The sequence below is a fragment of the Eleginops maclovinus genome, chromosome 4, assembly GCF_036324505.1.
Source record: "Eleginops maclovinus isolate JMC-PN-2008 ecotype Puerto Natales chromosome 4, JC_Emac_rtc_rv5, whole genome shotgun sequence".
Lineage (NCBI taxonomy): Eukaryota > Metazoa > Chordata > Actinopteri > Perciformes > Eleginopidae > Eleginops > Eleginops maclovinus.
In genome coordinates, this window is record NC_086352.1 from 36,978,268 (window position 1) to 37,050,356 (window position 72,089).

General features: G+C 41.7%; 1 protein-coding gene across 1 annotated transcript; it reads left to right on the plus strand.

The window, feature by feature from the left end:
- Positions 1–26,873: 26,873 nt before the first annotated feature.
- On the plus strand, positions 26,874–47,837 carry vstm2b (V-set and transmembrane domain containing 2B). Its single transcript, XM_063882071.1, has 5 exons — positions 26,874–27,510; positions 28,037–28,224; positions 29,143–29,172; positions 30,352–30,793; positions 46,957–47,837. Exons 1-5 carry the CDS (start codon positions 27,438–27,440, stop codon positions 47,043–47,045), a joined length of 822 nt encoding a protein of 273 aa, XP_063738141.1. The 5' UTR covers positions 26,874–27,437; the 3' UTR covers positions 47,046–47,837.
- Positions 47,838–72,089: the final 24,252 nt, after the last annotated feature.

A 72,089-nucleotide genomic window follows, 5' to 3' on the forward strand; every position in this document is an offset into this window, starting at 1 on the left:
GACAATATTTTCAGGAACCGGCATTCAAGGTGTGGGGGGATATATAAGACAAAATACGAGGGTGCAGGATACGACCTGCATAAAAACAGATAGAAAGTGCATCAAAAAAATCAACTCACCGTTATGCGGAATTAGTAGGAGTCCTGAGCTTGTGTCTCTGCAACAAACAGGTCTAATCTATTGACCCCCAAGTGTGCTCCTTAGAACAGACTGCCCCATAATTTAGTCTTGGTCGCTTTCACTGCTGTCAAACTGAAAAGTTTTGCAGTTTGTTGAACCGAGGGTTAGCATATTGCAAATGTGGCTTTTATTAAAGCAGGCTGGATCCCTGTAACATACAAAATACAGCTGATGCTTTTATCCACAGTGAGGAACAGTAAGTGCTGGTGCATTAGTTTTAAATAGGTTTTTATTTTATTTAATGGCCGATGTACAAGCGAAACAGGTGGGTTTTCAGATCTTGCAGCGAAAGATGTTTAGAATTTCTGCTGCCCTGATGTCCATGGTATCCCTAACTCGGTGAAATCTCTCATTCAAGAGCCGTTTGAGAGAAGAAGTTTAGCAGACAAACTTCAGGTGAAAGAGCTGGGCCCAGATCACTGATATTGTCATCAAACAGCAGCAGGCTAGTGACAAAGGGAAGCCGTATATGCAAGGCTTATCTTCTAGCTGGTACAAGAAAGGCTTGGCTAGCGAGATGCAGTCATGCTAATGCCTTATTTTGCTTTCCTTGCTTGATTTTTAAAACAACGAGGGGTACAGATGTAGCATGGACAACAACTGGAGAGAAGGATATGAAGCACCTGTCTGAGAAAGTGAGGAAGCATGAGAACACCAGGGCACACAGACAATTGGCTAGCCATGCTAGGCACGGCGAACATTGCTATGCAATGAACTCGACTGCTGACACAATTGCTACAGCGCTTCTGGAGAGGCTAAGCACCATACTCCCAAATGGACCAAAGGCCAAACTTATCGCCCAAGGTTAGGACTGGGCTTCTGTTATGAGGGGAGCCACTGGCGGAGTGCAGCGTAAGGTAATAGATGTGTAAGGGAATGCACACTACGTGCACTGCTATGCGCATCAGCTGAACCTCATCATGCAGCAGGCAATATTACACATCCCCAGGATCTGCACTTTCTTTTCAGAAATTGGTGGATTTTCTGCCTTCTTCTCCAGGTCACCCAAGCGAACCGCAGTGCTCGACCAAGTGGTGGCGCACAGACTCCCCAGAGCTTCTACAACACGGTGAAACTTCCACAGTCGCGCAGTAAACACTGTACGAACAAAACGATAACCTCCTCAAGTGTTTCCAGACCATCAGGGAAGACTCTCTGAACTTTGATCCTGTAACTGTCAGAGAGGCTGGGGGCTTTGTGAGGATGCTTGAAGACGAAACTTTCTGTTTTTTTCTGGAGTTGTTCCACAGGATCATGCCACACGTGGACATGCTATTCAAGCAGCTGCAGAGGGGAACATCGACCCCGTCTTCATTACAGGACTTGTCCAGAAGTTCACAGACAGCATGCAAACAATCAGCTAAATAACTATATTTTGACTGACAAAGCTTTTAGAAAAAATCAGTTCCTCACTTCCAACAGTCTAAATGTGTCATGTCATCAAAGTGAATGAATATCATGTATCACATCACATTTATATTTGTTTTAGTATTTAAAAAGAGAAGAGACTCTCAGATTTGGATAATAACACATTTACAGTAGTTAATAAACACAGTTTGTAATAACAGGCTTATTCAGGTGTCCACCAGGTCAATTTCTAGAGCAGGCCTAGTTCTTATTGATTCAAGGTTCATTTAGACCTAGTTGTTATTCATACTATACACAGGACAAGTGCACAGCAGAATGAAATGACATCTGGCTGATGAATGTTATATAAATAAGTTTTAAAACTGACAAAAGTAAAAAAAATAATGGTTTAAAGTTAATTCTATACATATACTGTAAACAACAATGAGTATATTGCACAATTAATATGTTTGATGGCAAGTTAGCAACCTAAACTTTATCTTTTGGACCAGGGCCTCCATTTCCTCTCTGAGTGCATCTGACCAGCCGCAGGAGCCCATCAAGAGATGGCGGATGCTGGGAGCAGGAGAACAACAGAGGCTGGCTAAAAAGGTAAGTTGTGATCTGGCAGTGTTTGCCCTAGAATGTTTTTCAGTGATGGTGGTATGTAGCCAAAATAAAACCTAAACCGACACTGCACACTGCACAGCATATTGCCACAATGGTGGAATGATGCAGCAGGCAGTCTGCAATGTATATGTTGGCATTCATATTTTTGTTTACTATTTTTGTAGATACCAGGTTTGTCAGAGCAGTTACAAAAAGGATAAGGCATCCTCACATGTAACAGGACATATGTGGTTTATTTATTGAAATGCCACTCTACCACTCACCTTGCTTTCTTGTGGAAACCAATAGAGAGTTAAAGATCAGGAGATGGAAACGTGCTGTGAAGTACAATTAGGAGTAATGCTGTTAAAACCTTAGTAGTCATATACTTGACTTGGAAATAGGCATTTCTTCAGCATCACTTTCACAGCTTTATTGCAATTTTAGATAATGATATATCTTTTACAGGTTTGTGATACCATCCTGATGCACACCAAGGAACGGTTCCCCTTCACCCAGCACCTCATCAGCGCAACACTGTTGCATGGAGAGATGTTCCCACAACACAGTGTGAAGTTCCCTGAAGCAGCACTCGAAACGACAGTGCAGACGTACCCCATGTTAAACAAGGCCAAGCTCAAAACGGAACTGTCCCTCATCTATGATAACAGTGAGTTCAATGCTTGTAGTGGTGCAGTGTCTCTGTACCAGTTTTTCAGAGCACTTTCACAGAGACTGTCAGTCTTCTCAGGATCCTCATCACCACACCCATGACAACAGCTGAATCTGAGAGGTGCTTCTCTACTTTGAAGAGGATCGAGACCTTCCTGAGAAACACCATGACACAGGATTGCCTCAATGCCTCTGGCTATGCTCTCCATGGAGAAGAAACTAAGAATGCATTACTTAGTATATATTACCCTAGGTCGCAGAACATTAACCATGCAGACGAATGGCCTATCAATTATTCTAAATAAATGCTTTGAATGACTACATATCTTTTTAGCATTTGCCGTATTTTACCAGCGTATTTTTCACTGTGATCTTGCTTGTGATAGTCTAATAGGACAACTGGTTCAGCCTCTGTTGATAAAACCTGAGATTCATTAAAAGAAATCACCAGAAAAATGGCCTGTGCTGCCGTTCAAAAAGATAACGAATGGGTGTTCAATAAAAGTATAGTGGAAAAATGAATACAGGTCTGATTAATGTCATGTGTGGTCGGTTCTTGTCACTCTTGGTCATACCGCTCCTGTTACAGTTTTAGACTCTTCGCTGTGCTCTCCACGAACTGTTACTATAGCGTGTTTATGTGCACATATAGCAAAAGAAATGGTTATTCAGTTAAAAAAATCTGAATCAGTGACTTATTTTTTCGACAATGATTGTCGAACATGATTAATGTTAGCACCAGTCGCTAATGCACAACGAGGTACGGTCCAGCAGAACGCACAAAGCTTTTAACAGGATCTTTTTTCACTACTCTCACAAAGGGGAGGCTGTATGAAAATAATTTGGACCTGAAGCAAGCTTTGATTTTCTGTCAGGATTTTATTTTTCTATTGACACTCAAGTCTTACAAAAATAAATGCATGCAGTAGTTCGTCTTTTTCTCTCCTCAATGACTCTCTCTTTCAGACCCACGCTGCCACAGCTGTGGCCCATCCTTGTCTCTGGAATAGATTCCCTCTTCAGTACAGAAGACTACATTTTAATGGAAAAAGCTTTATGCAATCATTTCTACAAAAAAGTTTTGAATTAATAAAATTCCATAAACGCTGGTATTTTATATTTTTAAAACATCATCCCATTTTGCCTTTCTAAAACACTCCCTGCTCCATCACACACAAAGGGGGCCCATACTATTTTTAACAGACATTCAAAGATCCATTAAAAAACCCCAAAAGAAAAGGAATAAATAATACATACAGAGCACTGGAGTTGTGTCAGCACACACAGAGCTGGTAGCTCAGCGGCTGTGGGGAGATAGTCACTGAATTTGACAAACGTGACTTAGATAAGAATCACCAAACTATATCTTTAAATACTCCAGCTAGAGATCTTTCAGTGTTTTTGTTGCTGCGTTGATGTTATTCTTATGATATTATATTTAGGATTAGTTACTATTGACTAACCGCACACAAACACAGAATTCTGGTCTTGGAGAACTAGAGGAAGCTTGGTTGTTACGTTCCACAGTAAAGGGATGGATGTTTAAATGTGAATCCAGCTTGATGAGGGGGGGAGCAGGTGATTAGGACGGGAAGGCTGGGCAGTGAACGGAAGGTTGTTAGCGTGGAAAAACAGCAGGCAGGCTTTTTTGTCATTTCCTCGCTCCTCACTTGAACCGGAAGTTGTTCTGGTGCGCCATCTTAAGGAGTGTTATTCCCATTATTTTTTGCCCAGAAGAGTGATCTCTGAGGAGCGATAACCGAGGAACCATCAGACCATCCTTCAGGGAAATTATCAGCCGGCTGACACACCCCCTTATTGTGTATCCGTCAGTGATTGGACGCTACAGTGGATCACTGATCTGATGCTTCTTAACATGAGAGCAGTTTAACAGCGGACAGACATTAAACTCAGGGGAATTCACCTTTCCGAGAACCAGCACCTTATCGTGGTGGAGAGGTTTGTGTGCCCCGATGACTTGGGGGCTGTGTTGTCTGGAACCTTGTGTTCCTGGTAGGGTCTCCCATGGCAAGTTGGTCTCAGGTAAGGGGCCAGACTAAGATTGGTTCAAAAGACCTCATGAAAAACACACCTGAAAGCGAGGATACTCGGCCCGGAGGAAGCCCGGGGTCCCCTTCTGGAGCCAGGCCCAGAAGGAGGACTCGTCGGCGAGCATCTCCTCCTGACGCAGTTGTAAGGTATTGACAGGCCCAAAGGGCAGTAGCCTCAGCCGTGGCCGAGGCAAAGCAGCGGGTGTGGGAGAAGTTTGGAGAAACCATGGAGAAGGACTTTCGGTCAGCACCAAAGTTGTTCTAGAAAACCGTCCGACACCTCAGGAGGGGGAAGCAGGGAACCATCCAAGCTGTGTACAGTAAGGATGGGGCGCTGTTGACCTCAACTGATAGTGTGTTAGGTCGGTGGAAGGAACACTTTGAGGAACTCCTGAATCTGACAACTCCGCCCTCTATGTTAGAGGCGGAACTGGAGTATGAAGGGGGATCAACTCCAATCTCACGGGGGGAAGTCACTGAGGTAGTTAAACAGCTCCACAGTGGCAAAGCCCCGGGGCTGGATGAGATCCGCCCAGAAATGCTGAAGGCTCTGGGTGTTGAGGGACTGTCACGGTTGACACGTCTCATCAACATTGTGTGGAAGTCGGAAACAGTACCGAAGGAGTGGCAGACCGGGGTGGTGGTTCCTCTTTTTAAAAAGGGGGATCAGAGGGTGTGTGCCAATTACAGAGGCATCACATTACTCAGCCTCCCCGGGAAAGTTTACTCTAAGGTGCTGGAAAGGAGGGTCCGGCCGATTGTCGAACCTCAGATTGAAGAGGAACAATGCGGTTTTCGTCCTGGTCGTGGAACGACGGACCAGCTTTTTACTCTCCCACAGATCCTGGAGAGGGCCTGGGAGTACGCTCATCCGGTCTACATGTTATTTGTAGATTTGGAGAAGGCGTATGACCGGGTTCCCAGGGAGATACTGTTGGAGGTGCTGCGGGAGTATGGGGTGAGGGGTTCTCTACTCAGGGCCATCCAATCTCTATACTCCCAAAGCAAGACCTGTGTCCGGGTCCTCGGTAGCACGCCGGACCGATCTCCGGTGAGGGTTGGCCTCCGCCAGGGCTGCGCTTTGTCACCAATCCTGTTTGTGATATTCATGGACAGGATTTCGAGGCATAGTCGTGGGGGAGGGGGTCTGCAGTTCGGTGGGCTAAGGATTGCACCACTGCTTTTTGCAGATGATGTGGTCCTAATGGCTGGATCGGTCTGTGACCTCCAGCACTCACTGGATCGGTTCGCGGCCGAGTGGGAAGCGGCTGGGATGAGGATCAGAACCTCCAAATCTGAGGCCATGGTTCTCAGCAGGAAACCGCTGGAGTGTCCACTCCAGGTAGGGAATGAAGCCTTACCCCAATTGAAGGAGTTCAAGTATCTCGGGGTCTTGTTCTCGAGTGAGGGAACAATGGAGCGTGAGATGGGCCGGAGAATCGGAGCAGCGGGAGCGGTACTGCAGTCGCTTTACTGCACCGTTTTGACGAAAAGAGAGCTGAGCCAGAAGGCAAAGCTCTCTGGGCCATCTTCGTTTCTACCCTCACCTATGGTCATGAAGGATGGGTCATGACCGAAAGAACGAGATCGCGGATACAAGCGGCCGAAATGGGATTTCTCCGCAGGGTGGCTGGCATCTCCCTTAGGGATAAGGTGAGAAGTTCAGTCATCCGGGAGGGACTCGGAGTAGAACCGCTGCTCCTTCACGTTGAAAGGAGCCAGTTGAGGTGCTTCGGGCACCTAGTGAGGATGCCACCTGGGCGCCTCCCTAGGGAGGTGTTCCAGGCACGTCCAGCTGGGAAGAGACCGAGGGGTAGACCTAGGACCAGGTGGAGGGATTATATCTCTTCGCTGGCCTGGGAGCGCCTTGGAATCCCCCAGTCAGAGCTGGTTGATGTTGCCAGGGAAAGGAAAGTTTGGGGCTCTCTGCTGGAGCTGTTACCTCCGCGACCCTGACGGAAAAGCGGGAGAAGATGGATGGACGGATGGATTTATCATCTAGTTATAAACAGTGTTGGGCAAGTTTCAAAATGTTATACAGTACATATTACTTTTACTCATTTTTTTAAAGTAATAAGTTAAAGCAAGTAAAAGTCCTGCATTCTAAATGTTCCTCCAGTGAAAGTAGAAAGTACTCTCATCTAAATGTACTTAAAGTAGCGACAGTAAAAGTAGTCATTGTTTGATTGGTCCATTTCAGAATAATATCTCTGATATGTTTTATAATGATTGATCATTAAAGTGTTCTCAGAGCTGGTAAAGGTGCAGCTAGTTTGAATGGCTTTGTATACTGCAGGGTAGCTGCTGGATTTACTTCAGGTGAACTAAAGTCTGATTTAAGGGAGATTATATTTACCATCATTAATCCAAATCTGTAAAGTCACTAAAGGGATTAAATACATGTAGTGGAATAAAAGTACACCATTTACCTCTGAATTGTAGTGGAGTAGAAGTGCAGAGTAGCTCCAAATGGAAATACTCAAGTTAAATACAAGTATCTCAAAATGTTAGTACAGTACTTGAAAAAATGTACTTAGTTACCAGTGTCAGGTGTAATGCATGAAGAAAGTAACAGACTTACAGTAATGTATTACTTTTTGCTGTAAGCAGTAATATAGTAATAATCAGTGTCCATCCGGATAGAAGCTGTTAGAATTCTGTATATTATAGGAGAAGAGCTTTCATTTTTCCTTTATTACACATGTACTATAGACCCTTGTGCAATTCACACTTTATTTTTACTGTAATGTATTGTATATGTAAACAGTGCCTGCTACCCTTTTAAATGAATATGGTAATTTCTTCATTTTCTACCATGATGCACTTATCTGCTATGTGTTTTTTATTATTAATGGCGTGTGCCTACTTAGTTTTCTTTTTATATGTAAGTCTATTCTCTTTACTTTATCTGCATTGTACTTCTGCTGTGGTAATAATGTAAATGTACCTGTTGTGGGACAAATAAAGGGATTTTAATTCTGATTATGTCCTTTAGCTGAGGATACACTGAACCATTCTTTATGAAAGGAAAGAAGAAAATGCTTAGCCTCTAATCCTGAGGTCTGCAACAGATAAAGTCACACAGCAGTCAGCCGTTCACAAAACTGAAATTGTGACCGACAAACACAGATCATGTAAGTTACACTGCTTATTAAACATGGTATATCTTGTTGTAAATGTATATATTTTTAAATTTACACACCATCTATTACACGTCTGTCCGTCCTGGGAAAGGGGCCCCTCCTCTGTTGCTCTCCCCAAGGTTTCTTCCTTTTTCCCCTGTTAACTCTGGGGTTTCTTAAGAAGTTCTTCACCAATGTGAGGGTCCAAGGACAGAGACTGACATATATATTTTGTACAAACTTCAAAATCCACAGAGACAAATGTAAAGTTTGTGATATGAGGCTATATAAATATTATTTTATTTATTTAAATGTATTCGTTGAAATTCAAACTTGTTCTACCATACAGACACTTAAGTAAATCTAATCAAAGTCATTTTATGTTAAGTTTTATTTACAAAGTGATTATAGTTTTCTGGTGTGTAGCTGACCAGAGACAGGGAGTGGGTGTCTTAACCCACCCCTGTTTGTGCTACTCCAGCTGTTTTTATTTACCAGGATTGCTCCATGGACCACATGGAGCTGCAGAGTTGATGGAGGGCTCCACTCAGCAAATCTCAGGACAGCAGTATCAATTACATCTTCCAGCAGTGCAGCAAATTCTCTGTAAAATGTCAATACTCACACTAACGCTTGTGCTTAAGAGGTGGATCTTGAGATTAGCATTTAGCCTCAGATTACAGTGCGACAGCGTGCCTCGCTGTCTCTGAGTCTGAACAGCTTCTGTCTTCAGGAGTTAACTGTCAGCCTCATCCTTTTCAGGGTAACTGAAACCCTTCCTGTCAGCTGAGTGGCTCTCGTGTTAAGGCAGAGGAACTCCAGCGACAAGACAGCGGCGACACAGATGTGATGATTATGATCTACAGGGACTATCTCTGTCTCCATTTTCACACTGTTCACAATGAGGCGGTCTCAGTGGAATTTATGTCAGGATGACATGACAAAATGCTAACAACTGCTGATTATCCTGTCAGCAAATACAATACAGTATCTCCACAAATCTGAGATAACGTGACTCCAGTGTCCTTGTAGACGCCAGCCCACACAGAGATGACGGCTGAGCCCTCGCTCTTTATTTCCTCTCACACTCCATTAATGACTGTCCAGCTGAGGCAAACAGAGTCACATTTATTTGAATAATAATCAGAATAAAGTCAGAGATATTTCATATTTATCATATTGTCAACAAATCCAACGAAAAGACCAACATTGAGTATACCTGCAACAATTATTGTATGAGAGCCTATCCTATTCTTCTGAGCCATATCTGTTCAAAAACCATAAACACGTCAATAATTAATAACCTTTTAAGTGCATCGTTCAATCCAGTGATCGTTCAACAGTTCATCTGTAAATTGGCATAGGCTACAAATGGAGATTTAAATGACTGAAGGAGCTGGAGCACTTTCAGCCTTAGACTGAGACCACCGAGGACCACCAAGGGAGTAGTATGTTCCTGCAATAGCGGAGGCTGCAGTTTCAGGACCGCATTCCTAGGACCCTAGCTTTTCGTGACACTGCCACCTACCGAATTGGAGACATGAAGATGGACGACAATCAGAGTGTGAGTAATATGAAGTTCTTTTAAAGTTTTATTTGTTTAACATTAAAAACTATTCGGGTGTCTTGAAATGAAGTGTGAGAAGCTAACGTTAACTATGGTAGTCTTAAGGCAATAAAAGCAACATCTGTTAGCTTATGATAGCTTCTAACCGTATTGAAGGCACTACAAACATGCACCGTAATGCATGTCAAAACTATTTTCATGCATTTTTAGATCGTTGATAACAAACATTACAATGTCTGAACTCGCTGGGTAGTACACTCAATACTAGCTGATTATACTTTTGCGGGCATCCATTTCCCTAGGTGGCGATGTCACTAAAAAATAGGGTCCTAGCAATGCGGTCCTACGACTGGAGTCCTGAAACTGCAGCCTCCGCTATTGCAGGAACAGACTATTGCACCACGGAGCGCCACAGGAGGTCTTTCCGCCTGGCGACCATCAAACCACTTTTTTTCTGTTAGCATATCGCTACTCAATGTACAGTTTTCTACATTCTTTATTTGTCCATCTTTGTTTGTTTTGTTTGTTTTGTTTTTTAAAGTGATCTTTTTACTTCACTGCTAGTTTACAGTTGTGTTATTATTGTTGGTTACTATTATTATTTGTATGTTTATTCTATCTTATGTTTTGTTCAAATCCCATACTGTTGGACAAATTGTAAATCCTCATGAGTGTTCACAACGATAAAGAACACTGACAGAAAGGTGGGTAATATTCAGGAGACTCCTTATGAGAGGCTGTTGGTAGGTTGTCACTTGTTTGGATGTATTTATTTGCCTGTGTACCTCTCTGCGTTATTAATGGCAGGTATTACAGGGTGGGTCATTTTGTTGGTGTGCATTCAGTTTGTGCCCCTTCATATTTCACAGTGCATGCTGGATCTGATCCAAACAGCGTTCAGCAACACCGTGTTCAGTTATTCAACAGGGGAAAGGACCAGAGTGGAACCATGCGTCTTGTGCTTTCCCCCAGCCTTCCAATTCAGGCAGACACTGATAGAAAGACAACAACCCAAAGAACCTGACAGACACAAACCCAGTTACAATACACCAATGGTCTAGTCACAGGTTCTGGGCCTGCTTGTCTGTCTTCCTTGTCTTCTACATATAGATGATTAATACACCGTATTAACCCTTGAAATCTGACCTGTATTTAAGTGTGTTTCAAAGTTTACTATTAACGAATTGAATTAGAATTAGTTACCACAAAATACAGGAAACCAGAATTGCTCCCTTTTTGTTTTTCATACATAACATATGTAATATTATGATAAAATGACTGGTGGGGATAAAAAATAAACAAACATTTTTTACAATCTTTAGAGTGACTATGATCAGGTAAGTCTGTGGAGCGTCATGAATCCCCAACCTTTCCCAGTCGCTGTGATCAGATCAGAAGAACATGAACTCCATTCACAGGGACACTCAAAACTTCTGGCTTGTTTTTTTTTGTTCTTATCTGAATATGTGTGTTTATTCTTGTTTAAATGGAAGCCAACAAGGGAAAGACACCGACAAGCTGAAGCTGACGGTATGAGAGGTCCAGGTTCTTCTCAGCTTTAAACATCTGCTCCTGCTTTCCTCATACTGAGTTTCCTCCTTCCTAAAGGGCTCCATTCCTTTTCCCGCTTGCAGGGTCTCCCTCTGCAGTTGTGTGCAAGTGCATCGATACTATACTTTCTTACAAACATCATCAACAGAAACATGGACACCATCTTCATCATTCTGGCAGAATGTGTACCAACCACTGTCAGCGTCCCCCTCCCAGGCAGCGGGTTGATTTGCCCTCCTGAGCTAATGTTGTTGTCATAAATTCTCAATTACAACCAACGTCACAACACATTGATTCGATCATGAAACTTAATGTGGCAAACCACTGTTCCTATTTTTTGATTACATTTTAATTGTCTTCAAAATAAAATGGTCAGGAAGTCATCTGGACACAAATCAAAGACCGGCTGAGAGAAGGCTGGCTGTTGTTTTACCTAACCTTTGCACTAATATAACTGAGGGCCACTTCCTTAGTGTAACACGTCCAAATCCGCCTCATCACCTACAATCTGTGTGACTGTATGTCCTGTGGAATGAACTGCACCAACATGGACAATCTCCCTCCTCACACCCCTCATCTGGTCCAAGTGCAGGAAAAGGCCTTTTCCATTGCTGGCCCCTTCCCAGACCCGGTGTCGTGGGATGGCCAGGTATGGCTAAGCCCTCTCATTTGACATATTTGCCCTCCCTAAAAATAAAATGATTTTTACAATTATTATTAATTTTTTTCCACAATGTTTTTATTTGATTTTTTTATATTCAAAAAGAAGAAAACACAAAAACATGCTCCATCTGTATAATACAAGGACATATTTTTGACAACATGCAGAGAAGAAAAGACAATGGCAATGCACCTACTCATCCTTTGGAACAATAGATACATTCAGATCATTTACATAATCAATGAAGGGCCTCCATACAATCTCAAATACAGACACAATAAAAGTACAACCATTTAAAAAACACTAGTATGAACATGGGCATTTGATTCGAGGAAAATGAGTAGCAGCTTAGGGGGATGGGCTGATTGCAATAGCAGGGAGGAAGGCAGGATCTGAAATGACAGGAAAGTTATTGATATGTAAAGCCCAAAAAACAATCAGTCTGCTAAACCACTGTATGATCTGACTGAGAGAGTTCCTGCTCTTTAAAGGCAGATTACCAAACCATGACATTAAAGGAACGTACAGAATAACCCGATAAAAGCACGATAAAATGATCATAATGGTGTTGTCAATGTTAAAATAGGACTGTTTCCTAAGAGCAAACAAATGATGGTGCCCCCTTTTGCACACAACTCCACAATTTGCTTCAGAGCTCCATTCAGAGTCAATAATTGTCCCGAGATATTTGTATAATTCACGATTGATAAGACTTCATGCACGTGGGGATGTTTTCTAAAATCAATGATTTTGTCTTTGGTTTTACACATGATCAGTTGTAGATAGATGCATGCTGTCTAGCTATTAATACAGCTCCGGAACAAATTAAGAGACCACTCCACATGTTTCTTAAATCTTTATCTCTACATGTATGGCAGCCATTCCAGTGTCTGTTCAATTCCAACACAGAGAAATGTTGTCAGTAGTTAATAGAATACAATACAACAAATTAAATAATCATTTAACTCAAAGACATACCTATAAATAGTAAAAACAGAGCTCGCTCTCTTCTTGGTTATTTTATTCCAGAGCTGTATAGATATATTTATATATAGAGATATATTTTTTCGCAACCAATGAGTGGTGCTTGGCCTGTCAGCCTTTTTCCAAAACAATGCAATACAGGTTTTGGCGTAGAGCAAGCTGCATTCTATAAATGTCCCCTCTATATTTATGTTCTTCTGGATAAAAACCCAACAGAAAAAACTTTGGATCCAGTAAAATCTGCTTTGAAATGATCTTCTCTATTATACCTCCTCCCAGAACCCTTTAATCTCTCTGCACTACAAATACACTGAATACACTGCTTAATTCTATGCATTTTGTGCATATATCTGGTTTATTTTTGTTGTATCTGTTTGAATCAACATATGTTCGCATCAACCGTTCATACTGTATTAGTTTCTGTCGTGTATTAATAGAACTGGTATGAACAGCAATGCAAGCTTTTTTCCAGTCTTCATCCGAAGCTTCAGTCTGAAGGCTGTCCTTCCATGCATTTAACTTACATGTGAATGAACAAATGAGAAAGATGAGAGCCGATTGTACTCTCTTTTTTGATTCCTTTTCTTAGGCTGTCCTTTAAAATCATTTTTAGCAGATGAGTGTTGGGGTCTCGAATGTTCATCATTTCGATTAGCTTTAGGAAAGCTAAGCTGAAGGTATTTAAACAATTGTTTTCTATCAAGATTGAATTCAGACCTCATCTCATCAAAGGACATCATGACATTAGAGTCTACCAACTAAAGGTCTTGGATCACTTTCAGTCCCTTTGACTCCAATAATTTGAAAGTTGCTCTTCCTGGCACAAAGCAATGATCGCTCCATACTGGAATGTATGGTGATAATGTATGTGGTTCTTTTTTCACATCCTTCCAGATCTTTATCATGTGTTTTACAATTGGGTTTTTTGTTTGTTTGCGTAAGTTTCTTATTGTATCTGAATACTATCTGTGTAAGGGAAAAGGTAGTTTCAAATAATGAGATTCCATTTCGGTCCAATGAGGAACATCCTTTGTCAGGAAAAAGAATGCAATAGCTCTCAGCTGCTCAGCCAAGTAACACCACAGGACATTTGGACACTGTAAACCTCTTCCATCATATGGTAAATACAATAAAGAAAAACAAAGTATTGCCCTCCTATTATTCCATATGAATTGAACCATTTTCTTTTGAATTTGTGAGAACAACTGTAACGGACAACAATCTACATGATATTAGATGCTTAGTCAGATCCCAAAAATACAGTATATGCATCAAATACTGTACGTGTATAATATAGACTATTTATGATTAGCTCACATTGAGACAAATCATTATTCAGAACATATGACGCAAGCAGGTTTGTGTTACACTTTGCTGCTTGTAGTGGAGTTCTTCTGAGATCGGATCCAGTAATAATGGACGTCAGCAAATGACTTATTAGCATCAGGCGGTGAGTAGACTGTTTCCAAATCAATCAAATCTTCTGCTGCTTAGTGAGTTAATATGCTGTCGCTCTGTATTGTGTACATCTGTGTATAATAGTGTTGTAGTCAAGACTAGCTTATACGTGAAGTCATGACCAAACCGTAGTGTAACAAGACCAAGACCAATGAAGGGCATGACCAAGACCAGAACCAGACTATTGTGAATCCAACATTACATAATAAAATTACAATAAAATGTTGAAGATCTCATAGTTAATATGATCTGAAAGATCCACATCATCATGAAAAGACCCACACACAAATAATAAGATATAAATTCAACTTCATCATACTCATTCAAAAAGTGATTATTTTCATTTAAAAACAATACATTATTTAGGTCTTAAAGGTCTTCTATTATGCTATATTTGAACAATATATAGAGGGCCATATCTATACAAAACATGTCTGAAGTGTTTTGCTCAAAGTACCAAACAGATCCCCCATTGTAGCATGCCTCATCCCCCTCTATGTCAGCCCTGTTCCTGAAGTGCTGATTCTGTGACTGTAGCTTTAAATGAACTAGCTGCTGCTGGCCACGCCCCTTTGGAGTTGCTGCTGAACACGCTCCTTTGGAGCTGCTGCTGGCCACGCCCCTTTGGAGCGTCATGATCTCTCCTCTGAAGAGAGTTTTCTACCTGGGAGAAACTCAGCTAAACGCTGCCGTGGTTAAACGCCATATTATGTTCCAAACCACATCCAGCATTATTTCTGAAACACTTCTCAGTGTTTACCACTAGAACAGAGACATTATATGTATTACATATAATACAACTCTAAGTCCCTCCTGCAGACATCCTGCTGAACACACACACACAGGAAGGTGCTGCAGGTGGGGTTCAGCTCGGCGACTGTATATGGGGGACGATAGGTTGAGACGTGGGCAGTGGCGATTCTAGAGTCTGTTGGGGCCCCAAGCAAAAATGCCCAGGGGGCCCTTTTGACCGGTGTCTTTTACAAATGCTGCTTACGGGCCTTGGCTTGTGCAAATGCTGACACTATGTCCTCCAGATCCACAGACCTTCGCACACTGTGCTCTATTGAAATAAGAGCCAGTCCTGAAAAGTCTCTCTTGTGACATGGTTGACCTGAGAAACTTCTCTCTCCAGAGGCAACAGTGACTGCAAGAGTTAATTGCAGACGGAAGGCAATGCTGAGATTTCCATAAAGATCCAGAAGATGTTCCTTGTAAATGTAATCAAGCATCTCTCTTGGGGAGGCAGATACATGATCAGGAAAGGCATAGACAGCAGCCCTGATCTCCAGAACCAAATCCTCAGAATCAATGTCATGTAGTGTGTTTTCCAGTTTCTTGCAGCTGTCTTCAAGTTTGCCACCCTGAATATTTTTTGACATATTTTCTTTGGAGAAGATAAAACCATAAAGGGCATAAACATCCTCCATTTTTGAAAATCTTTCATCCAAACGAGTGAGGGCTGTGTCCACTAGGGGCAGAAGAAACTCTCTGTTAAAGTGCTCATCTGGAGTGGACTGCGTTTCTTCTCTGCCCTCACACAGGAACTGCCTGGTTGTTTTCCGCTTTCTTTTTTCAGGAAACTTCATATCAATCTCTAGGTTTTCTGCTATCTCTCTAGCATCAGTCTGATGGCGATAAACACTTACTTTCACTAGTAGTTGGCTTAACATGCCAGCTCTTGGGGGCCCCCTAGTGGCTCGGGGCCCCAAGCAGTTGCCTGCCTCGCCTGTTCACAAGCTGCGCGTCTGGACGTGGGCGGGACGTTGCCAGGAGTTCAATGTAAAGCCAGCCCACATTTCGGTTATGACATCATATCGGCAGCAGATCTGGATCAGCTCGTTTGTACCCCTGTTTTTAGAGATGTGGGTAAGGAGGAAAAGAGAGAGGGTTGTATTTTCTGACACTTTGTGAGTCTCCTTACACACCGGGGACACATATTTATGTATAAAAGACATCAAAAAGTGCATTTCGCATAATAGGGAAGCTTTGATACAAAACATTGTTGTAGAGGCAGGGATGTGTTTTCTCACTTGTCACTTAACACTTGACACTTGGGGTAATAGGTGTGTGTATGTGGGCGGAGCTATGTATGTGTGTGTGGCTGTGGGTGTGTGTCACTGGGGCTGAGTGATTGCCTAATGAATACCACCTGCATCTACCAGGGAATCTGTTTTGTTTGAGACAGGGAGAGAGGAGGCAGGGTGCTGACATTTCTGTTGACCGCTAAACCGCTAAACTCTTTCCACCATATAGTCCAGTACAGCAAGTCACTCAACAATAAAATGTATGTTAGCATGTATGTTTTATTGCAAGGGAAATAAAAACATCTTCAACTGCAGTACGCCTTCAAGTTTCCTCCTTGGATTCAGCGTGTCAGGCAGAGCCCTGTGTTCCCCCCTCTGTGACTACTTTAGCGCTTGATAGTCACTGAACAATTGTAATATAAATTGTAAGGTTGTACTAGTGTCTGGAAAAGTTGGACGTAGTCCCAGCCGTATCTGGTGGTCACAGTACAGTATTTCCATACACTAGAGTGTTCGTTCTTGAGTGTTTGTGAGCCATTTTAAATTGCCAAATGTAATTGTCGTTGAATTTCCCGGCATCTTTACTTCAAGCCAGTTTGAGTGTGTGTGATCGGGGTGGGGAGAGGTAAGACCCAAGCACAGCTGTTGCTGGAATAGACTTCTTTTAACCCATGTGTGTGGCAGTCACTGGTAGATGCTGTACAACTCTAACTGCAACAATTTATTTTATTTTTTGTACTTTATCATATCCATTAGAGATGTTCGAGCTTAAAAAGAGATTCACTCAACACACTGTGTTGTCCGAAGCTAATACATTTTCTCTGCTGGAGAGACAGCGGGAATACAAAATGGAAAAAGAGCCGCCAAGACAGATGAGACTAGAGATTCAACTTGCCTTTCTATCAGAGTGACTAATGGGATGAATGTACGAACCCTTGCTTCTTGTTTGATATGAAATGACTTTTCTTAACTAAAGAACGATGGTTTTCTGTCCACTGCCTTTCAATAGAAGTGATTAAGATGGAAGTGGATTTGCGACAGGGAGTAGAGAGAACGGCTTCTTTTTCACTGAGCTAATGTACTGAAGTCTGCTCTGACAAAGCAAGGTCACTCTACAGCCTTTTTACTTTATTAAAGTAAAGAAAGAATATTTTACTTCTCCATAACTGTAGCAATTTCCACAAGAACACAATGTCAAGCAATTCTTACATTTCTATCCAGTACATATTCAAAACAGGTTAACCACATTACCAGTTAGAAAAAAGGATGAAAAAAGTAACACTAAAATCTATCACTACTTATGGCTTTTAAAATATAAATGTAGATTAATTTATATTTAAAGGTATATCTAAATGGGCTGTCATATAGCTCAGTTGGTAGAGCTCATGTATAGGGGCTTGGTCCCCAAGCACAGGTTTGAATCCGGCTCGGGACCATGTGCTGTGTGTCATCCCTCTTTCTCCCCCTTTCACATGTGTCGGTCAGATAAAGACAAATTGCCCAAAATAAATCGTTAAAAAACGGTATATCTAAAGGGTTCATCAGAAAAATCTGATATGCCTAAAACAAAAATTAAGCCAGTCATTACCAACAATAAAATCATCATGTATTTTTAAGTATCGATGTTAGAAGTTGTTGTTTAATTCAAAAGATGTTCAGACCTAAAACAGCAAAGCAAGCCCGGGGAAGTACAGAAGGCTTAAGGAGAAATTCCTCAAGTGAGGCAACAACACTCACCTGAACCTGAGTATCAGAGGTCTGCTGGTGGACTAGCAGAGACTCAGGAGGTCCCCTGTGCCTCCTTATCATCGAGGAGAGGGTGGACTCACACTTGGAAAGTGGTGTTGAAAACAATTGATAAGACTGGACTGGAGTCCCAACACTGAAGTCTTCTTGAAGAACGAAAAGAACAGGACCGTTTTTTCTGAGTAAACTCAGATCCTTCTGCTCCTGTAGATCTAAGTAGAAATGGCTATGAAAACAATTTATAGTCAAAGGTTTCTCTGTCACTGATCGGTGAATCCGAGAAGGGTTAGAAGACCATTTTTATTAATGGATGACAATTTAGTGCGAGGAAGCAGGTAGATACTGCAAGGGCATGAGGAACAGATTGCATGGGCTGGGAAATCTATAGGTCCATACAACCTGTGAGAGCTGGTTGAGACGGGGAGCCGGTTACTAATTCAAGGCCTGGATATGCAAACCTGGTAACATGCCAAAGATATATTGGCTGCTGCTCGTCTGCAAGCCCCAATCTATATCTTAGAGAGGAAAGTAGTTCACTCAGCAGTTGGTTGGGATTTCCCAGGAGCCTTGGCAGCATGGCCTTGTATGGGAACAACACAAAGCTCCAGCTACCCCTGATGTCCTTGGAGGTGGAGTTTAGGGTTACTTTTGCAAGGTTCAAAGGTACAGATTTGAACCCAAAAGCACGACAAAGACACTGAAAATGTTCAAAAAGTTCCATTTAATTCAAGTCAGGAACAAGCAGGGTCAAAGCCAAGTTATCCAGCAAATAAGCAAACCAATCCAATCAGGGTGCAGGCAAGAAACTCATGTCCAAAATCACACAGACAAGGTCAGAACAGATAATTAGGCAAACACAAACCGAAACGCTGGAGAGCTTGGCAAAACACACAAGATAATCTATCAGCAGACAAGAGAGAAAGAGGTGGTATATATACTGTGGAGCTGAAGAGGAAATGAGTCGTAGCTTAGGGGATGGGCTGATTGCAATAGCCGGAAGGAAGGCAGGATCTGAAATGACAGGAAAGTTATTGATATGTAGGCTAAAGCTCAAAAACAACTATGAATTTGTGGAACTTGTGTGACAACTCTGGCCGTGAAGAGATGATATACAAGTAGTCCTGCTTACCGGTACGCCGAACCGGTACTGGACTTGTAAAAAGTTTCGGTTCAAGTCCGGTTAAAACCGGAACGTCGGGAACCGGTACTTGGACTCGCAAAAAAAACTAGCACTTACGTATATATTCTCCTTTTTATTCTAAACCATCTAAAACCTTCCATAGATCGAAAAATTTGCGCTGAGAAAAGACGAAAAGCATTGTGTCGGCTTCTGATATGACGGCCAATACTGAACTCACCAAGTCTTGCAAAATATCGCAACTGCTCGCGAGATCTGTGTGACGTCAAGGGAAGCTAGCGATGTGATTGGCTTAGACATAGTGGACAGCGTGGGCTGCTGTGGTCGCCATATTGGATATCTGGTAGTGTAGCTAACTCCTTTGTTTGGTCTACGGCGTCACGGGTCATGTAAACACAATGCCGCGGGGCTTTAAATCCAGTAAGGTGTGGGATCATGTGACGAAACTGCCGCTAGATACTGCGAAGTGTAACCTGTGCAGGAAAGTGATCAAGTGCGCTGGGGGAACATCGAACATAGCGAGGCACTTGAGGCGAAACCACAAAATAGAAACTACTCCACATGCAACCTCAGCTACATTGGCGGCGATGTTTGGCAAACAAAATAACAACGATCGAGGTAAGCTGAGCAATACTTTTTGGAAAATAGGCTTTCATTTTAAATAGGCTTGTAAACAATAGGCATTCTTAGCTTTATATTATAATATATACACCGATTCGGTGAGCGATTTGTGTATGTCGCCATCTAGCGACGGGGCCATTGCTGCGGTGTGCGTGCTCAATCATTACACTCATTATCCATTCAACAGTCATTGATGCTATCAATAATAGCAAGATAACCATAACCCCAAATGAATAAAGTTACTTGGTTGGACGATGTCAGACAGTGGCCTCCAGTTACTGATGAAGGTATCTGAAATTACTGATATTAATTCATGAATTAATATAATTAAATATTAGTAAACGGAAAGTAGAAGGAGATGTAAACACAGCTAGCTTCTGTTGAATTGACTTACTGACCTTAGCATGCTAACTAGCATTTAATCTTTAAGGACAGCCCACGTGATTAAAAAATAATGTAATTATTAATGTTGGAATTAAATACTTGTTTCAGCAATAAGTATGACATATTAAAATAGGATACAGCAAGAAAATAGACTGTCAACACACATCGCTATGTGTTGACGTTTGTTGTAGCTAACATGCTAACGCAAGCTTACATGACATTTCATTAACATGATATGGCTGCGACGTGATCAAAAACAAAAACACTTTTTTGCTTCGTTTTAGATATTCAGGAGTATTTTATTCTTCGGCTGGCCAGTGATGACCAACAAAACAAAAACTTGTCACGGACATGTAACGTTAGCCAAACATTACCTTAGCACGGACCTTCGCATACGTTAGCATAGCCTAAAATGTGTTCACACTGTAAACAAAGGCTCACAATGGTTAACTAGGCTAATTACCTTCACCAAGAAAATACTGAGAATAGGCCTACTTACCGTGCTGTTTTTATTTGGGATGAAGTTCTTTCTGTTGATGTTTACTATCCACACCTTCCGAACACCTTCATCCTCCACACGACCAGGGAAGCGGTGTAGACCAAATGGTCTACTACATGGACAGTCCTCTTTTACGCTTAAATTGTGTGTCTCGCACACAGACTTCTTCCATAATTGAAGCTTTTGGCTGTTATTGAAGCAGCCGATGACGGCACACGCCCTTCCAGACTGTCTGGGCATAATTATTGCTTTTCACAAATCTCGTTCACAAATCCAGCGAAATATCCCTTTTACTGTCTATGGAAATACCGCGAAATACACACCGCACGCACACCGCATCAATGGCGGCCGCTCTACTTCCGGTCACTTCGCCGAATCGGTGTATACTAGTAGTAGCATCGGGACTAGCCGACTAGGGCGTTTATTCAGCGTCATCTTTTCTTGCGCGGGGAGCTTTTGGTTTGGTTACTTTAGTTTGGTAAATGAAATAAATGTTTGAACTTTGTAGTACACTAGTAGTTTACTGTAGTTGATGTCATAAGTCATTTGTAGACTAAGCGGCAAAAAGTTTTTGTAAGTTTTTTTTAACATTTGTACTTTGTAGAGAAATGTAGACACAAGTTGGAAGGACAGTAGCAGGGAACACAATAAACCGGACGAGTTTGAATTTCAGATGATTATGAGTTTATTTTCAATTGATAATTAGCTTACAATAAGTTCACTTTAGTTACTCACACAAGCCATGGGTTCAGGTCCGGACTTATAAGTCCGGACCTGAAACTGAACCTCTGGACTTGAGTCCGGACCTGAACCCGAATGTGAGTCCAGGTACACAGCACTATATACAAGTGTAGTGCCCTACTAATTGCTGTTTACATTTTCCTTTATTCGTTAAGTTGTCATATTTCCTATGTTTTAGAAGTCCTTGGACTTTACATTTGTATTGGTTGGTAGAGGTGTCAGTTATATAGCGAACAAATCAGAGTTCATTGTTCTAAATGTAACCTACCGGGTTTGAGAAGAGGGGGGATTTATGTCGGAGAAGTGTGAAAAGGAGGGAGAGGCAAAGTACGGAGAAGTTGAGAACGGGGAAAACGTCTTTATTTATTTTGGGGTTACCAATGTTAAAATAAGATAGAAGTACTGTTGTGTGTTCGAGTGCCTGGGAGAAGAGCGTGGAACCCATTTGGTGACAAACTCACAAGACAATGCAAAACTGCGAGACTGTATGCTAACTGTAGCAAAGGCTAAGTTAGCCTTATGTTTAGCTGCGTTGTCCGGAGTCCGGGTTTGTTGTTTTAGTAGTTGAACAGTATAGACGTAATCTTAAGAGACTTAAGAGACGGGATTGTTTCATCGGGGAGATACGTCTATGGATCGGCCGTGTGGAGGGAATATGAGCTCCATCTAGCGCACCAACAAAATCCCGGGTACTTTTATTTCTTTTGTTTTGAACCGAGTCGTGGAATATGTGTTGTTGTTATTAAGTTGGCATGTTATTAAAGTAAAGTGTGTACAGATTGACAATCATTTCAGGTACAGTTCGGGTATTTCTGTTCGTGGAATATTTCTCTGATGGTAATCAGAGTGGGGGCTCTACAGCTGATATTTGGAGTTGCATGGGAGATTTATTATGCTGCAGTATAGCTACGGTCTATCGCCGTGCTACCTGAGGGCTTTTAGGGACCAAAGTGAGAACCCTAGATAGGAGAGCTTATAGTAGATCCCACCACAGCTCCTCCCATGCTCGTAGTACTGTCCTGAGCTAAGTGGTTGGGAGGGCTACACAAGAATTCCAGCAAGCCCGAGGCGGCCCAGGCAGGGTTGGAGGTAAGAACAGGGAGGAACTAGAGAGCCGCGTAGCTAGGTTTCAAGATGAGTCTTGGTTACCTCGCAGAGCCCTGATGGGAACAGTGACCAAGAAAGCCGGACTGGGGATAAAGCAAAGGCGATTGAGAGGCACAGGCTGGTCCAGCAGAGTCGTTGGCCTGAGGCATCAAGTGGCCATGACAAGCTCACAAGCAGCAGGGAGGGTGGACTTTTATCAGAATCCAAGGGAGTAGGGCTCTGAAGCCTTGCCAGTGGAAGCTTGCTTTTCCTTAGGTTTAGAAGTAAGGAGCATCAAGCCAGTGTTGCAGTCAAATTGTCCAAAAATCAGCTCCTATCGTCTTTTCCTTACCACTATTCCTTCCTGCAAGAAACGTCACAGGGTTAACTCAAGATGATAGGATCATTGATCAGGACTTAGGAAAAGATACTCGATCCAAAGTATTTATGATGCACCAGCGGACGTTATTAATGTGCGTCCCTGAGGAAAACTACCATTTTCTGTACAGCAGACTATTAAAAGTACACCTAGATACTTTGGTGTACTGATTTGGTGGTGTTGATCCGGGCTTTATGAACGTCGACAACGGTGAAAAATATTTTCTTCATGACCAAGGTTGGAATTGAAATCAAAGTAATACATATTCATCCACATGAATTCTAGTACAATCCCGGTAAAATGCTTAATAAGCACCGTAACTTAGATGATACGCATTTCTCGTCACGATCGTTTGTTTGCATTAATGGTCGAATGTTGTATCATGGTAAATATCGCAGCTGCAAGGTATTGTGGGACAGTATTTTCTCCTTTCCTTTCATAAAGGAAGGTCCAGTGTTTCCTAAAATAAATTACATTATAAAGCAAGTTTCAAAGCTCTTCTCTTATCATCTAGAGAATCCTCCACTGAGGTACTTTTGGGTTATTTCACTCTGTTAGGAACCCTCCTAAGCTAAACTGACAATTTGACTGCAACTCTGATCCCTAACATCCCCATCATTATTCAGCATATCCAGAAGATATTATCATGCTGGTACTAATCCATATTCCGTTTGATACCTCCAGCCCTCCCTCCCCGTCAGGATGGGAAATATTTTCAAAGTTGCTGTCTGTGTGTGCAAAACCATGCTAATACTAAGCAAACGGTTTTGTTATTTATTTCAATTAGCAATTTCTGTGGGCTATGAACATTTGAGAATAGTAATTTAGACAGTGCCACCTCCTGATAGCTTCCAGATTCAGAGGCAGAGGCAGAGGAAAAATGGCTGTGGCCTACAGTCACAGAAATAAAGCAAACATCTATCGATTAGGATGCATGGATATTTAATGTTTAGCCACCCTCGAAATGTGTAAAACTTCATCTAGCACTTGAATGCATGCTAACTCATGCTAACATTAGCTTGCTATCTTCAACGTCTTAAAGTTCCCCTATTATGCAAAATGCCGTTTTAATATATTGAATATATATATATAAGAGACCACTTCAGCATTATCAGTTTCTCTTGTTTTATTTTGTATTTGAGTGAAATTATTATTTTTCAATTGTATTCTTTAAACTTCTGGCAATTTCTCTCTGTGTTGGAATTCAACAGCAATGGCTGCCATACATGTAAAGATAAAGATTTGAAAAAACTGGAGTGGTCTCTCAATTTTTTCCACAGTTGTATATGTCTCCCCTGTGTGTAAGGGAAAGAGAGAAAGTGTCAGCAAAAAAGGTTGTCTCTCTTTCCCTCCTGATCCAAGAATGTGAAACCTTTGCAAATAATGGGTGAGTTAGGTTTCGGTTCATACGTGACGTAACATTCATTATTGACGTCATTTGTGGGTTGTACGGCATTAACAACAAACCAAACACGGTAAGCCCCCCAACCTTACTTGAATCACGTCCAGCAGCACCTCTCGGTGTCTGTGTATTTTTGTCCCCTGGTTTCAGCAGGATGTCTAAGAAGACTAAACACTGCTGTATAGGCTGCAAAAACCTGGCACCGCTGAGTTTCAGCCGGTGGACATAGTGAAACGCCTCTCCTCCTCAGTGTTCACCATGACCATGGAGCCCCTCGGGTGGGGGCGTAGAGTTCGAAACACTGGCGTGGTCAGCAGCAGCTCACTAGCATTTAAAGCTATAGACACAGAATCAGCCCTTTTGGAACAAGGCTGAAACAGGGGATTATGGCATGCTACAATGATCTGTTTGGTGTTTTGAGCAAAAAACGTCAGAGACATGTTCTGTATATATCTGAGACCTATAATATATTGTTGAAATACAGTATAATACGTGACCTTGAAAGCTTTTTGTATGTGTGTTGAATCAAGCTTTACATTTGGCTATTTTAACTAGTAACTCCTAAAAAAGTGTCCAGGTAACGTGGATGGTATAGTTACCTCCAAACAAGTCATCATTCAGCCACTAGATTCAAATAGCTAACATTACATAAGAACAAGGCTGTATTTTTATAGGCCGATTTATAACACTTCATTTTTAACAAAATGTAGTTTTACTTAATGGGGCGAAGCCTGCGAGCTAGTTCAGGCAGTCAACTCGAGCACCAATGATACATTCGCACATAACGCACCTCGTCACACTTGCAACCAACCAAACAGTCTCCTAATCTGGCGCTCTATTTAAACTGTTGGATCTGCGTCCCTCTGCCTCGCTGCTGGAGCTGCTACTGTTTCCACCCCAGCTCCTCCCCAGCTTCCACCTGTGGGCTCGGGGGATAGTTATCTAATCATCACTCAATGTTCTATGTTAATATGTGGAGTGATGAGGCCCGAACCTAGACGCCAAACCCAAACTATATACTGTTTCTAATAAACATATTAATGAAACACGTGAGTTGTCTGACTGAACTTGCATTGGTACACTGCAGCAGATTTGAAGGTGGTGCTGTAATGATTGAAGCAAACGTAGCATGACATTATACTGTATAATGTTATGTGTTTGAATAAATTAAACATTTTTGTTTTTTTCTGTAAATTACTGACATTTATCTCAAAATACCATATCTAAATGTTGATGTAGAATGTTTTTGCAAAAATGTAAAAATTAATATTTAAAATTACAAATAACAAAAGAGATGCAGTGGTTTCAGGCCTTGAATAGTACGAAGGAAACAATATCATATTCATTTTCAAACAGGAAGTGTTCAGAAATCAATATTGGGCAGAAACCCGGATTAACAATCCGCTCCTCCAGTCTTTACTTACGTAGATGTTGGCGGATTTAATGCCTCTCCTGGGGCAAAAAAATTGAAGCAGCTCAGTTTTGACTAATGACTTGGGACTATTGATCTTTATCGTGAGGATTCCAGATGTTTTCAAGGGGTTAAGTTAAATCATTAGACCATAGTTGTTGGGGGAAGCTGGAAATGAGTCTCATTATAAAACATGACCATTCTCCAGTCCTCTTATACTCCAATCTTCAGCAACCCTCAGCCTGGCTCCTCTTTGCTTCCAATTGATGAAGGATTCTTTTCTCTATCTTTGCAGGATGCCAGCCCTGCCCTGAGGAGCCTGTTTTGAATCGTCCTCGATGTGCACTTCCCCTCGGCTGCTTCCATGACTTAATGTCATCCTGCAGTTGTTGAGTGACATTTGACTGACCTGAAGCTTAATGAAAACTTCAGAAATCATCAAGAGTAAGATGGATGGTCATGAGGCATCAAACAGAGCCGAGCTTCTTGAGTTTTTGCTCCAGGGGTGTCAGCCGAGAGATCAAGACGGATCAGGGTTATACTATCAAATACTGAAAATGAAAATGATATAATTTTGTATTCATTATTTGAGGTCTGAAATCACTGCAGTTTTTTGTTTTGTTTTTGGACCAGCTACCCTTTTCAGTAAAAAAATAATAATCCCTAAATGACAAAATATATATTTATATTTATTGAAACAACACATTTAAAAAATCAAGTTCACAAGAAGAGATGGACTGACTGAACCAAATTGTGCACATTTGAACATAGAATTACAACAATATCTAGATTGGAGCAAACCTGTAACACCTCATTTATTTTATAAATACTGTTGCTACTGCTACTTTTCTATCCGAATGTGTACTGTGCATTCCCTTTCTCTAATAGTGTTTTATTTTTGGTCTCTGTCTTGACTTTTGCTGTAACAATGTAACCGTCCCCTCTGAGACGAATAAAGGACTTGATTCGTAACAATATGGCACTATTCAAAGTATAAAAAATAAGAAAATCAAAACAAATGTTTAAATGTTACCTTTTGTTTTTTATCACAATTGTGTTATATTGTTGTAGCTACTATGTATGTACCTATGTACCCCTTATGCCAATGTTTTGTCTGTATATTATGTTTGATGGAGAGAGAGCGAGACAGAGAGAGACAGAAGGTGGGTGGGGGGACTGTTTTTAGCGCGCCTCCTCGCGACGCGCTCGCGACGCTCACTAATCCGCGGAGGCTCCAGGTCGGTGGCAGTTTCCAAAAGAGAGAGGGGGAATCACACAGGGAAACCCGCGACGTTCTGTCTATCCTACCTGTCTTTGAGCACCGGTCTTTGAGCACCGGTCTCTGAGCACCGGTCTGTGAGCCCCGGGCCGAGGCAGTCCTCCTGCGGCCCCGCTGCAGTCTCTCCCGCGCAGAGATCGGGATGTGCTGGGTGCTGGAGCGGAGCCCGGAGAGCAGCGGGCTGGGGAGGGAGAGCAGCGGGAAGTTCGCGCTCTACTTCCAGACGACGCTCAGTGCGGATTAACGGAGCCATTGCATTTACTGGAGGGTTGAATAACTTATTCCATCATTTGGCTGTAGAATCACAGCAGTTCTTCTTGTTTCTGAGCTGAAATATGGTTTAAAGATGCTCTTACTCATCTCCGGAGTGTTTCTGCTGCCTGGCTGAGCCGCTGCCTCTGGATCTGTGGCCATATCTGGAGTTATTTATATTTTATTTGACTTAACATTAACAGGATTCAACACATCCAGGTCCAATGACCGTCTAATGTCCGTGCTGAGTGTGACCAGGCGTATTGTGACATGGAAAAAACGCGACTCTACAGCCTGCTTTATTACTTCATCCTCAATTCGCCCTTTATGATTTGTGCAAATGGTAAGTGAACCCCCGCAGATGAAGCAAATGGAGAAGGGAAATACATGATTTGACGTCATAAATAAACCGTGGCTTTTTGAACTTAAAGTAAATGCCACCTGTCTGCAGCATATAACATACCCTGCTAGTTTTAAACTAAGGCTGTTTTTTGTCTCTTCCATTATTGAATACTTGAGAATTGTGACAGGAAATCAACCTGACAAACCACAGAATGACCCAGCTGTGCCCCCATCACAGCATCATGGAACAGAGGGAGGATTGCTCTCCATTATTTGATCAAATAAAGCCTGAGGCACATTTCTATGTCTGATGTGCTCTCATAAATCCATTCAGTCTATAAATCACAGCTAATGGGGACTATTGGAGGAGATCCTAAAATAGAGGGAGTCTGCATGATGGCAGGGTAATGGATTACTGCACTCTGGTTTGTTGGGCTTATGTTTTATACAGCATCTCTACCATGCCATCCCACTCATATTAATGTGCTTCTGGTGTGTTGTGTTTCTTTACCCGTCATATACCGAAGCTGCATTTACTGAAGTCCCTAAAGATGTGAGTGTGGGGGAGGGAGAGGACGTGGAGATGCCCTGCGCCTTCAAGGCTGCCAGCGCGGCCCCCATGTCTCTTGAGATCCAGTGGTGGTACCTGAAGGAGGACGTGCGTGGAGATCTGCCTCATGAGCTGCAGATCAGCGCCCCGGCCAACAGAGCCAAGGTACCTGCAGCACTGACCTCAAGCACCTGACGTTAATTCAACATAACGTGTGTGTGTGTGTGTGTGTGTGTGTGTGTGTGTGTGTGTGTGTGTGTGTGTGTGTGTGTGTGTGTGTGTGTGTGTGTGTGTGTGTGTGTGTGTGTGTGTTGTTAGTGACAGTGTGTATATTCTTAGGATCTGCATACCTGAAGTGCTGCATCTTTAAAGCAGATCTGACCTAGCAGTGGAGGATGTCTTCATGTTTATCTGTCAGAGATCAGCATGCATTAGCAGTGGCCTGTAACGGTAGATCAACAGGCTGCACACATTTGGACAGTTTCTATATTTATTGCCGACAGCTTCTTTAATCTTTTGCATTTCCTATTTTTTAAAAGTAAGGATCCCAGTGTTTGAAAGTGATGCTTTTGTCTATGCATCCTGAGCGTTCCCCCCCGTGGCGGTGGCTTTCTGGCTGCTGAAAGGGCACTTGTTGGTTTTCAACACTATTACATTCCTCTCAGGTCTGCTGCATAAAACCGCCATGATAGAATATTGTGGCAGGGGGAATTTTCTTTTCCCTCCAGCATGACAAATCAGTCCTTCTCAGTTGTCAGAGGAGTCAGGGACAATCACATCCGTAGCGTTTCCTCTGCGGTTTAAGCACATTAAGACATTCAGCGGGGGTAGGAAGTGTGTGTGTGTGTGTGTGTGTGAGAGAGAGAGAGAGAGAGAGAGAGAGAGAGAGGTTATCAATGGCGTCTTTGAGAAATGTACGCAGCCAGCTCTGCTCACGCCGTATGCTCTCTGCACGAAAGGAAAAAACAATCACATGATAATGTTGCTAATAATGTGAATCTCTTACTAATGCAACGGCTAATGCCCTGCTGATTGGTGGACATGTTTGAGTACATGTGATTAACAAAGCTTTCTTTTTTTCAGGTCGTTCCAAGGGAAGCCACAAAAATAAGTGTAAGTGTCCACTTACCTGACTGCATACACTCAAGTGTCTAATAGTCATCTTTTTTTTCTCGAGGATTATGATTGGATAATTGATGTTCATATTAATTGACATACAGATCTGGAAAAATGTAGAAACCATTCCAAATTCTTCTTACATCTTTATTTAAAGATGTATGGCAGCCATTCCAGTGTCTGTTGAATTCCAACAGAGATATGTTGTCAGTAGTTTATAGAATACAAAAACAATATATATCAAAGACATACCTATAAATAATAAAACAAGAGTAACTGGTAATGCTCCAGTGGTCTCTTTAAATTAAGGCTCAATCCCATCCTGAGGCTGGTGGCTCTGACTTTGTCAGGGTGACCCAGAGTGTTTTTTATGGCGGAAAAAGGCTGTGTTCTCTTTAATGACAAATAAACATATATACATTCCTGTTAATGAAAGATTAATCTTGGCGTCTCAGAAGTTAAAGAGATGGTTATTATGCATATTAATACTCATTTGTTTTTGTGACTTCTATTCACCCAGGAATTTAGTCTCCTACCGACCCAGCATCAGCCCTTCTTAATGTCAGGATTATGTCAACAGGCTGGGGCAGGTTCAGCTTTGGTTGCATGTTTTGCTGCAGTGATGACATAATGTTGTAGGCCAACTCTAAAGTTAGCCTCACCCTTTACCAAGAGCAATGGGATTTTTCCATTGGATTTCAGAAAATTGCACTAAATAAGCTCTGTGGGAAATGTTTTGTTCAGCAGGATAAACCAACAGCAATTTGACAGACAGATCAGTATTATAAGCAATAATAATGTTTGTTTATTTAATAGAATCATAATCTAGCAAATAAAAAAACATTATTATTGCGAGGTTTGATATAACCATGACTGTTTTCTATGCATCATTTGGGATCTGAAATGACTGAATTTCTTTGGGTTATTTCAACCAGTTACCCTTTTCTGTGAAAAAAATACCTAATTGACAATATTTTTTAACGGTTTGTTTCACCCAAACACATTTTGTAAACAGTGAAACCACAAAAGCTGCATCTCTATATTCATATTCTCCACGTCCTTTATGAATTTTGAAGCGTAAATGCAATTGCCAGACGTAAAAAGCTAGTATTAGACTATGAACGTAGCTGACGTTGCCACCTTTCAGTGTTTCCTTCTTCCTCTGCCCGTATCCAGACCGTGCGTGTCCAGGGCAACGCCATCTCCCACCGCCTCAGCCTGTCCAAGGTAAAGAAGGACGAGGAGGGGGTGTACGAGTGCCGTGTGTCGGACCTGTGGGCGGACGAGTCTCAGGATTTTACAGTTCACGCCATGCTGCATGTGTCGCTGGGGGACGGCATGGTGGCCGAGGAGGCCGTGTCACACATCCAGAACCGCTGGCCGCTGAGGAACACCAACACGGCGCTGGGAGGGGGCCCAGCGGGGAGGGCCACCTCAGAGCCCGAACAGGAGCTGACAAGGGGTCATAGGTCAGGGCAGGGGAAGCAGCGGGTGCATCAGCAGGCCCAGCCCGGCCTTCTCCCCTCAGTCTCCTCCACCACCACCTCCTCTGTGGCCAAGTCTTCGGCTTCCCCCCTGCAGAGGAACGCAGCCATCCTCCGCCAGCAGCTGGGAGCGGGTGAGTGTGAGTGGGAAGGGGAGAGGGAACAGAGCCACAGTGACCCCTGGTGGTGGCAGAAGGGAGGAAGCTGGTGATTCAAGCAGACATGAGCAGACTGCTGCATCTGTCTCACCTTCATCTGTCTCACTCGCTCATGTCTGAGCTCGTGCTGTTTCAGTGAGACAAACACGGTGTCTCTTTGTCTCGTTGTTGTGGACGGTGCTGGAGCCATTTTGCATATGTATTTATTTATTTATATTCAGAATGAATTATGCTCTTTTGTAGCTGTGGCGGTATCATTCAGAGGCTCCTCACAGGGACCCGTACGTGCAGCCTGTTATTAGAGATGTCTGACCGAGTTTAGATCAGATTACATTAGGTATACTTAAGCAGCGGTTACAAGGCATTGCACATAAAAAAAAACATATAAGGAAAATATATACATATCAACGTTTTATTGGACACTGAGTACTTGCATATTATAACATCTGATCATTCTGGAATTACTCTGATCTCACTGCTGTGTGTTTCATTCAGCCATCTTTGAAAAAAGAGAGTTATAGTTTATAGGAGGGCTTTAAGTTGTTTGTGATATAAGTTGTGTTATGTCCATATTTAAATATGTTGAGACCTGTAGTGACAAATTTCCCATATATATGCTTCTCATGAGAGAATCACTTATCCTAAAAGCTACATTCCTTCATACAGTTGTGGTTTTGGTAGAGCATCAGGGATCACCCAGCTCAGAGATCTCCATCATCTCCTCACATGACCCGGCCACACCTCTGGCACACTTTCCAAATCTTTTCAAATCAGGCAGCTGGCACAGCGAAGGGTGAAGGAACAGGGGGGGTTGGATGAATCTTTGTAATCTACCTCCCCATAGCTCTTCGACCTGCCCCAGTTCTGTTCGATGAAGCGCACTTATGAATAATTAAAACTCGTTCTGGACTGGAGCAGCCCTGTCAGCCGCTGTGTTGAAGCAGACAGCTCTCAGGCGCTCTGCAGGACGGAGACTCCTCACACACTGAGAGCACTCTGAGTGTTTGGAGCATTAGAGGTGATATTGGTTCTGCTCTGTGCCTCCTGAACCTGCTGGATCAGAACACACTGTGTGCACAGCTGGGTTCCGGCAGAGTGTGCAGCCCTCTGTTACGGATGTCTGACAGAGATCAGATCAGATTCTTTATTGATCCCAAATTGGACAGCTGTTTTGTTACAGCAGCATGTTTACAAGGCATTGATGAGTTAAAAAGGAATAAATACAAATCTAGAAACAAACATGAACAGAAGTAATAATAACAGTAAATATATAGATTTCAACAGTAGTTGTATACATATGTACATGTATGAACATTTTAGGAGCATATCTGCCGCTTTAATATGCAATATTATTATGTTTTTATTCAAAGACGCCATAGTCTGCTTTTTGGGGTTTTCCCCTCTCCTGTAATGTTTTATATAGGTTTCTGTGCATGTAATGGTATACAAAGGTTAAAATCCCTGTAGTCCATCCAGAGGGAGTTTCTCTCTTTCACTACATTACATTTTTGCTTTTATTGTCACAAACGCTCCCACACATTGTAGCACAGACAGTATGAGAGAAATAAAGGGATGTTTGAACATTAAAGCATGGAGACATGTCCCAGGAGAGACACTACATACTGATATACACCTGAACATCAGCAGGAGAGGACTCTTTAAAGTAGAGACACTACATACTGATATACACCTGAACATCAGCAGGAGAGGACTCTTTAAAGTAGAGACACTACATACTGATATACACCTGAACATCAGCAGGAGAGACTCTTTAAAGTAGAGACACTACATACTGATATACACCTGAACATCAGCAGGAGAGGACTCTTTAAAGTAGAGACACTACATACTGATATACACCTGAACATCAGCAGGAGAGGACTCTTTAAAGTAGAGACACTACATACTGATATACACCTGAACATCAGCAGGAGAGGACTCTTTAAAGTAGAGACACTACATACTGATATACACCTGAACATCAGCAGGAGAGGACTCTTTAAAGTAGAGACACTACATACTGATATACACCTGAACATCAGCAGGAGAGGACTCTTTAAAGTAGAGACACTACATACTGATATACACCTGAACATCAGCAGGAGAGGACTCTTTAAAGTAGAGACACTACATACTGATATACACCTGAACATCAGCAGGAGAGGACTCTTTAAAGTAGAGACACTACATACTGATATACACCTGAACATCAGCAGGAGAGGACTCTTTAAAGTAGAGACACTACATACTGATATACACCTGAACATCAGCAGGAGAGGACTCTTTAAAGTAGAGACACTACATACTGATATACACCTGAACATCAGCAGGAGAGGACTCTTTAAAGTAGAGACGTTAGATACTGATATACACCTGAACATCAGCAGGAGAGGACTCTTTAAAGTAGAGACACTACATACTGATATACACCTGAACCTCAGCAGGAGAGGACTCTTTAAAGTAGAGACGCTACATACTGATATACACCTGAACATCAGCAGGAGAGGACTCTTTAAAGTAGAGACACTACATACTGATATACACCTGAACATCAGCAGGAGAGGACTCTTTAAAGTAGAGACACTACATACTGATATACACCTGAACATCAGCAGGAGAGGACTCTTTAAAGTAGAGACGCTACATACTGATATACACCTGAACATCAGCAGGAGAGGACTCTTTAAAGTAGAGACACTACATACTGATATACACCTGAACCTCAGCAGGAGAGGACTCTTTAAAGTAGAGACACTACATACTGATATACACCTGAACATCAGCAGGAGAGGACTCTTTAAAGTAAGACAGCTACATACTGATATACACCTGAACATCAGCAGGAGAGGACTCTTTAAAGTAGAGACACTACATACTGATATACACCTGAACATCAGCAGGAGAGGACTCTTTAAAGTAGAGACACTACATACTGATATACACCTGAACATCAGCAGGAGAGGACTCTTTAAAGTAGAGACACTACATACTGATATACACCTGAACATCAGCAGGAGAGGACTCTTTAAAGTAGAGACACTACATACTGATATACACCTGAACATCAGCAGGAGAGGACTCTTTAAAGTAGAGACACTACATACTGATATACACCTGAACATCAGCAGGAGAGGACTCTTTAAAGTAGAGACACTACATACTGATATACACCTGAACATCAGCTGGAGAGGACTCTTTAAAGTAGAGACACTACATACTGATATACACCTGAACATCAGCAGGAGAGGACTCTTTAAAGTAGAGACACTACATACTGATATACACCTGAACATCAGCAGGAGAGGACTCTTTAAAGTAGAGACACTACATACTGATATACACCTGAACATCAGCAGGAGAGGACTCTTTAAAGTAGAGACACTACATACTGATATATACCTGAACATCAGCAGGAGAGGACTCTTTAAAGTAGAGACACTACATACTGATATACACCTGAACATCAGCTGGAGAGGACTCTTTAAAGTAGAGACACTACATACTGATATACACCTGAACATCAGCAGGAGAGGACTCTTTAAAGTAGAGACACTACATACTGATAGACACCTGAACATCAACAGGAGAGGACTCTTTAAAGTAGAGACACTACATACTGATATACACCTGAACATCAGCAGGAGAGGACTCTTTAAAGTGCAGACACTACATACTGATATACACCTGAACATCAGCAGGAGAGGACTCTTTAAAGTAGAGACACTACATACTGATATACACCTGAACATCAGCAGGAGAGGACTCTTTAAAGTAGAGACACTACATACTGATAGACACCTGAACATCAGCAGGAGAGGACTCTTTAAGATCTCACCTGTACATAATCCTGCAGATAATGTGCCAGGTTGTTCCACACTGAGTTGAACTCATGTGTTCTTTTTGTCAGTGATTGGAGACACTTGGAAACAGTGAACTGTTCACTTTAATCAGGAAAGGTACAAATAAAGCAGACGGCTGCATCTGCTCCATGCATTTTTGTCTATACACTGTGACACAATATAATTGGAGATACTTTGAAATCACTTTCCATCTAACACCAGCATGATGATCTTTATCATAAGACATGCGGGCTCTTCATGATGTCATCCCTAACCTGTTTATCCGTATCAAATATAAGATTTAAAGAATAGTTTCATTAGACTTTGATTCATTCACATGTGACGATATTGAGATAATATCCACATATCTTTTCCAATATCCAAACCTTTCCATTACTTTTCAAGGAGGTGTTTTCAATGACCATGTCCTCACAATCTAATTACAGAAAGTGAAAATCAACTACATGTGCACCTGCTGAATACAAATTCCTGCACTATTATGGCCAAAATGATAATTACAGAAATATTAATATAGGCATCATAATCATTAGGATTATTTATCAATGAAAACAATTGTATCGCTTTCACATTTAAATGAACAGAGCACTGCTTTGATACTACAAAAACATTCCAAAAGACATTGTAATAGTCATTTTTCTACAATAAGCTTTTAGTCATTTGATACACGTACGTAAAAAACATACATCAAGCATATTCGATTTATCGACCAGCCCTAATGCCAACTGCTCCAGCAGAGAGACTGAGAGCACACTGCAAGCCCTGAGGGGAGACCCTGCTCTGTCCTCACATGAACACAGCCTCAGCGTTATACATCCAGTCTGTTGTCAAGGTGAACTCCGTCCAGATACTCATCCTGCTCCTCCTCTCCCAGCATGCCAATGAGATCAGCAGCAGTCCTTGTTCTTTTGAATACAATGACCATATCCTTTCTTTGGTCACGATCAGCTGTACGTGGTTACCTCTGCAAAGCTGGCCGTCACATCCCTGTGCTGTCCTCCTTATGCACACCCAGCAGCTGCAGAGGCATGCAAGAATTCCAGGCCGCTATGTTGTAATAAAAAAAAAACCCTGATTATAGACAAAAAGTTAATGCTGCAACATGTTTGCAATTGCCTAATGTTCAATACAGCATCCAGTCAATAGACAGCACAGGACCACAGTGTCATCATTCATTCAATTTTTAGGTGAAATGCCCAACAGGAGAGGCAACCCCCCCAGCAGCCAAGCCCTCCATAAAGAAGAAAACTGTAATAAATCCAGAGCTGGTTTTTTTGCCGCACACAGATGTCATCCTCTTCTATCCATGCAATTTTCAGTAAGCCCAAACCAAAGCAATGATTAACAAAGTATTTGTGAAGCCATGTGTCCACTGTTCATTTATGTAACATACATCTGTTAGTGCTGTTCTGGGTGATTACTGACTCAGCACATAAAAGCTCACAGTCAGAAGCCTCATTGTGAGGGACTCTCGAGCGTGACCCCTTCAAGGCTCATCTTGTTTGGTTCAATTCAACTCCGTGACAGTGCTGATACACGCTGTCCTGTGTGCTCACGTGTCCCTGTTACAAGGCTGAACATTTCAGAAGATGTTATATTTCTCTAAGAATTTTTTTTGAACTCTTTATTTATTGTTGTTTTCAAGAATAACATACACACACACATACATAGAAAAAGAAAACAAAAAAAGCAGAGCAGGGGACTACTCTCCAGATTTACAGCCTGTCGTTGTCTTTGTATACAGTCCATTTTCCCCAGCGTTGTACACAGAGCTCTTTTTTAGTCTACATTTCTTCCACAATGTCCAGCCACTGACCTGCTCCAGGTGGGTCACTTTTTAACCAGTTCCTTGTGATGGCCTTTTTAGCTGTGAGCATAAGGATGTTAGATGTCTTCCTTTCTTATTGTACCATCCAGAATCAAACCCAGGTACATGATCCTGGGCTCAAAAGGAAACTTATAACTTAAAATCTCTTCCAGAGTCTGAGGAACCCTGACCCAAAATGCTTGTACACTGCCCGGCCCAAAAAAAAGGTCACAAGCCTGTGGGGGCAGTGCTATGATCTGGGGTTGCTGCAGTTGGTCTGGTCTAGGTTCAGCAACGTGCCCAAAGAATGAGGTCAGCTGACTACCTGAATATACTGAAGGACCAGGTTATTCCATCAATGGACTTTTTCTTCCCTGATGTCACGGGCATGTTCCAAGATGACAATGCCAGGATCCATCGGGCTCACATTGTGAAAGAGTGGTTCAGGGAGCATGAGACATCATTTCACACATGGATTGGCCCCCACAGAGTCCAGACCTGAACCTCATTGAGAATCTTTGGAATGTGTTGGAGAAGACTTTGGGCAATGGTCTGAATCTCCCGTCATCAATACAAGATCTTGGCGAAAAATTAATGCAAGACAGAAATAAATGTTGTGACGTTGCAGAAGCTTGTGGAAACGATGCCACAGCGAATGCGTGCCGTAATCAAAGCTAAAGGCGGTCCAACGAATATTAGAGTGTGATCTTTTTTTTGGCTGGGCAGTGTATTTTCACACATGACCAGAAGATATGAGAGTGATTGGGCTTTAACAGTCTACATTGTCTACCCAATTGTTTATTTGAAGTCTCTCATAATTGAATTTCAAATTGTAGTGAAGATCCAAATGGTGTCCAGTGAAATGTTGTTTGAGAGGGTGGAGCTGAAGTCATAAGAACATATAGTCGTCAGTATGTTCATGTGCTTGTAGTTCATTGATTGGATGCTTTTTCTTTTCCTTTGATAATTAACATATACACAATTATTCAAAATATAGGAATCACCCCCCCCAGCAGAGTCAGCGCTCCACGCTGACCTCCTGTATTGTTCTAATCAGGGGTGTCCAAACTGTGGCCCGTTGTCCATTTTGAATCGGCCCGCAGCAATTTCTAAAAGTATAATGGAATATGGCCCACACATGAAACTTGTCTTATATTGTAGTTCTTATATGGATATGTAAAAATATATTACATGGTATTCAGGTGTTAATAATCCCGCTTTTCAAAAATAAATCAGTCAATATTAGTAGGTAAAAAAAGCCCAATAAGTTATTTACATAGTAAGCTTAAAATAGAACCTTCATATTCCCCCTTTATCAACAATCTGAGGCTTCTGTTTAAGGGATGAGCTGCTAACACAATTTGTACCACAACAAATGAAACCCTACGGAGAGCTGTGATGTAGGCTGTTTTTTCCTTAGAGCATATTGAATTATCAAGAATGATTTACCTACATTGATACTACTGGATACTACTACTGATTTTGCTAACGTATAAATTAACTTACGTGAGGGGCCCAGCCCTTGTTTTTTCTGTATGCGGCCCTTAGTGAAAAAGTTTGGACACCCCTGCTCTAAATATTTAAATGTATTTGTTCATCATTAGTGAACATCTGAACTGCCCACAGAGGAAGAGAAAGTGTCTGTTGTAGTCACAGGTCAGTCACTGCTGACGGCTCTGTCACAGTGGGTTCCAGTAGTGGAGGATGAACCAGCGTTTGGTTGAAACTCAGTTCAGCCAACCCCCCCTCACATTGAGTTGGGAGTTGAAGCAGCCAACACGAGTCCCACTGTCCTCAATCTCCTGCACCGCCGCTGCATTTCTATATGCAGCTGGATGAAACACAGCCAACCATTTCGTTGTGAAGCCTTAAGCTAAATTTATGAAATGTCATTTTCATTTACAAGAGATGTCAGAGTGACGGGCCGCAGCAGCACAGCACCCTGAGCAGGACCATAAGGCTCTTTGGTGCCTCAGCAGTGCTCTGGCTGAGCGAGTGTTACATACCGAGCGATGACCAGTTGTCTCTACTTTAATGAAAGGTTGCATAACCGTTGCATCATTCAAATCAAGTCTTTCAAGTCTTTAAAATGATCTCTGGAACTGGGATTTGTAATCTGGCGTAGTTGCCTGATGATGATAGAGGTCTGTTTATGACATCAGTTGTTTATTAACCCTGTAAAGCCCAAATATAGAAAAATATTAGCATTTTTTATTTTTTTACCTTTCAGATGTCGTTGCAGGAAGCCTCTGGTGCAGAAATGAAAGAGTTTTCAAATGTTTTACGTTTTTATGGAAATGTTGTAATATTGCAATGTAAAATGTAATCAAATAAATCAAAATAAAATGTGATGAATGTATTCCACAATAATTAATTATGTACATGTTATAGACATTGTAACAATTACAAAAACAATGTTTTGGAGGCATTTTAATTACTTGAATCAGACAAATTCACTCCAATAAACAAAGAGATGTTGCTTGGTTTTAAGATTTGGAAGTTGTGTGAGTTTATGGCCAGAGGGCGGGACCAATAAACACATTTACCACCCAGCACCACTGTGAGGCTGAACAAAATGATCCTTTTGACTATGTAAATGTAGTCTTTAAAAAATAAAAAATAAATGTAATTGCAATTCAGTCTAGTGTGAAATGTACATCAGGGCAACGTATTATTAACTACTGTTGTTTTAAAATAAGCATTTTATAAATTGAGTAGATACAACAACTGCAGATTAGAACCTAAATCTGCTCCTGATAAATACTGCAGCGGGAGCAGATACTTTCATACCTAACGTGAAATGTCGGCCAGACTACTGATGTTTGTCTCACCTTTAACCAATACATTTTAGGCTATTAAGGCTAGCTGACATTTCACTATTGACTGAATACATGGAGGAACCTGTCTTTGGCAGTTTGTCCTCCCTGTTCCCTTCCAAGTTGAGCTGCCCTCAGTATTTGACAACAGATGAAGGTTAGGAAGTGCGGCAAAATTGAAAGATTACTTCAGCCTGCTTTAGCCTCCACTGCCTCATCCTCTCTAACACCAGGCAATGGTGTGAGAAATAAATGCAGGCATCTGTCACTTTCTGCAAAGTCATCTGACTGACTGGCAGAAACAATTAATAAGGGAGGAAGGGAGAGTTGTGGCTGGTGGGCGGTAGAGATAAGCTGTCAGGTGCCTTAAATTTACTCTCATTTTCTCGTTTTTCATCTGCGGGGGTGTTGCTTAGTCACTTTTGCTAGGTTTAACAGCCAGACTCTGAGTGTGTTGCTGCTGAGCAGGAAGTGAACAGCTGGCCGGCTGACAAATACACAGCAAACCATGTGTGTGTTCGGACAATCTGAGGCCCTCGGTCTTAGTTGACAGTGTCGTCCCCTCCACAATATCTGACTCAGTATCTATAGAACGCACTACTCACCCACACCATCATCACATTGACCTTCGAGGCCTAACTACATGGCACCATCAGCATGACTGTGATTCTAAATAAGACCACAGCTTCAGGTTCTGTGTACATACAGAAGTCACAGTCCATGGGTCGTGGTTTTGACATCATGGTTGAAGGACTTCCAGAACTACATATCCCCTTATTTTTATGTGATTTTCTTTCACACCGGATGAGTCGACAGGGCTCCCAATGGCTCTTGTCTTCGGCTCTATCTTAAGCTTCGACTAGAAGAAGACTCCATCTTTCCTCAATCATATGAACCAGTTGCTCTTACATCCCATGTGATGAAGGTATTGGAGAACCAGGATTAGACAAAGCCATTATCTACCTGCTGCAGCGTGCACACTCGTACCTGGATGGATCGGGGTGCACCGTGACAATCACCTTCTTTGATTTCTCCAGTGCATTCAACACGATCCAGCTTATTGAGTGCCAGGCTGCAGGCGATGAGGATAGATGCGTGCACCATCTCCTGGATTATCAAGTACCTGACAGACAGACCACGGTCCATTCAGTTGGGGGATGTTCTGTCTGCTATGCAGTTTGACAATACACAAGCGCTACAGGGAACTGTGCTGTCTCCTCTCTTTTTCACCTTCTACACCACTGACCTTCAGTAGAACTCTGGTTCATGCCACCTGCAGAAGGTTTCTGATGACTCTGCAGTGGTCGGGCATAAAACAGATTTAAATGAGCAGAATTACAAAAATCTGGTGGATGGAAGTAATCATCTGCTTCTAAATGTGGCCGAGACCATGGAGATGGTGATTGGCTTCAGAAGTCAAGACAGCTCTGCAGCCCCTGTGCCTTCAGGGTGAAGATGTTGAAGTGGTGGAGTAAACAGGTACCATGGGAGTGCAAAGGGACCACAGACTAAACTTGAAGGCCAATACTGAGGCTCTATATAAGAAGGGGATGAGCACTCTGAGATCCTTCAGCATGTGCCACAGTATGTACAGAATCTTCCAGTACACTGTATTTTTCCTGTTGTCTTCCAGGGAGCAACTTCAGAGCCGTCATCACCAGCAGACTTCATAAACTCATTAATGCTGGCTCTGTTATCAGCGGCAAACCAGACTCTATTGGTGTTGGAAAGAAGAACACCTAACAATCTGCTATCCATGATGGATAATCCTGAGCAGCCTCTCCACCAGCTACTCACACCGCAGCTCTTACTCTAACGAAGGGATTCAGCTCTGCTGTCATGAGGACTAATACAGGAAACCCTACCTATCAACATCAACAATACTCTACAACACCTCACCTCATATGTTTCTTGGGTAAACAATCAGTCCGATGTGTCCTGCATGATCAAACCATCTGCCTCGAGTAACACAACCTCCCCAGATTCTCTTTCTACCATGGGAAATGACCTGGTAGCCCTCTACAGTTCAGATACACTCCTATCCCTCAGCCTTGACTCTCTTGGCCCCCCTGAAACCCACAGCTACAGCATCTTTCTCCTGACTTGCACTCACAACCAAACTCTCCACCAGGAAGGACACTAGTTGTGAGCGGGAGGGGCTCCATAAAAGATCAGGCCTCAATGTCCGACTTGAGGCCTTTCAGGACCATGTAAAGACCAATAATGAAACTCTTTTCTGGACTAAGACACGTTATTATTCCACTCTCATTGACAACCATTCACCAGCTACTGCGCCTCACCGATGACCCCCACTCTACATCCCAATCTGTGGTCCTAGTCCCTAGATTTCTTTAGTGTTAAAGTCCAAAGTTCTTGAACGCATGGCATGGCGCCCTCTAGCATCAAAATGTTCACCCTTATACTCAAAAATCCAGGTCATGACATCACCAAGCTTCCTTTTCTCAGTCTGATCCTTGAACCAACAGTTGCTGCACAACTCTATCAGCACATGTCCAACCATGAGCTCCCCTTCAAACTGTTTTTAGTGTGCATCAGTATTCTAAAACCCTGGATGATGATGGTGGGTGAATGTCGGCTTGATGAGTAATGTTTGCAGGGCTGATGGTTGCTTGAATAATGGTTGAGAGATGACTTTGGGTTATGTTTGCTGGCTGCTGCTAAGAATATCCCAGCTGTTTCCCAGACAACATTAGGCTTAAGGTGATACGTGAACCATGGATTTTCACATCCTGTAACTTTATATTGCCTCTTAGGAGTTTGATTGTTTGTAACATAAGAACAGTAATTAAAATATGTACGCAGTGCTCATTGATGTCATTTGGAATCAAAACGATTGTATTTGTGTGAATGGTTTGTTAGAAACGGAAGTCTTGACTCTTTGGGAGGTTTATGATGTTGACGGTCTACGATAGGAATTCATATTGTTCAAAGACAAACTAATAAAATGTTGCTTGGGATGCAAATCTTCCCACTTCAGTTCATCGATAGGTGTGAAATATGTTACACCCATCCATTGAAATATGAATCTGAATGATGTCTGATGTCTCTCATAATAACAAAATGTGCACATTGGTTGACTTTGCCCAAATTTAACAACATACATTTCCTGCAAAAGGGCTTCCTGGAAAATCAATATCAGATCTATCTAAGGCAGGGGTGTCCAAACTTTTTTCACTGATGACCACATACAGAAAAACATAGGAAGGGCTGGGCCCCTCACTATCCTACATCACAGCTTTCTATGGGGGTTTTATTTATGTTGTTACAAGTGTTGGGAGCACATTCCTTAAAACAGAAGCCTCAGATTGCTTATAATAAAGATAAATATGAAGGGTCTATTTCAAACGTATCATGCAAATATGTGGCCTTATTATCACATGAATACTGTGTAATACATACTGTATATATTTAAGAGCTTCAATAAAACACAAGCACAAGTTTGAGATGTTGGCCATATTCCATTATACTTTTTGAATTGGCTGAGTTTGGACACCCCTGATCTAAGGCGTCAGCAGGAGTTTGCAAAAGATTTTCATAGGACAATTGCATACGCCTGATTGGATATTTTAGTGTGTGCGTGATGGGAAGAGTTTGCTATTCCAAAGTTCCCACATGGAACAAAAATGTCTTATAGCAGGAAGAGGAGCCAAAGATGTTTGCATGTGTTTAGTTGTGAGAAGAGGCGCACTGAGGGTGAACCTGGTGTTTGAAATGTTATTATCATACTGTCAGTGATGGGTCATGCTTTTGTTCCAGTCGGATCCCCCTCCTCCCCCATCCCCACAGTCTTATTCCTGGCTGTCTGTAGCTCTGAACGGTTGCCTGGCACAAACACAGTCATTTAGGTTAAGGTTAGGGTTAGGGCGATCAAATGTACCAAAAAAGACAGTTACCTCTGTAGGTTGAAGAGCAAGTCTGCCCATCGACACAAAAAGACTGTAGCAGTACTTTTCGTTAGTCATCAACATTTCAGTAAGAATGCATTCTTTATGTGACACCTGAAATGTATACACACAAACACACCAATACCAAATGTTAATATGTTAACATCAGCAGGGTAGGACAGAAATATGGTAGGTCCCAACTTAATGCTAACATTAAATATATTTATTGATTTTTCACAGTTTAACACAATCGAGGAGCATGACAGCAATATGTACCCCCTTTTTTCCACTTATCCCAAACACAGAACACATTCTCCACACATGCAATAAAATAATAAAAAGTATATAAATAAATAAACTAGGTCAAAGAGAAATAAAAGATAACAATTATAAAAATAAACAAGTAAATAAATCACTTAAATTAAAAAATGACAAAGACAGCACAACAGTAGAAGGAATATACAGACGTGAACACCGAGGGTGATAAGACACAACAATTACAGAAAGGCTTGTTAGACATGTAAACTATATGGAAATATGCCTTGAAATCTCCGTCCATGCTAGTCCGTAGAGACCCCTTCGGAGGGCCTGGGCCCCCTCATCTCCAATATAGTCCAGAAAAGGGTTCCATATGTCAGCTAACATTAAATGTTAACAAAGTACGGCTGCCCTAGACTAAAGATTTTCTAGTCGCCTAATGGTCATCTAGTCAGCTAATCGTCAGATGTACGTGATGTGATATGATTATTAATAATACATTTTTCTCCCAGAATGGTTTCAGTTTCAAGGGCTGATCAAGAACATTATTATATAAGCATGGTACGCTGTGCTTCACATAAATATAAAATAAAACTGTAATGTTATTTGAAATATAAATAACATTTTGCACAAAGAAAGTGTAAAGAGTCAGCTGACGGAGCGGTCCGCATTGGAACAAGCAGGAGGATTTAACATTTATTTCTAGTTTCTGTTATTCCTATCTGAATATAACATCCCAATACTACACAGGAAACAGAAACACAGAATGATTATATATTATAGGTTTCTATATGTTGATACAAGGCTAGGCTGCTGCATGATTGCTTTTTTCCTCCGAGTCTGAAGAATCACGCTGTCAGGATAATTAAGCTCTATGTTTTGTGATGATGCTTTAATTAAGAAGCTGCGCTCCGATGGCGACTTTTAGCCTGCGGAGTTTGCATGTCCTACTTGCTCAGAAGGACCCACACTTTGGATTTCCTGCCTAACAAGGTGACCTCAATGACCAAGTGTCATTTTGACTGATAGACTATTGAAAAATTAGTCGACAAATACATTTTCCGTCAACTTACATTTAGTCGACTAATTGGGGGCAGCCCTATAATAAGCCGATGAGCTGTTAATGATTGGATTGTTGTGTTTGGTGATGTGTTGGAGACGTATATCACCTTTTTTCTCCTGTGAAATATGATTTATATGTTATTCAAATGTATGACTTTTCATTGGCTCACAGACGTGATGGTCCTCGGACTGGGTCACTGTTGGAACATTCTGTCACTTGTTTACTTTGACGCACGTTCATGATGTTTGTCTGTGACATTAATTTGTGAGGGTGATCTTTATAAATGCTTTCATTATCGTTTTCCAGAGTTTTTTCTAGAAAAATCACTTCTTGCGAAAATGATGGCCCTGCCCACTTTCGGGTGAAAATCCTGCATAGTAGAGAGAAGCTGAAAAATAGTTCCTTCATGTCTTAAAGCGGCTGAGTCATATATTGCACCTCAAACAACAAATAAATCCAGAGTTCCGGTTTCTTTACTTCCTCTCCAAAAAGAAGGAGAGTGAAAGAAAGGATGTAATTCAGAAATCTCAGTTTCAGTGTCAGCCTGCTGCCTGCCACTCGTCCTCCGGCAGACCCACCGGACATCCATCCCCTATTTATTCTCCTTAAAAACAAAGCTGTCTCTGACGTCTGACCAGACATCTGAAACCATCTTCATATTTCTGGACTCATCATGTTTCTGACCAACAGAAATATTGTTTTCTGGCATCACTTAATACGGTACAGGGAACATCTGCATTTTTAGTAAGAGGGAGCAGCGCCCCTGTTACCTGGTTTAGACAAAACCCTAATATTCTTCCCTGGCAGTGTGAAGTGTCAGGATAAAAGGTTCCTATGTGACCTTTATTTGAACCTTCTCAAACACACCAGTCCTCTGAGCTGATGTTCAGGGTTTGAGTCCATCAGAGTCCTCTGCTTGTGGCCTGCAGGATGTACAGTGATCGATTATCTTCTGTGAACTCACTGTAGTTGACGCAACAATCACATTCCCTTACACAGATATATTATTTAGTTTCCTACTAACCTTTACAAATAACATTTCATTTCATTCAGTTTGTAATGTGGTGGAAGGATTATCACGGCGAGATTATGATAGAGATATTCAAAACGCAGTCTGCCGGGTTTACGTCAGGTCTGGTTTTATCTCCTCATTCTGGGTCCGTTTTCTGAAACACCCTAAAAATAAAATGTAGGACAGTTGATTCTCACACAGAGTGGACAGGAAGGATAGTCAGGTGCAATCTGAACATTTTGGGGTCAAGGCCCAAATCATGTTTATGGGAAATGTGCTCTGCTTTTACCGGGTTAACAGAGTCTAGTGAGATATGCTGGGTTAAACGTAAAGACGTTTTGATGTTAGATCAGGAGGATGTGAAATCAGCTGCAATGCCATCCCTCCACATGAATGCATCCGTAGCCTAGGTACTGTGTGTGTTTCTGGCCTGTTCAGAAATGAACAGAATGTTTGTTCATTTTAATACGTAGCTTTAACCTCCGTGTCTGCTCTCAGTGCTGAGGCATCGTGTCTTGTCCAGTATGTAGCCATTCTCATTTCAAGAGGTTAGGGCTGTAGCTTACCTAAACTTAAGTAGCCAGCTGCTGATAAAACATTTTTGACAGAAAAATGATTTTCAACAGTTAAAACAATCCAGAGTCTGCTTTTGTTTTTCTGAAATCCAGCACATATTGATTCTAAATACATAAAAATATACAGAGCAGGGCAACGCACGAGCTGTTCCCACCATGGTCTCATTGTTAGTCATGCTAGCAGCAGCTAAACTAATAACTGTTTTGCTGTACGTGCTAATGATTGCTTGCTAGCATATCAAGCTAATGCTGTGTCCGGATTTGCGTATAACTTGAAACATTTGCTGTTTTAAATCTTGCATTGGTAAGTGTGTACCGGTGCAATGTTTGGCAAAATCCACTATGATTACCCGGATGGTGCTCTTAAGATGTTCATGAAGTTGAGAAGTTCTGCAGAAGTTATGCGAACAGCTGTGAGGGTGGTTGCTCCAGTTCACATAGCACTATACATTAAATGTTATACATGTTTTTTCTTATCTATTTAAGTACGTACGACAAAAGTGGTCTCGCAAAGAAGCCATCTGTTGTATACCGTTATTTTAGCATTCTGTAGTGATTGGTACTGGTAGCGATCATTTCTAGCTAGCTTGCTAACAGTGGTTATGGTTACACAGCAGCAGTGCACGGCCCATGCACTGCGCATGTATCCGATTGTAGTTGTAGCAGAAGAGGATTACTCTTGTAAACATTACACCCCCATAACAACAGAGAATGTTGGCATGATGATGTCACAGCCAGCTGAGGTGCTAGCATGGCTCTTCAGACACATATCAAAGACTGTCGGTGTGATCTTCAGAACAGTCATTTAGGCTTTGTAATATTCTTCTTTCTTTGTCTTTCACCCAGGCTGCCATCTGATGAGCTCCATGGACCCCCTCCTCTGCATCACTCTCCTGTTCCTGCATAAACTCCTCCCCTTCCTGTTGGCCCACTGAAGAGACTTCAACCAAAATAATGCCAACCTGCAACCTTCTCACTTTCTATACCAAAAACCAAACAGCAGCAAGCAGCCGTCAGCGGGGAGGAGGGGTCACAATAACGCGATGTATGCCGTTGCAACAAATCACTGCAGGGAGGTGAAGCGGAGCGAGAGGACTGAGGAGTCGGACAGAGACACTGAAGGAAGTGGAGCTTAAGGACGCTCTTCAGACTTGAAACAGACATGGAAGTCACATGACTGTCAGCCCAGTAGAGTGGAGAGGAGGAGTGTGCTCATGGTGAATGATGGGAGCATCACCACTGATCCTCACAGTGAGGCCACATGCAGCCTGTACTCTGCACCGCCTCATGCACAGCCCCCCCCCCCCCCCCCCCCAACCCTTTTCTGTTGCAGCATTTCCATTATGAATCCGACTACACACATCACTTCAATGTGAGCCCCACTACTGACGTGTGTTCTGAAGACATGGGACAGTTATTTCTTTAATCAGCTGATTCTTTTTCTGTCGCCATGTGAAGCTTCTTCATTATTCTGAGCATCCTCCAGTGTGTCGGTCTGCTGTGTATTCACCCCCTCTCACACACACACTTTTGTTCTCATAGCTGTGTTCTAAAATGTGAACAACAAATAATAAGCTGATATATTTTGATTGAGATAAGGCACATCTTACCGTTGTTGTTGTTAATCACCTCTAATAATGTTTATTTTTATTAAATATGGTGATCAGATTAAGACATTTCATTTCTATGAGAAAAAAAGGATTTATTGGTGACTTGCCAACAGCCGTTGAGATGAAGGTATATTGTTTTTGTAATAAAACGTAGATTTCAAAATGGCATGGTGGTGGCTTTGTTCACAATCACACAGAGACACAGGGAATGAGTGAAGAAGATTTATTTTCTTTCATTATTTAACAGGACAATGCACGTTTCAACATTTCTAAGATGTGCCAGAGTTAGCAAAGAGGCTACTTTTCATCTGTAGTCCCTGGAGAGATTTTGTTAGTCACCCTTACACTTTTCATTTTGTCTGTCATCTTTCCCAATGTAAGTGGGAAATAAGTCAAATATTTATATATATATATATATATATATATATATATATATATATATACTGTATATACTGTATTTATATGTTAACAAGCAGTATAATAGTAAGTAAAAGTACACACTATAAAGGTAAAGTGTGTGTGGTTACCTGAAGCGATGATGCTATTCTGAACCAATAAACTGTAAAAGAGATTACTGAACAATATTCAGAGATGGACAGAGACTGGTACTTGAGTAAAAGTATAAGTACCAGAATGTAAAATATTAAAAGTACACTACTGCAATAAATGGGGGAGTAAGGAAAATCTAGGTAACAATTTTCACTCAGAAACCCTAAGTAAATATAACAACGTATATTTCAAGTAGCATCTACTTACAGTTAGGAAGTGTTTGTTACTAAAGGCACTCGAGTAGACTTTGCCGTCAAATCCCAGTTTTCGTAAGTACATTTTACTTATTACTCTTAACTTTTATTTCATAAATATGTAAGTCATATTTAAATATAATTTCTTCAACTTGTAACGTCAAATGTATATTTTATTCAATAAAACGTTGTTACACTGAGGCTACTACAACACATAAAAGAGCAGACACTTTTACATTTGTTTTTGTTCTGCCGTGATTAAGCTACAGTTTACAATGATTTTAACAAATACTGCACACACATCAGATAAAGGAAACAAAGCAGGCAAAGAAACACATTCATATACTGTCACTTGAAGAAGTATCAGGCTATCTAAGTAGAATCATTAATACCACACTGTAAGAACACTCTATTAAGTGAATGTCCGGTAATGAAAATGTAATTCAGTAAAAGTATAATTAGCTAAATGCTCTTTGAGTATTACACGTAAAAGTATCCAATAGTAAAAAATCCAACAATGACAAAAAACAACAACTGAAAAGCTCAAAATGAATAATTCCGAACAATATTTAGGGCAGTGTGTTGCTGAAAGCTGGCAGCCTGACACCCTGCCCTAACTCCTTTGGGTGGCAACATACAGTAAAGACCAGTGACCCTAACAGCAGCCCTCACATACTGTAGTTTAGCCTACTGTTGATGCAGCAGTCTGACCTAAGTCATCATGGATTGTCCATCACATCTTCAAAACGTTTTCCATGGCATATAAGGAAAAATGGCAAGTATCTACAGAAAAATATGGTTAGGTATTGAGCCCTGGTGATAACCCATTAACCTCCCAATAATGAGACTAACTGTTGAACAGGGGCAAATATTGCTCGCCACCGTTCACAACATGCATGATGTCAAAGGAAATGTAAACAAACAGAGTCTGAAGCAGTGAGTATGATACTGGTGGTTCTGTAGGGGAGGTTGAGGGCATCCCAGATACATCTGTGGTCGTCCCATATGATTTTTTGGACAGAAAAATCAGTTATTTCAATTGTTGGAGAGGTAAATATACTTTAGTTTTAGCAGCCTTGCCACAGAAGTGAAAAAGCTTAAATTATAATCCTACCCTAACCCTAACCCTCAAATAATTAGTACTTAGGTTATTTCAAAGTACAATGACTCTGATGGTGATGCAGCAATGTGCTTTCTAGAAATTCCTAGACTGTTTTCGCATGAGGTCTGTAAACCAGCAGGCAGAGCTTGTTCACCAGAGGAATGCATATTTAGTAAATACACCACTACAAGTTAATATACTCATACATAATCTGGCTGCCTTGAAGTGCATTCCTCCCAGAAGTCTCCCTCCCCTGTCTCCAATACTTGATACAAACTCTCACACAGCTTTGAAACAGACATTACAGTAAATAAGTCTAAATAACCAGGAGAAAACAGGTCATTACTGCTAAACTATATCCAGTGGTGGACATCTTTATTAGCAACACCACACCAGCTTATCTTATCTGTCAGGGGAACTTTAAAACCTTTAACATAAATAAATGTTGAATGCACAATGGTCAAGAGAATTGCATATATGATATGAAATTATTTTGTGTTATAACTATTTATGCATTAAAGTGAATAACCTTAGCGACTGGTAAAAGTGGAGCTCAGTTTAAATGGTTCTTTATTCTCTGTCAGCTGGATAGCATGTGATCCCAGAGGACCGATAAAATCTTTTTTTATATGAGAATTTAGCCGGAAGTACAGGGCTTGAGTAAATGTACTTTCCCCCCTGGCTTATAAGAACATCTTATAGAAAGACACCAAAGGGAGCACAAAAGGCTTTTTTAAGTGTTGAGCTGAGGGGAGGCTTTGACTGGCAGCAGTGTGTAAAGAGGATTACTGTAGAGTTCCATGGATAATATGTATATCACATAAAGAATGCACAGAACGGTTTGAGAGATTGAATTGATTTGGAAACAGGATCTTACGCAAACATAATTTCCTGAAAATCTGCACCAGCTCCACAGTGATCCTCTTCTCTACAGGGGGGTTTAAATCTTCACATCCGCAGTGCTGGTGCAGATTAAGATGGAGGTGGGGATTTTGTGGTGTACAGCCTGAGAGTGTTGTTAAAGATCTCTGCTGGGAGATATAAAGATATCAGACAAATCACAACAGAGCCTTTCCTCTTTCTCTGATCCAGCTCTCATTGTATGTGTATCATGTGAGACTGAGGCGAGGCTCAACAGTGGTGTAAAATAACTAAGTACATTTACAGCAATTTGAAAGAGTTGTACTTTACTTGACTATTTCACTTTTTTGATACTTCTACAATTCAGAGGCAAATAGTGTACTTTTACTCCACTTCATTTATGTAATCCCTTTAGTTACTTTACAGATCTGGATTAATGATGGTAAATATAATCAGCCCTTAAATCAGACTTCAGTTCACCTGCAGTAAATCCAGCAGCTACCCTGCAGTATACAAAGCCATTCAAACTAGCTGCACCTTTACCAGCTCTGATCAAATACATCAGACATATTATTCTGAAATTCTTCTTTGACTCAAGTACAAGGTCGGAGTACTTCTACTTTTACTGAAGTACAAGATCTGAGTACTTCTACTTTGACTAAAGTACAATATCTGAGTACTTCTACTTTTACTGAAGTACAAGATCTGAGTACTTCTACTTTTACTGAAGTACAAGATCTGAGTACTTCTACTAAAGTACAATATCTGAGTACTTCTCCCCCCTCTGCAACTCAAAGGATTACTGATCCTGTGCATACTGAGGGATGTTGAGGAACACTGCACACCCTTTCAGTTCATCTCAGTTTCTAATTTTTGACGACATTTTTTTATTATATGTATAGAATATTTAAAATTATATAAAACAAAAACACAGAATCAGAAGGCAGATGAGAATGCAAACTATTGAATACAGAACTGTTTTGGAGCAGATTATAGTATCATGTGATATTGTGTTCTTTGGGGATTTCACTTATTGACACGCTCCAGTAAACCTCTGCATTAGTCTCACTGATGTCTCTGTGTTCACTCAGTCAGTGTGGGCTGCTGTGTGCAAACACAACACAACAGCGCAGCAGCCAGTCTTCTGACTTTCTACTGACCGACTGCTTTGTAGTTATTTTAACCTCCTTCACAGCCTGGGTCGGTAGCTGGAGCTAAACGAGCTCAGAAATCTTTGTAACACACACACACACACACACACACACACACACACACACACACACACACACACACACACACACACACACACACACACACACACACACACACACACACACACACACACACACACACACACACACACACACACACACACACACACACACACGTTCAGGTCTTTGGGGTTTCTGGGGCAGGGAGGAACTGAGAACCACCTGCACTTTTTTAAATGTTAAGACTCCATGTGTAATTAATGAAATCCTTTAGTATTCAGGTCTGCTGAATGTGTTACAGGTCTGTTGTGTTGAGAGGACGCTAAGACCAAATCCCAAAGGCATGAAGTATCTGCTGCTTTTTAAGGAGAAGTATTTGGGGAAATTTGACCACAATTGAAATGAAAGAATGCCACATTTTTCTGGGTTTTTCAAAACTTCAAATAAATAAATTAAAGACAATATGGTTAGGTTAGGTAAAGGGAAACATTAAGGTTTGGTCAAAATAACCTTTAACATAGAGGTTTGAGTGACTCTCCTATCTATAGCATGTTGTCATAATTACAATGGGACCAGTTAGAAGCATCACACAATTGCATCTGATTATTAGACAATTCTGTAATGGAGTATCAGATCATTGAAGACGTCTCTAAAGTCAACCTTATAGAAAACCCCTTGATGTATCATTTTCATTTTTGCTTCAATCCATGTTTTTGAAAATGTGTTGCTTTGATACAGGAATACATATGTTTACAGCCTGGAACGAAAAAAGGTTTACTCTGTAGTACATTTCCTCCTTCATGACAACTTTACATGGTTAACATGTTATATGTAACTTACCTATTATAATCAACACGCCATGAATAACAAGTGGGTTCTGTCTCGAGTTGCTAAGTACTAGCTTTCTGCTCATTCGTTGAATTCACTAGCCCCGCCTCAGTCTCACAAACATTGCCCATTGTTGGACGGTCTTCACTGCGGCTCTTCAAAAACCTATGGCTGACTTCATTGGGTCTACCGCCATATTCCATACCATCCTGATTGGACGTGTGCCTTCTGCTGTTCCCCTGCAGCTGTGTTGTTGTCTCTGTGTTTTGTCAGTTTGTCTTCATTGTGTCCTACCCATCTGAATCTGTCCCTGTGTTAATCCTTTGTTCCAGGAGGATGTTCCTCCTATATCCCTTGTGTCATTTTGTTTTGCCTAGTTTAGTTTTTGGAGCTTTTCCTCTGACCTTAATCTGCCTCGTTGTATACTTTTTGTTGTAACAACCTGCCTGCCTTGTGTCCTGTGCAGTGTTGCTACAGTTACCTTGAAAAAGTAATCTGATTACTGATTACTGCTTTTAAAAGTAACTTAGTTACTTTACTGATTACTTGATTTTAAAAGTAACTAAATTAGATTACAATTTACTTTATTAGTTACTTTCAGCAGCTGCCGACTACACCCCCCGCAGCTTCAACATAAAAATGAGTCCATCATACTGCCCGACCATCTTCTTCATCTCTCCCCCACTTACTGGTTTTGCACCGAGGTCCAGCTTTTGTTGTTTGGGTGGTGGGGGACCTCCTGCTTTAGTCGCAGCTCTCTGCTTCGCACCACCTGGTGGGACTTGCTCTGTAGTTTGACTGTGCCGTGCTGCGACTCCTTAATGTTTCTTCAGATTTGACGTAGTAGTTTTGAAGCTAGATAGCACTTTGTCTCCAGCACAGAGTACAATGAACCTGAAGATTGTCATCTTTAGCTGACACAACCTCAAAATAGTGACTGTATTTCCAGCTAGAAAACGCGCATCTCTCTCCTCCCTCCATTGTTGTTTACGTTTGTGTCTCTGCGTGGTATTACACGTGAGTTGTCCTCGTGCTGAAAACGTGACTTAATTGTCGCATAGTCGTCACTCCCCGAGACGCGAGGAGAAAGCAAAAATATATCTTTACAAAGGAAAATGACAAAAATAGTAACGCACAGTGACATGGATAAGTAACTTAATCTGATTACTGGTTTGGAAATAGTAACGCATTAGATTACTCGATACTGAAAAAGTGGTCAGATTAGACTTGGTTAGTGGATGTCGGTAACGCATTACCGACATCAGTGGTCCTGTGTTTACAGCACCTGCCTGCATACCTGTAAAGATGAAAACTGACGAAGAGAAGACCTGAGAATCTTTGTTTTTTCTCATATCACCAAGAGAAAAGAAAAGAGGTCAAAGAAGCTGTAAACACCATGGTAAAGCAGATCTCCGTACACGGACTCAAGCTGTCACAGTCTGCTCCCTAGCTCACCTATTTTCTGCATTAGTATTTCTCTGTCACCTTAGTCACCTGGTAGCCACACCCTGTTTCTCTCTCCCACTCTGTGGCACCCATCAACTCCAACAGTATATAGGACTGGACCCCCTTCACTCTCACCTCAGTGCCAAATCGAAATTCGCAACATGCTAGTCTTTTAGCAAGTTAGTCCTCTGCTTTTAATAAAGGTTATGGGGGAAACGACAGTATTCATCACATGGTTGAGCTTCAGGGAGTGTATCATACATCAGGGAAGTATGATACAGTGACATACAACCAAGACTGAGAGGACTCATTTATTTTCTGACCAGTTCAGTCAGTCCTTTCTGCACGCCAACCATGGCGGGGGGGCCGTCTGTCGCCAGCCCACTTTACTCATTAAACTGTTGGTAAAATGTAGTCATGGCTAAAATAACTTGCTCGAATAAACCCTCACCTCTGGTAGTGCCATGCATGAGTTGCAAAGACATCATTTAATCAAACACAGGTGTAATCCCATGCTCAAAAATGACTAGTTGGGCGGTATTAGTTATGTCCGTTGTCTCATCGCAGGCCAAAGAGAAAACATGGAAATCTATCAGTAATCCAATCGGAGACTGTTCTTCGTGACAAACAGACACTTTGGAAACATTTGTAGCCTATTTATCTGGGGCCAGCAGCTCCACGGCAGCAACAAGGCAATCCTTCAAAGATTCACCTTCTGAATGAAGCTTCAGTTTCTTGGCTATTGGCTCACTTACAACACAACTAGCATGTGTGACTTTGTCTTGGTCCGCCTGTGGTCTGTGGCCAGTTGGGCACTGAAACTCTGCAGAAGAGCATAAAGTTTGCACAAAGACACTTGTCCTTTCAGCTCGTTGGGTTTGGCATGTTTCGTGCTGTAATAACGCTCGAGATTAGCCTTTTTCATTATCGAAAGCGCTTCCACACAACTAGGCACACTGGCTCGCACACTTTTACTTCCACAAACAAATACTCGTTTGTCCATTTCTCCTGGGGAGGTGCGACATTCCGCATCCATCTTTCTCTTTGTAACACTCGCCATGTTGCGTTCGCTGATGTCAATGTCAAAGTCTTGTTTAGTATTGACATTTTTTGACATGACGAGACCACGTGATGACACGTTCCGCTCGTGTTGTGTTCAAGGACCCTGAGCTTGGCCTGAAAAAACAGCCTTCATGGCCCCTTATTTTATTGCTGTCTAAATTTGCATCCTCTGCACTCTGAATGCTCTGACACTAATTGCAGGCATATTGTTTTGTGCAAAGTAGGATATACAAACACATTAGGAGAAAGGGTGGTTGGACATAATGAGGAGCATACAGAAAAGGAGGCAGGATGAGAAAGGAAGAGTTAAAGCACCATGAGGCAGATGCCACAGTGAACATCTGGCAGAGAAGTCTTTGGCCAGCTGAAGCTGACATGTTTGACAGGCCTTCCGGCCTCTGCACAAATCTGATTGGATTCCAGGTTAAATAAGGTCAGCAGGGATCGGATGGGGTATGGCAGAGTGCAGCTGGGGCACACACACGCACACACGCACAGATGTGCACCCAGCCTGCATGCATAGCAATCTTTATGCCTTGTCTCCCTCCACTGCAACCTTATCTGTGCACTTCATCAGAAAACCTGCATTAATCCAGACTTTGGTACAGAGCTGTGAGATATTTGGAAGCTGTTGTTGTTTTTTTGTCATGTGAACTGATGAGTGCACGCTGAGGTCAGGCAAACAGTTGACGCTCTTGTTTGTTCCCGTCTTTGGCTTTACTTGGTGCTCTGTCAGTGCAATCCTCCTGCAGGCTGCAGTCATGTGACTTGTTTGCACTTGTTCTTTCCCGTGACATTGACCAAGCCTAGATTATACTCAGCCTGCTTAGAAGAGAAATACAGGGAACAACATAATCTCAAGTACAAACTCTCTGTGAAAGGCTTAGAGAGAAAAAGCCATTGAAATGGAGAAAGACATGAACTGCAGGGGTGGATATGACACTATTACCATCTCCAGACTTTAAAATGATCACTGATGTCTTTCTGACAGTTCCATCACAAAAGAACACAATACATTTCACACAGATAGGAGTAAGACGTTGCTGTTGAATGTTCTCTCACTTGAGGATAATGTGAATCTCTTTAGCTGCTAATTCTCCACTTGTTCACTATTCTCTGTCACTCCTGTCCCCAGAGGCGGTTCCAGGCCTGGTGTGTTCTGTGTTCTATAAAGGCGTGATGCATTCTTTCATTAAGCATGCAGAAATACAACTGGTACTATTTAGTATGTTGGCTCTAAATCATGTATTTTTGTATATTTTTGGGACATAATGCATGAAAAAACTAATGATAGGATATATAATGTTGTTAATTTGACTAAATAATACCATGCCCATTACCTTGCACAGCTGTTTGATGTTACAAAAGCAAGACATTATTCATTTACTACTTTTTTTTTAAAGTAAGCAAAATGATTTTATTATGACTATTCTGAATTTGTAAACATGTTTAAAATATACTGTTTTGTATGGGTTTGGAGCGTTTCTCTAAATATGCATTCTGTTACAATAACCAGTTACCTGTAAATAAAGTGGCTTCAGTGACCTAATCCAAGCATCAATATAAAAGTAATAAAACCTGATTAGTTTCCGATACTTTTGGATTACCTCATGAATAAATAAAAGAGAAGAGAAATCTCAGACAGACAACAGAACAATGTGACCTTAGAAAAGAAGAAACCAAGATATTTATGAAAACATATTTTATTTATAGTTAAAGCTGCCTTGCATGAAGCACATACTACAGTTTAAAAAGAGAAATACAATCTGAGCTGACTGTTTCACACACACAGTTAAGCTCACACACTATTTTATGAACACATTCACCCCATGTAGCCCCGCCCCTTCCCCCAGTTTAAAGGATTATGTCTTCCCTGTTAGCACTAGCAGCAATTGAAACAATTAGTTTATTCAACACTATTTACGGCTGATCAGATGGTTTTACAGCACCAGATCCATCCTCTGTTAGTGATTGCAGGATGACCCAAGCCAAATTGGTCGGTCGTGGACCTGCTTGGTGTTGTTGCTGGAAGTCCCTGTGTAGAATAACTTTGCGGTAGAACTACTCTTTATACATCCATGGGTACAACTTCCAATAGAAATGAACACATCGTGAAATCAGACCCCTGGTTGGATGATTGACAGGCAACTCTTCAGAACCATCGGGGCTATCTACCCTTATCCACAATTTAAAGTCATTCACACAGAAGCTCCTCTCTCCTCTCCTCTGTGTGAGCAGCAGCAGCTGTCAGAACAGAGTAAACAAACAAAATAGCATTAAATATGTCGGGTAATAATAGATGTATTTATTTTCTTCACAGAGTGAGTAGTTTAAATGTCAGTATTTCCCAAAATCTCAGAGGACAATCCCCCCAGACCGCCCTGCAGGGGGTTGTCACCTTTTTTAAGTGTGCTGAGTTTGTCAGATTGGCTCCAAGTCTGCCTTTTTATTTAATACAAGACAAATGTGTCTTTTTATTTTATACAGTTCAATTTTGATTCTAGAAACTTGATGACCATCACCAGTTTAAAAAGCTTTAGTTCTGTGAAGGTATATAATCTGCCTCGCACCAACAATGTTGAGGGATGTGGTTTGTTCCCATGGACTACATCTAAAGAAAATGTTTGCACTGTAGGCCTACTTCACTTTACTTAAAAGAGTTTGCTGAGAAGCATATATTACTGCTCTATTCTTTTATGAATACATTTGATTGGCTCAAAACTTTTGGTCCCAATTTACTGACAAAGGAAAAAAGTGGGACCTGGCTGAGGTTTGATCAGTTGAGAACCACTGGTGTAGATCCTCTGCTATGATGAGCTACGAAAAGTACCAAAGCATGAGCCAGTGGGACTGCAGACTGAAGTTAATTTGGCCAGTTTATAATAATGCTCACTGCCAAAAGGGAGACAAAGGTTTAGGGCTGAAATCTACGTAAAATAGTTAACCTAGAGACCAAACAAATAATACCTGTCAGTGTGCTATTTAACTAGCTTATGTTAGTTATTTAGCAAACGAAAGGTTTCAAGGTTTCAAGGTTTTATTGGTCATATGCACAGCATATACAACGTATATTTTGGCAATGAAAATCTTATATCCCATGCTCCTCCAACAACTCAACATACATGGCGCAAATAAGATGAATAAAATAGTGCAAAAAGACTGAAATGTTGGGGGGCTTCGCCCGGGGGCGGGGTTACGTACTGCGTCACATCTCTCATACGGGTTCTCGTCGGCGACCATAGCGCGCACAGGCAGGCACAGAGCTAGCGAACCTAGGTCTTAGATCTAACAAGTTATGCTTTTTACAACAAGCTTTTTGATGGAAACGTGGTGTTTAATTTCCATAATCTTTGTTTAGTGAACGCATAAAACCGTCAGTTTGTAAGCGAAGTTAAGAATTACGATCTTTGAGTAGCCTATTACATTCTCCTGCCCAGTGGCGGTTCTTCCATTAGGCAAACCTCGGCAATTGCCTAGGGCCTCAACCAAATAGGGGCCCCCAAATCTGACCATCCCAGTCACAGTAAAGACACAAAAAACAAATGTTAATTTGTTACTTAAGTGAAGTAAAAAAACAAAACACATTTCTAATAAAAAAACAAGAAATATCAGCATAATACCGAATTAATGTCTAAATAATAATTGTCCAAGCACACATACCCCCCTCCATTACTGTGCATTGACTAGTCCATAATATGATGACGTAGCAATAATGACGTGCCTTCAAACCAAAGCAGCGGGAAGTAAACTGTATGCGACTCGGTAAAAATGAAGCGGAGCTACGAAAGTGGTTATTCTAAAAGAAAGAGAGCAAAAGAGAGCAAAAGAATTGCAGATACACTGCCAAAATTAACGTCCTTTGGCTTTTTTACATCTCCTGCTGCTACAGCATCCGCTGTAGTAGCTCCTGAACTTGCTAGTTCTACATGCTCAGCAGGTATTGATGAGGAACATGTTGAAGTGGAAGGAGAGGTGGCTATGGGTGCCGAAGGAGAAGAGGTGGCTATAGAAGCCGAAGCAGAGGAACAGGTGACTCTGGATGATGAAGACGAAGGTGATTTAGTGGTGAGTAGTGCTAGGCCATTTACCACCAGCAGTGGAGATAATTTAATAATAGGCGACGACCCTGCACATTGGCCAGAAAATTTAACAGACAGAGAGCGTTGTTCAATAGTACAGAAAGGACCAGTGCAGATACGAGGAGATTTCCCCCAGAGCACTCAGGGCAGACGATTCACAAACACGTACTACAACATGAACATGAAGAATGGCGAAAAAATCCAGAGGTCCTGGCTCGTGTACAGCATGATGAAAGACCGCGCTGTTTGCTTCTGTTGTCGGCTGTTTGGCAATTGCAACAAGCAGCGGTTCAGCTCCGATGGCACAAACGATTGGAAAAATTTAGCAGCCATTTCAAGAATGAGGGCCCCATGTCTATATTTTGCCTAGGGCCCCAAAATGGCTAGATCCGCCCCTGCTCCTGCCTCAGCAGTACCCTAACAAACTAAAGATTTAATACAATTAATTAAATGTATTGCCAACTGGGGTTATTCAATAAAAAAACTAAAGGACCGGGAGAGGCCAAAGTAACAATAAGTAACAACAGGTATGGGGCGCCGTTTGTAAAGAGGCTCACGCTGAAAATAACAGCAACGTTTTGTCACATTTAGCTTCAAACAATGTTTAAAAAACTGGTGTGAATTTTTGAGAGTCACTTTTTTGCACATTTACAACAATATTTGTCAACTTAGAGATATTTTAAATACTTAAATCCAAATGTTAAATGTTAAATCTAAATGCTAAATCTAAATGTTAAATCTAAATGTTAAATGTACATATAAATGTTAAATCTGAATCTAAATGTTACATTTAAATATTAAATCTAAATCTAAATGTTAAATCTAAATCTAAATGTTACATTTAAATATTAAATCTAAATCTAAATGTTAAATCTAAATCTAAATGTTAAATCTGAATCTAAATGTTACATTTAAATATTAAATCTAAATCTAAATGTTAAATCTGAATCTAAATGTTACATTTAAATATTAAATCTAAATCTGAATGTTAAATGTAAATCTAAATGTTACATTTAAATGTTAAATCTAAATGTTTCGGGTGAAATTAAATATTAAGCTAATATGCAAATTGAAATGCGTCACAGCTAAATGATATCATTTATGCTATGCTGCTCAGAACATCTTCACGTAATCTTTAACTCACATTTACACACATTGTTTTTCAGCTCATGAGTTCGTCCCACGGCGACACTTACCGGTTTGAGTTTTACTGTTTATAGAAACATATGTGCTACACATAAAGTGCATTGGCGCTAGTAGCAAATCTCTACTGGCTACCGTTACCTAGTTTAGGTAAGTTAGCCTTGACAAGCATCCAATGAGACGTGATTTGGAAAACATACTTACCGAGGTGGCCTGTGGTGGCCCTGTGGCGGTTGCTGTCGCTGTCGACATATTCTGTATTGCCGCCAGAACGGCTCTGCCGATGTTCTCAGCTAAAGATTCAGTCATGTTTGCGGCGCGACCACGGCCGACAGTACAGTGTACCGGGTGGAGGAGCGCGGGTGTAGGATGACAGATCAGTCATGGTGAGTGAGCCCCCTTGTGGCTGGCTGTAGTGGCTACAGTCATAAGTCCGGCACCCTTCATAAAAGTGACACTAAAAACTCACAGTACTCTTCAAATAAAGTTTCTCCAACCGTGTTTGTTATTTTAGGTAGTTATTATCACGATAATCCATGTCCAAGAGTCAATTCCCCCGGATAAGGTGGGTTTTATTCGTTATTTGCCACTATAAACACACTCTGACCTCCTCGAGCTTTTATTTTGGTACTTCCTGTTACCGGCATTTCAATTTGCATATTAGCTAAATATTTAGTTTCACCCGAAACATTTAGATTTAGATTTAACATTTAGATTTACATTTAACATTTAGATTTACATTTAACATTTAGATTTAACATTTAGATTTACATTTAAGATTTAGCATTTAGATTTAACATTGGGATTTAAATATTTACAATATCTCTAAGTTGACAAATATTGTTGTAAATGTGCAAAAAAGTGACTCTCAAAAATTCACACCAGTTTTTTAAACATTGTTTGAAGCTAAATGTGACAAAATGTTGCTGTTATTTTCAGCGTGAGCCGCTTTACAAACGCCGCCCCATAAACAGGAGCATACCTATGTTGAGTGGAATTAACCTGACCTACCACAAAGCAAAAGTCAAACATATATATACAAATAAATCTCATACTACAAAATGTAGAAGAAATGTCCCCTTTCAATTCAGATATTTACAAACTATTTATAATTAAACAAGTAGTATTTAGGTATAGTATTGCTGTAATGTCAAACATCCTAACACTTTTAGCTGCAAACACCCAACAGTTTCAAAGTGCAGAAACACTGAGATACTGCCTGCATGACTTGTCTTTCCTTAGCAACCGTTGCCACTAGTAAACAAAACCCAACTAAGCAAGTCACGTTTGAAAAGAAATCGGTTGATTGGAACATTATCTTATAACTTAGCCTACTTTATGGTAGTTTAAAGCGCTGCTCCAGCCAAAAAACACGACGTGGCTCTCATGTTGCTGTAGTTTTAGTTAATAACCTCAGCCGCACGTTTTCTTTCTGTTTTAGATTAGTCAGATGCCAGCTGGCTAACTAGCTAGCTTGCTAGTACTGAACCCAATGACGGATGTCTAGCATCCATGGATTTTAAAGCATTTTTAAAGAAATAATAAACGTTGATCTGATCTATAACGTTACAGAAGCAAGTGTGTATCTGGTTTCTAACAGTCACGTTACCCTTACAAGCTCTCGTTAAAAGAATGAAACTTAGCCTACCTTACAATGAAACTCTCCCTTGCTTACTCATTAGAGCCAATCCTGTTAATCCTGTCGACCACGACGTTGAAATTTGCTGAAAGCAAGGCCTTTTTTACGAAATCTGAAGTTTATGTTGTACTCTCTTTAAACGTTAGCACAGCAAAGCACTAACACGGACACACAGCATACTGTGCAGAGTTGGTGATGATGAACATTGTTATTTGTCAGACCTACTGTCAATCATCTTTACATGAATGCGCAAGGACGCGCACAATTGATTCAAAGCGGTGAAGCAGCGCTTAACAACAGCGCCTCAAAAGGTGAATTGACCAATCAAAAAATTAGATATCGTCCCATTGACCGCCAGCCAATGGCTTAACATCTTGAAGCGGCGCTTAATTGTGTAACGCCAAGTTTGGCCTGTGAGAGCCACTGTTTGTACAGTTTACTTTGTCAGTTTGTCTATGCAATACACAGCAGCACAAGCAAGTAATGAATTGTTAAATATAACAGAAACACGTCCACGTGACGTTTTTCGCTTTTGTGAATTTTTTTATTAAGCATCGCTTCATCTGCTTAAATGGACAGCCGCCACTGGTGTATGTGTGTGTAATGCCGGTCGCCATTTCCATGTATAGTAGTACACTTGAGTGTGTTCTGTTTGTTCAATAAAATTCTGACAAGACCCGCCAAACGAGCAGTGAGAAGGTTTCCTCTGCTCATCATTTCTCCTGTAGGTTTACTACAACTTCAATCCATCCTTCATACGGTACCTCATCTCCTGTGATAGCCGTCATGAAGAGATCTTCCTCCATGAGTTCACTGAGGGGGCGAATATCCATGCGCTGAAAAGCAGCAGGGGTGTTGGAGAGTCCAAAAGGTATCCTCACCCACTCATACAGCCCCAAAGGGGTGATGAACGCCGTCATGTGTCTGGATCCTTCAGCAATGTAGCCTTGGTGGTAGGCCTTGCCTTGGTCTAAAATGTTGAACCAGCTGTGGTCTTTTAGGGTGTCGATGAGATCCTGGATACGAGGCAGTGGATGATGGTCTGGCAATGTTTTCTGGTTTAACATTCTATAATCAATGCACAACCTTAGGGACCCATCCTTTTTTCCTGACGCACACTACAGGAGCTGAGTACGGAGATTTTGACTTAATTACCCACCCTTTTAAAAGCAGGTCTTGGATGTACTCTTTAACGTCTTTATAAAGGGGCTTGGGCACCGCAGTGTATGTGCGTTGAACTGGGATGTTGTCCTTTAAGTTGATGGACATTTGCAGGCTGGGAATGCAACCTATGTCCCCATCTTCTTTAGCAAAGGCTGCCGATTCCTCGTGTAACATCTGTCTCACCTCCATCTGTTGCTCGTCACTCAGGTGGCTGACATCCACCGGTGGGTGAAACAGTGTAGAAGTGGATTGGCCGCTGTTAGAGTTGGGTGAAGTGGAAGAACTGGGTTTCTTAAGCTACTATAGAGCCTACATTCAAAATTTCTCAAGCATTGCCAAACCAGTCTATGATCTGTTGAAAAGGAAAGGAAGCTCTACTGTTACACACGGGAAACACAAGGGAGGAAAAGGAGCTCAGCTGCCCTTAAGGACATCTGTCCTGTGGACTGGTGATCACCAAAGGATCCCTGAACAGCTGATTGACACACTTTCACACCCACCTGTGTTGGCCTATCCAGATTTCGAACTACCATTTTTGCTTCACACTGACGCCTCTGAGCAGGGAATCTGTGCTGTGTTGTATCAACGACAGGATGGAAAATTGAGAGTCATCGCTTATAGTTCAAGAACAGTCTTCCGCTGAGAAGAATTACAATATGTACTCAGGAAAACTTAAGTTTCTTAATGTTAAATGGGCGATATGTGAGAAATGTAGGGATTATCTGTTCTATGCACCCCATTTCACAGTATAAACAGACAATAATCCACTCACATACATGATGAGCACTGCCAAGCTGAATGCTGTCAGCCACCGATGGGTGGGTGAGCTAGCAGACTTTAGGTTTGATGTCAAATACAGGCCAGGAAGAGTGAACATAGACGCAGACACGCTCTCTCGTCTCCCTCTTGACATTGACACCTACGTCAGAGAGTGTACTGAGGAACTCACAAGAGAAACCATCCAAGCCACATGGGATGGTTGTGAGTCTGCAAAGAGGCAGGATGTTATTTATGTTGCTGAACCCATGGCTTGTGTGAGTAACTAAAGTGAACTTATTGTAAGCTAATTATCAATTGAAAATAAACTCATAATCATCTGAAATTCAAACTCGTCCAGTTTATTGTGTTCCCTGCTACTGTCCTTCCAACTTGTGTCTACATTTCTCTACAAAGTACAAATGTAAAAAAAGAGTTACAAACACTTTTTGCCACTTAGTCTACAAATGACTTATGACATCAACTACAGTAAACTACTAGTCTACTACAAAGTTCAAACATTTATTTCATTTACCAAACTGAAGTAACCAAACCAAAAGCTCCCCGCACAAGAAAAGATGACGCTGAATAAATGCCCTAGTCGGCTAGTCCCGATGCTACTACTAGTAGGCCCTATATCTTATAATATAAAGCTAAGAATGCCTATTTTTTACAAGCCTATTTAAAATTAAAGCCTATTTTCCAAAAAGTATTGCTCAGCTTACCTCGATCGTTGTTATTTTGCTTGCCAAACATCGGCACCAATGTAGCTGAGGCTGCATGTGGAGTAGTTTCTATTTTGTGGTTTCGCCTCAAGTGCCTCGCTATGTTCGATGTTCCCCCAGCGCACTTGATCACTTTCCCGCACAGGTTACACGTCGCAGTATCTAGCGGCAGTTTCGTCACATGATCCCACACCTTACTGGATTTAAAGCCCCGCGGCATTGTGTTTACATGACCCGTGATGCCGTAGACAAAACAAAGGAGTTAGCTACACTACCAAATATCCAATATGGCGACCACAGCAGCCCACGCTGTCCACTATGTCTAAGGCAATCACATCACTAGCTTCCCTTGACGTCACACAGATCTCGCGAGCAGTTGCGATATTTTGCGAGACTTGGTGAGTTCAGTAATGGCCGCCATATCAGAAGCCGACACAATGCTTTTCGTCTTTTCTCAGCGCAAATTTCTCTATCTATGGAAGGTTTTAGATGGTTTAGAATAAAAAGGAGAATATACGTAAGTGCTAGTTTTTTTGCGAGTCCAAGTACCGGTTCCCGACATTCATGTTTTAACCGGACTTGAACCGAAACTTTTTACAAGCCTAGTACCGGTTCGGCGTACCGGTACGCAGCACTAGTGACACATGTCAGAGCACCAATGGGCAGCATCACTTCATCTGCATCACTTGAGCTTGTGTCTATAGACTTTATGCACCTGGAAACTAGCAAAATGGGCTACGAGTACATTTTAGTAGTTGTTGACCATTTAACCAGATTTGCTCAAGTCTAACAAAAAATAAATTTGGCAGAACAGCTGCTGAGAAGATTTATAATGATTTCATTCCACGATTTGGCTACCCGGCCAGGTTACACCACGACCAAGGCCGAGAGTTTGAAAATGACCTGTTAAAGACCCTGAGGCATCTGGCTGGAGTTGCTCATTCGAGGACAACCCCATACCACCCCCAAGGAAACCCAGTGGAGAGGTTCAATAGAACACTGCTCCAAATGATGAGGACCCTGGAATTGAAAGAAAAGAGTAACTGGAACGACCACTTACCCCTGGTTGTACATGCATACAACTGCACCAGGCATGTAGCAACAGGTTTGTCACCCCACTACCTCATGTTTGGACGGCATCCATGTCTCCCAGTAGACTTAATGTTTGGTCTGTCAGCCAAAGGTCAGACTGAAACCACACAGGGCTATGCTAAGAAGTGGGCTCTGAGAATGAAAGAGGCTTACAGAATTGCATCTGAAAACAGTCAACACTCCAGTGCAAGAAACAAGAAGAACTACGACTGTCACATCAAGGGAGTTGTACACCAACCTGGCGATAGAGTCTTACTCCGCAACATCAGTGAGAGAGGTGGACCTGGAAAATGTAGGTCTTATTAGGAGCAAACGGTGTATGTTGTCAAAGAACAAGTTGGTGACATTCCTGTTTACAAAGTTAGCTCTGAGGCCAGGTGGTGATAAGATCCGTACCCTCCATCAAAATCTTCTACACGTTGTCAACAACTTACCGGTACACTTGCCTGATCCAACAGGAAATCCACTACCGCCTAGAGGGAAACAAAAGAGCAAGAGTCATCATGTTGAGAAACAAAGGCAGAGAGAGACATCACAAAGCAGTGTCTCAGAAAACTCTGATGATGAGGCACCTAGATTACAGTACTGGCTAAGAGTACCACCACAAGCTGGACACAGAGGGTCTGCAAAGGGTACCTGAACCACACAGATATAAAGTGCCATCGAGATACCAAACACCAGAACAACCTCAAGTCATTACACCTGAGAGAGAAACCCGACAAGAGCAACCAGAAGGACATTCAGACGAGGTATACCTGCCTGTGGATTTGGAACAACCTGAAGAGCATGAGTATGTGCAAGGCACCTATGACTATGACCGACCTGTAACAACCCAGGATGAACCTGTCAGGAAATCAGCACGGGACAGGAGACCCCCTCAGATTCTGACATATGACTCCCTTGGCCAGCCATCGTCCAGATCATGTGGGCCTAGAGACCCAGCTGGATTCTATACTGTACAAGCTCTGCCATTCTGGGGAATACAGCCCGTTCCTATGTCACATTACACTACACATCAGACATTGCTTTACATTACACACCAGACGCTACCTTACACTGTAATGGTACCATACATAAATGCATGTTGAGACAAAAGAATGTTACACCCACTCTCACCTATTTTGTATTTACCTGTAGAAGTGACCTTGTGAGAGTGTGTATTGTTTGAAGTTCAATGTGTAAAACCTGTATAACTATGGACAGCAGTGGGCAGTAGACAGCAGGGTAGCGCTGCCGTAAAGGGGATGTTATGTTTTGCGTCTGCCTAAACTGACTGACATGATGACCGAGCCGCCGTTAGCTTGCCATTCTGGCAAGACCCGCCAAACGAGAAGTAGGAAGGTATCCTCTGCTCATTATTTCTCCTGTTTTACAGGTCAGTAATGTGTACAGTAATCACAAATAGTAGCGTGTTATGTCTAAATGTCTTAATGTTTAAAATAGTATTTAGATGCCGTTTGTTATGTTTAGTTCCGCGTAGGAGACTGCCTCGTGGTTGCTTTGTGCTTCGTGTATGTGTGTAATGGCGGTCACCATTTCCATGTACAGTAGTAGACTCGCACTTTTGATGAAGTTAATTGTTTACAGCTCCTGTGCACTTCATTTAAGCACAGATGTTCAGTGTTTTATGTGTGTTCTGTTTGTTCAATAAAATTCTGGCAAGACCCGCCAAACTAGCAGTAAGAAGGTTACCTCTGCTCATCATTTCTCCTGTTTTAAAGGCATATTATCTGTCTACACGCCCTGCATAGCGGGGCCTGTTACATTTGCTATCTATCTACCTAGTTAGCTAGCTTACCTTAGCTACCCATCTAACAAGCAAACTAGCGAACGTTAACTTCAATATCTAGCTAGCCAAATTCATGGCTCTCGTAATTTAAATTGGAATTACTATTTAAATCCCTATGGTTAGACTTGCAGTGTGGACCTGTGTCTACGTTCAGGCAGTGAGAGTGATCATAACAACGTTGTTGGCATGTTTTTTTTGTCATGCCGGGCACTCGCATAAAGCCATCAGCTCCACACAGATCCAAACATAGCCGTACATTTTGAATTGAAGTAGTTTGTTTCTCGCCTGGAAAACAGTTATGACTTAATAACAGTAATTTCCTGGATCCTGAACTTCCTGACGGCCAGACAAACAGGCAGTGTGGATGGGAAACATCACATCCTCCACCCTGATCCTCAACACCGTTGCCCCTCAAGGCTCCGTGCTCAGCCCTCTCCTCTACTCCATGTTCACACATGACTGGGTGGCCACATACAGCTCCAACACCATCGTGAAGTTTGCTGACGATACGACCGTCATCGGCCTGATCACCGATGGCGATGACAAGGCGTACAAAGAGGTCGAAACCCTGACATCTTGGTGCCAGGATAACAACCTCCATCTCAACGTCAGCGAAACCAAGGAGCTGACTGTGGATTACAGGAAGCAGCAGAGAGAGGAAAACGCCCCCATCGTAATCAACGGGACAACGGTGGAGAGAGTCAGCAGCTTCAGGTTCCTCGGTGTCCACATCACTGAGGACCTGACATGGACTCATCACACAAACACCATCACCAAAACAGCTCCACAGCAATTCTTCTTCCTCCGCAGGCTGCGGAGGTTCAACATGGACTTCAGGATACTCTGCAACTTCTACAGGTGCACCATAGAGAGGATCCTGACCCTCTACAGGTGCACCATAGAGAGCATCCTGACCCTCTACAGGTGCACCATAGAGAGCATCCTGACCGACTGCATCACGGCCTGATACAGCAGCTGCACCGCCCTCAGCTGTAAGGCTCTACAGAGGGTGGTGAAAACTGCACAGCACATCACCAGGACGGAGCTGCCATCCATGGAGGACCTCTACACCCAGCGGTGTAGGAAGAAAGCCCACAGGATTATCAAAGACCCCCATCGCCACCAGTCTCAGAGACAGTTACATTCCACAGACCATAAGACTATTAAAAACCTGCGCTTTGTAAAGTGCCTCCATAACCCAAAACATTTATATGGTTGCATCTCATTATTTATTTAATTTGGTATCTTAATAGTTATGAGCAGTATTTAATTGTACTTCAGTGTACACTATTTAATATATAATCTTACATCCTGTTATTGTATATTTAACTCTGTTTACATTTATATAGAATCCTGCCTTACTTGATCACTTTCAACATTCCATGCATATTTTATCTCATTTCTTTTATTTATGTATATACTTCATCTGCACTACTTCTAAACTGGTCTAACATAAAACCTTTTATTTAACTCAAATTTAAACTACTGTTTCATTTTGCACAATGTTTCAGTTTTAGTTTATTATCTTTATTTTATTATTGTCTTATGTCCTTTTGTAATATGCTGCATTGTTGGAGGAGCTCAGCATCTAAGATTTTCATTGCCATAACTACACGGTAGCTGCATCAGACAGTAAAAACCCTTGAACCTTGAAAGCTAAAAAACTATTTATTTGGCAAGTCGGCTGGCAATTAAGCTTTAATCTGAAGTGCTGAGACATTATTCAGCAAAGTGGAAGCACCCTAGAGCCGGCGAAGCATAAGGTGAATAGGTTCACCTACCGAATAAAAAAAGAACAAATGAACCACAGAAAGTGAAAACCATAAACAACATTCAGGTAGGTGCATATATTTCCTAACTGCAATCTACTGTATGCTTTTACTTTCACTACTGGTATCTGGCTGCTACTGTACTCCTTTAAACATGTTACACTTATTTTATTTTAAATACTCTACTGATACGTATTGTTGTACTCGGAAGGGTTCTTTTGTTAATTGTGTCATTTATATTTTTAATCTCTTATGCATCTCTTATGCATGCCTTCTAAACAATGTACAGTTCCCCTCTGTGGGACGAATGAAGGTATTCAGATTCTGAATCAAATCTGCTCCTTTTACAGCAAACACAACAGTGTTTTACTCCAGTTTTTCTCAAAGAGTGGTCCGCGACCCCTAGTGGTCCGTGAGTATTTTGGTAAAATGTCACATTTGAAATTAATATATTATAAGTTTAAAGTGTTTCTCAAACTGTCTTAAAATGACTAGTAGGCCTATAGAGTGTAGCATAGATGTAGCGTAGCTACGTAGGTTCGTAACCTACGTAGCTACGTAGGTTACGATCTTACGTCATAAATGATTTGCGCGGTCAATTTGAGCTGTCAACTGACAAGATGGATCGATGGCTAAAGACAGGGTCAGTTAAAAGAAAATTAAATGACAAATCTGACGTGACAGTCAAGGTGCATCGTCCTGATGCAGGAGATCCAGCAACTACAAGTGGTTCAGCCGCAGCGACAAGTGATTTTGTGTGCGTTACTGAGTCCCAGGAGAGCGGATCGCCGTCTAACCACCACCCGGCTGAAAGCTGTGAAACTCGGCTTGATCGCGGAAAGTCCAGCGCTAAAGTGAAGAGAAAATATCACAGCGACTACATAAAATTAGGATTTTTCTGGACTGGAGATGAAGAGGATCCCAATCCACACTGTTTTGTGCTACGAGTCGTTGGCTAACGAGGCTATGAAACCCGCCAAGCTCAAGCGTCATTTTGAGAGCAAACACAAGGATTACATCAGGAAACCTTTAGCATTGTTTGAGAGAAAACGTGATGAACTTAAAAAACACATGACGAAGGCGCCCTCACATTTTTTTGCAACGGGGGAAAATGCGAAGGCTACAGAGGCATCACACAGGGTATCCCTTCTCATCGCAAAAACAGGGAAACCTCATTCGATAGGTGAGAATTTAGTCAAACCAGCTGCCAAGGTTATGGCTAATGTATTGTTTGGGGAGAAAGCAAGCGACGAAATTAACAGGGTCCCCCTCTCCAATGATAGCCTACTGTCCAGCGGCGAATAACAGCCATGGCCGAAAATGTGAAAGATCAGCTGATCACACGTTTACGCCAAAGCCAGTTTTTCACACTGCAACTGGACGAGTCAACTGATATCGTGAATGAGGCAAATCTGCTGTGTTTTGTAAGGTACATTTATGATGGCGGTGTGCAGGATGAATTTCTGTTTTGTCGTTCCCTGCCGACCAACACCACAGGGGAAGCCATTTTTGACTCAGTCAACGATTTCATCCTGCAGAATAATATCGACTGGACACGATGTGTTGGTATTTGCACAGATGGTGCAACTGCAATGACTGGGAAACACAAGGGACTGGCAGCGCGCGTACGCGCAGTTGCACCTTGCGCCACAGCAACACACTGTTGCATTCACAGAGAACAGCTGGCTGGGAAAAAAATGCCACCATGCCTCAAATCAGTACTGGACGAGTCTGTGAAAATTGTTAATACAATAAAAACCAAAGCTCTGAACACATGTCTTTTTAAAGCTCTGTGTGATGAAATGGGAAGTGAACACACAAAACTGCTTTTCCATACTGAAGTTCGCTGGCTGTCGCGTGGGAAAGTTCTCACCCGTCTATTTGAACTGCGCCATGAGGTGATGTTATTCTTGCATCATACTGATGAACTGTATGACAGACTGCATGATTTCCAGTGGCTCTCAAAATTGGCATACCTGGCCGATGTCTTTAGCGTTCTCAATGCTTTGAACTTAGCGCTGCAGGGAAAAGCCGTCACCGCCTTCAATGTGCAGGACAAAATTAAAGCCGCACGCCTCAAGATGGAATTGTGGTGTGTCCGTCTGGATCGCCAAGAGTTTGACTGTTTTCCGACGCTTGTGGATTTTCTCCTCGCTGCAGATGAAGAGCTGGACGGCGGCACAGTTGCAGCCTTCAAGGAACATCTGCAAGGCCTTCACTTTCAGCTGGGAAGATATTTCCCAGAACAAGATGCAGGCTATGAGTGGATCAGGAATCCATTTGGGGACAAAACGCACATCGAACACGTCAGTCCAAGCTCCCATCAAGACAGGTTGACAGCCTTGTGGACATCGCATCTGATGGGACACTGAGGACGACTTTCAGAGAGAAAAGCTTGACGGACTTTTGGGTCCACGTCCAGCCTGAGCACCCAGAGCTGGCTGACGCTGCTCTGAAACTGTTGATGCCGTTTCCAACCACCTACAACTGTGAAGTTGGTTTTTCTACACTTGTTGGTCTGAAAACAAAGCAGCGTAACAGGATCAATGTGGACTGTGATATGAGACTAAAACTCTCCAGTTTGGATCCAGACATTGTTTCATGGATGTCTCAGCACAAGCAGCACCATTCCTCCCATTAGGTAGCAACAGAGACACGCAGTGTATGAGTGAGTAAACAATGCTATTTGTAAATGTAACAGTGTAAATAATTACCTTGTGTTTATTGTTAAATTCTTGTTAAACTTGGGCCTGCAGCCATAGTTTTACTGTATTTTATTTTTGAAAATACACAGCAGAGTTTGTGTGGTACTAAATGCGGTGCATTTTGCGTATCTCTCTGTTCGCTCGGACATAAACTCAGTAATAAATGTAGTCTATGTTTCATATGATGTGTAAAATCTATCAGCATTTACCGTTTAAATCGCATGTGAACGAAATGCTTGTAGAATCCGTAGTTGT

Excerpts from the sequence above, each read along its gene's own strand:
- vstm2b (XM_063882071.1), top strand. The coding sequence starts at position 27,438 with ATGGAAAAAACGCGACTCTACAGCCTGCTTTATTACTTCATCCTCAAT. Across the intron at positions 28,225-29,142 it reads CCCCGGCCAACAGAGCCAAG|GTCGTTCCAAGGGAAGCCAC; the intron begins GTACCTGCAGCA and ends TCTTTTTTTCAG. Across the intron at positions 30,794-46,956 it reads CCGCCAGCAGCTGGGAGCGG|GCTGCCATCTGATGAGCTCC; the intron begins GTGAGTGTGAGT and ends TCTTTCACCCAG.